Here is a 72,089-nt window from a genome sequence, read left to right as displayed (position 1 = left end):
TTTGACAGTGTTAATTCTTGCAAACCATGAACACATAATACCTTTCCATTTATTTGTATATTTGTCAATTCCTTTCAAAAACGTCTTATAGTTTTTAGTGAACAGGTCTTTCACATCCTTGGTTTAATTTATTTCAAATTTATTTTATTTTTTTGTTGCAATTGTAAATGGGATTGTTGTCTTAGTTGCTCTCTCTTCTTGTACACTGGTAGCATACAGAAATACAACATATTTTTATTTTAATTTTAATTTTTAATTTACTTATTGTCTGTATTGAGTCTTCATTTCTGCATGCAGGCTTTCTCTAGTTGCGGCTAACAGGGGCTACTCTTCTTCACGGTGCACAGGCTTCCCATTGCAGTGGCTTCTCTTGTTGTGGAGCGCTGGCTCTAGGCACACTGGCTTCAGTAGTTGCAGCGTGCAGGCTCAGTAGCTGTGGCATGCAGGCCCTAGAGCGTGCATGGGATTCGATAGTTGCAGTGTGTGGGCTCAGTAGTTGTGGTGCACGGACTTAGTTGCTCTGCAGCATGTGGGATCTTCCAGGGCCAGGGATCAAACCTGTGTCCACTGCATTGGCAGGTGGATTCTTAACCACTGTGTCACCAGGGAAGACCCCAGATTTTTAAATATTGTTTTTGTACCTTGCAACTTTACTATAGTCATTCATTTTTTCAAAACTATTTTGTGGAATTGTTAGGTTTTTCTGTGTATAAAATCCTGTCATCCACAAATAGTGACAGTTTTACTTCTTTCTAATTTGGATGCCTATTATTTATTTTTCTTGCCTAATTGTTCTGGCTAGGACTTCCCATACTATGTTTAATAGGTGTTGCAAGAATGGGCATCCTTGTCTTGCTCTTGATCTTAAAGAAATGGCTTTTAATTTTTCACCATGGAGTGAAATGATGGCTTTTATTATGTTGAAGTACATCCATTTTACTCACACTTTATTGATGTGAAATGTTGTTAAAGACTTAAATACTATATTTAGTGTTATACAAAAAGAGATCTGTCATAAATCAATTTTGACAGATTGAAAATCTGTAACAGTCTTTTATTTTACCACATTTTCTCCAGAAATCAAAGACTGCTAAAAGAAAACTTCTGGCTTGGAGGGTTTTTTTTTTTTTTCCCTGAATTTGATATTTAATTTCAAAGCTGTTTACTTCATCTAATCCTGCCTTCTACAATGAAGATGAAGAACCTTGTCTGAACACTTCCATCACACTGGTTGATGGAAGGCTCTTCTGATTCTGTCTCTGTCTGTGAAACATTCAGGATTAGCTCACGCTGTTGTGGGAAGTTATGCCAGGGCAGGCTAAGGTTTTTCATGATGAAGAAGACCAAATCGTTCACTTTATAGACAGGGGAAGTAAGCTCAAAGTGATCATAAATAATAATCATGATTAATGAGAAGTATATTTACCTAAGATTTTACCCGAATTAGCTCTGAATACACAGACTAGATTAGTGCACTTGAACCAAGCAGGAAGACAGAAATACAAGTATAAGCTAATGGTAAATTCATCTGGACTATTGCATAGCAAGAAAGGATTATGGTTGCTTGAGAGTTCTCAACTTCTTGTGACTGAGTTTGTAAAGATAATAATAACAATTACAATAATTACAATATGTTCCTTCCTTCAGAAACCAGTAAGTATCCTCCCAAGGTCAACAACCTTTTCTTATGTAAAACATAGAATGAAATGTTATTCAGCCATAAAGAAGAATGAAACAATGCCATCTGCAGCAATATGGATGGACCTAGAGATTATCATACTAAGTGAAGTAAGCCAGGCAGAGGAAGACAAATATCATATGATATCGCTTATATGTGGAATCTAAAAAAATGATACAAATGAACTTATATACAAAACAGAAATAGACCGAGACATAGAAAACTAACTTATAGTTACCAAAGGAGAAGAGGGGGGGAGGGATAAATTGGGAGTTTGGGATTAACAGATACACACCACTACATATAAACTAAATAACTAACAAGGACCTACTTTGTAGCACAGGGATCTATACTCAATACTTTGTAACAACTGATAAGGGAAATGAATCTGAAAAAAAAAATAGATCTATAAGTATGTATAACTAAATCACTTTGCTGTACACTTGAAACTAACACAACATTGTAAATCAACTATACTTCAAATTAAAAAAAAAAATGCCTGTATGAGCCAGCTTATATGAAAAGTTAGGTAGTTGATTCTGTATATTGTGAGCTGCTTAGCTTTGATTGGTCAAAATTAGTTACCAACCTGGTGGTTTCTAGAAGTAAGAAATTTATTTGAGTGAGAAAAATCCATGGGATCTCCTAGAAAGATATTTCAAAAGTATGAGGGTTAGCTCTTATCAGGAAGGGAACTCTATTTCCACTTCTCTCTTTCAGCTTTGTGAAGTTAAATTGTGAGTCTCAGAATATACTGGAAACGGGGTCCTTTAATTGGCACTTACTACCTTTTCCAATATTCATGTATTTAGAAGCCTTTGAAAGCTGGAAAAAATACACTATTGTACATGATGACATCCCTTGGTATGTTTGTTGTTAACTCTGTTCCTCAGTAGTATTATATCAAACTCTTGCCCAACTGCTGATATAATATTTGTCCTATATCTGTCTCATTGGAAACAATTTCTTTATAACTGCATGTGCAGTTACATTAACATCTCAGTGCCTGCATGTAAGAAGACTGGAGAATTGAGTTTGTGAGTATGTGTTCTTCTAGGTGCCTCTGAGATCTACACAGAGAAATGTTAGAAAGGATCTAAGGGGACTGTGGAAAATTGGAGCCTGTAAGTATATATAAAGAGTCATTCTTATGAAATCCTAAAGGAGAACAATACTTTAGTTACAGGATTTCACCTAACATGAGGAGTATAAATAAGTAGTACTGAGTTCCTCTTGGCCTAGTTAGCATTTTTCAACTTTCTTTCCCTTCTCTCACCCCTAATGAATCTCTTCATATCTTCAACTAAAACAGGTATATATCCTGACTTATGTGAGTATTTGAGGATAATACTGAAATAAAAACAGAGGAAGCTTATACATTAAGATAATTCGATTCTTAGCATTTTTCTTAGACTGGTTCTTTACTTTTCCTAACCCTACCCCCTGACCCTTCCATGCAGATATACAACTGAAAATGGGGCAAATGGATTTGCAAATGCATTGCTTTATGCATTTTTGATATTAAACATATCTACTGAAATTAAAATACTAATTCATTCCTACTAGATATATTTAATAAATAGTCATATTTTGAGGCCAGAGAGAAAGAATTTTGAAGTTTTCTTAGCATATTAGGAGACTCTTCAGAAAGGAGGTAATGTTGGGCTGAAAATTTATAATAAATGAGTATTTGTCTTATGGGAAAGACCAAGGAAGGGCAGGAGGAATCCTAAAGGAAACATTGCAAAGAAGAGGAAAGAATAATAAATAGTTCTGGAATTCTAAATTAGTTTGCAGAATTCTAGCATATATTTCATTATGGCTGATAAGTTTGTAAGGGTGATAGTAGACTCTAGAAAAATGGTACAGGTGAATCTATTTGCAGGGCAGGAATATAGACACAGATGTAGAGAATGGACATGTGGTTGGGGGAAGGGAAGGGAGAATGGGATGAATTGGGAGATTAAGTTTGACATAAATACACTACTATGTGTAAAGTAGATAGCTAGAAGGAACCTACTATAGTACAGTGAGCTCAGCTTGGTGCTCCGTGGTGACCTAGATGGTGGGATTGGAGGTGGGGGGGGTGGGAGGAGGCCCAAGAGGGAGGGGATATATGTATGCATATAGCTGATTCATTTTGTTATACAGCAGAAACTAATACAACATTTTAAAGCAATTATACTGCAATAAATAAAAGAAAGGAAGATAAAATAAAATATAATAAAATGTGATAGTGAATATTAGCAGAAGGAGATCACAGCACCTATTATAACGAATGAGCTTAAACTTGAAATATATTTTATCAGAAAGTAAATATCTTCTAAATCAACACGTTGAAAATACAGGTTTTGAGGAAAAGCTAATAATCAAATCAAAAAATATATATACATATGCTAATTTCCAGAGAAGAAGTAAAGGGATGATAATGAGCTATCAGAACGTAATAAGGAAATTAGCTGAAGGAGAAGAGATTCCTTCCCTGCTGGGGCAGAGGATGGCAGAGAGAAGGAATTTAGAGTTTGTAAATTGTAACAAGCATCTTATGACCAATAGAAAGGACTTATTGCAGAGAGTTTGAAGAGAGAGGTGAAATTTATGAATATGAATGTCTGGAAATCAGCAGGGAGTTCAGAGCTGTATACATTTTAGTGGCAACCCTTTTAGAATTATGATTTTCTCTATCACTGAGCTTCTCTGATGGAGAAGCTGAATGTATAGATTATAATGTGAGATCATCAAGCATGTAGCAGTAGGTAATTGAAGAAGCAAGGGTATTGTGTCGGCTGGAAAGGAGTAGCTAATATGTTATACCATACATTATTTATGATTCAATTGGCAGGACCTTCTCTTAAAGGCAAAACTGTTTGACAGAAATTGGTTTGAGGATTGTAGGCAACTTGGGGCTGTGGGAGAAATGTGACCACAAAGAGGTAAAAGAGCACTTGTGGGATGATGGAAATATTCCAAATCTTGATTGACTGTGGTGATTTCATGACTAAATATTTTGGAGAGTCCATCAAACAGTGTATAAATATCAACAGAGTGTATTACTGTTTGAAAGTATACCTCAAAAAACTTGCCTTAAAATTTAATTAGATTACACAAATAAAAATCTTTATAAGAATAATATCTTAAGGAAATATACACATTGCAACAGGGTCCAAATACATGCTCTATATTACCATCCATGATTTACTTTAGTGATCTTTCTCACTTTTCTTATTTTATAAATGTTTTACAATGGTTGAGAAACCATTTAACAAACTTCATATTAAAAAGTACAGAAGGAAGATAGGAAAGAAAGAACTGTCAGGTTATTTGAAAATAAAAGAGAATAATTCCAAATCCCATCACCTACTACCTCTTAGACATTTGACATATCATTTAACCTTTGTATGTTTTAAACTATCCTGTATGTAACTGAAAATAATATCTACCATAGTCTCCATGGGAGATAAAATTACAAACATATTTACATTACTTGACCATAGTAACACTCTATGCCCTTTTTTTTTTCCCCCAAACTGGGGCAGAGTATTTAAATGAGCTATAGACACATAGGAAACATTTTCAAATTGTTTTCAATGGAGTAGCTATTTGTATTATATTTGGATTAAAAGAAAAACAAAAAACAAAACTAACTAACCACAAAAGTGTATTTTTTTTTCCTACTCTGACAATTACTAATTGTCTCTAACTCCAGTTTAGTAGGATGGGAGTGGTGAAGATTGCTTGGCTGGTGGGTAATTAGCATCAAGATTAGTTTTTTTTTTTTGTTTGTTTGCTTCACTACTTTATAAATTATCCAAAAAGCCCAAACTCTCTATGATGCTTACTCAATGATGTGACCATGTAGATAAACTGGGTAGCAGGGACAATGGCTAAACAATAAACAAGAATGTTGCCTAGAGTAGGGAAAATTGACTGAGGTAATTGCTGATTCTATAGTAATTACTTGGAGGATTTTAATCAGAAAAATTTACCTTTTTCATAATGTGTGAATCCCAATCTATTTTCCCTCAACTGGGCAGAGTAAGATGAATTTTAATAGCTAAGCTGCCTCAGACATTAATATGATTCTTGCAAAACTATACATGTATTTTCTGATTAACAAGATTGATCACAACATAACCCATGTCAATTTCCCTGACCTGATAGTTACAGGGAAAATGCAGAGGAAGGCATTTGTAGAATGGAAAACCTTATACAAATGAGAACATTAAACATGTTTAATTATTCACTGCCTCTTACCCTTTTGAGCTCCATTTGTTGACTTTTACACACATTCACATCTGATGTCAAGACTTACATTCCTTTCAAGTAAAACAATCTCTGGACTCCCCTTCGTATTTGCTGGGTCTTGATACTATTAATAATGGGGTTCATCAAGGGTGGGAAAAGCATATAAGCATTGCCCATGAGGACATGAACCAAGGGTGAGAGCTGTCTCCCAAAGCGATGAACTGTGGTCAGACCAATGACGGGGATGTAGAAAACCAAAACAGCACACATGTGAGATACACAGGTCTGCAAAGACTTGATTCTCTCTTCTCGAGATGCAATAGCTAAGACCGTGTGCAAGATCAGGATGTAGGAGATGATGATGAGCACTGCATCCAGCAGCAGGTTGGTGACCACTAGGGCCAGACCATAGATACTGTTGAAGCGGATATCTGAACAGGCCATTCGAATCAAGTCTTGGTGCAGGCAAAAGGAGTGAGAAACAATGTGGGGACGACAATAATTTAAGAACTTCAGACCAATAATGACTGGAGGTATGAGTAAAGAACTCCGACATAAGATTGCCACCCCAATTTTCATGATTTTGTCATTAGGATGCAGGAGTAGCATAGTGGGTTGCAAATGGCAATGTAGTTGTCAAAAGCCATAGCAAGGAGGACAGAGGACTCCATGAAGGACAGACCATGGATGAAATAGGACTGGGCTATGCAGGCATCCAGGCTGATCTCTTGAATGACCCTCCACAGGATTCCCAGCACTGTGTGCACAGTGGACATCCCCACACACAGGTCAGTGAGGGCCAACATGGCCAGGAAGTAGAACATGGGCTGGTGCAGTCTCAGCTCAGTCCAGATCACGTGGAGCACCATGCAGTTCTCCAGGAAAACCATAGCATAGATGGAGGCAAAAGGGATGGAGAGCCAGAGATAGTCTGCTTCTACGCCAGGAAAACCAGTGAGAGTAAACCTGGAACCGTTGAATTTCAAGATAGAGATAGCAGACCTTAACAGAGAATTAAACATATTTCCAGAGCAGTATTAAAAATTAGATCAGTTTATGATCCCCTAATATCTAATAATGTTTGTCTGCTTTTGAGAAGAAAATAAAATATTATACAGTTTCCTTAAGTATCATGAACTCAGCAAAACAGAGACCTGATTCTTTATTCTTTAGAGCAAGAACCAGTTGTCTATAGCTTTTCCAGTGCTAGTGACAAAGAATGCCCGAAGACTAGAGGGTTTTACGCAGAAACAATAATGTTACTGGGCTCATGGGGTTTGGTTGGGGATAGACTTCTGGGATCTCTGTTTATCTCTAGAGGAGATAATCTATGACCACAGGTGTGCACTGCTGCCATAGCTGGCAACACCATCGGGAAAATGTGAAACGTATGGGTAATTTTTCTCTTGGGTAGCACAGCTGATCGTTTTCCCACCACCAAAGTATCATAAGATCCCAAAGGAGATGGACTTGTTAAAGTAATCCAACTCTGCATAAAATAAAGCTAGCCAAGAGAAACCTAGCAAAGTAAGTGGAATCAGACTTGTTTTGTGTGTGTCACATTCCACAGTGTCTAGCCCCTCTCTAAATTATTTACTGATTTTATTTGTACTTTATGTTTCTTACCTATTTTCATGTATCTCTTTAACCTGTATAAGATTTCTAACTTTTCTGACCCTCACAATACTTTTACCACTTAAATCTTTCCATAAAATATAAAAGTTGTGCATTTTAGACTGTAAAGTACTAAACCAGCAAGTGATCTTGAGTAATAGCTGGGGACGAAATGGCTAGATAAATTGTAGATATGTAACACTTCTATAATGTGTTCTTTCCTTGCTGTGCAGGGACTTACATGTTGCTCAGCATGGTTACAGACCTTAAGTTGTAGTTCTTTTTTTTTTTTTTTTTTTTTTTGCAGAAATAGATCAGGCTAGTCAAACAATATTGCAAAATTGAGCAAAATTGAAATGACTGGAGAATAAGAAAGAAAAGACAGAGTAGAACAAATGTTTAAAGTAACAATGGTGCAGAAATTCCAAAATTGACAGACCTCAAGCTAACGATCCAGGACGCTCAGATAACACTAAGCAGGAAAAATAGAAAAAAAAAAAAAAAAAAAAAACGAAAAATCTATATATAGGACTATCATATTCAAATTGCAGGAAACCAAAGACAAAAAGAAAATCTTGATTAAAGCCAGAGGAGAAACTCCCTCTTGTAAGAGCACTGGAATTACAACTAACTGCTGAACAATCATCAACAGAAAGACACTGGAACTCACCAAAAAAGACACCCCACACCCAGAGACAAAGGAGAAGCCTCAATGAGACGGTAGGAGAGGCGTAACCGCTTTAAAATCAAATCCCATAAATGCTGGGTGGGTGAATCACAAACTGGAGAACAGTTATACTGCAGAAGTCCACCCACTGAAGTGAGGGTTCTGAGCCCCACATCAGGCTTCCCAACCTGGGAGTCCAGCAATGGGAGGAGGAATCCCCAGAGAATCAGACTCTGAAAGCCAGAGGGATTTGATTGCAGGACCTCCACAGGACTGGGGGAAACAAGAGACTCCATTCTTGGAGGGCACACAAAAAAGTGTGCTCACCAGGACCCAGGGGGAAGGAACAGTGACCCTATAGGAGACTGAACCAGACCTATCTGCTGGTGTTGGAGGGTTGCCTGCAGGGGTGGAGGGCAGCTGTGTCTCACCGAGGAGACAGGGGCACTGGCAGCAGGGGTTCTGGGAAGTGCTCATTGGGGTGAACTTCCCAGAGTCCACCATTAGCCCCACCAAAGAGCCTGTAAGCTCCAGTGCTAAGTAGCCTCAGGCCAAACAATCAACAAGGTGGGAACAGAGCCCCACCCATTAGCAGACAAGCAGATTAAAGTTTTATTGAGCTCTGCCCACCAAATTGGATTAAAGTCTTACTGAGCTCCGCCCACCCAGCCCTACCCACCATCAGTCCCTCCCAACAAGAAGCACCCATGAGCCTCCTAGATAGCTTTCTCCACAAGAGGGCAGACAGCAGTATCAAGCAGTATCAGCAGTATTTCGTCTTGTGGAACTGAAAACCACAGCCACAGAAAAATAGAGAAAATGAAAAAGCAGAGGACTTTGTACCAGATGAAGGGACAGGATAAAACCCCAGAAAAACAACTAAATTTAGAGGACATAGGCACCCTTCCAGAAAAAGAATTCAGAATAATGATGGTGAAGATGATCCAGGACTTTGAAAAAAAACTGGATGCAAAGATGGAAAAGTTTACCAAAGACCTAGAAGAATTAAAGAGCAAACAAACAGAGATATGCAACACAATAACAGAAATGAAAAATACACTAGAAGGAACCAATAGCAGATTAACTGAGACAGAAGGGCGAATAAGTGACCTGGAAGACAGAATGGTGATAATCACTGATGCGGAAAAGAATAAAGAAAGAAAAATGAAAAGAACTGAAGACAGCCTAAGAGACCTCTGGGACAATATTAAACACACCAACATTCGCATTATAGGGGTCCCAGACAGAGAAAAGAGAGAGAAAGGACCTGAGAAAATACTGAAAGAGATTCTAGTTGAAAAATTCCCTAACGTGAAAAAGGAAATAGCTACTCAAGTCCAGGAAGTGCAGAGAGTCCCAGGCAGGATAAACCCAAGGAGAAACACACCAAGACATATAGTAGGCAAATTGACAAAAATTAAAGACAGAGAAATGTTATTAAAAGCAACAAGGGAAAAACGACAAATAACATACAAGGGAACTCCCATAAGGGTAACAGCTGATTTCTCAGCAGAAACTCTGCAAGCCAGAAGGGAGTGGCATGATATATTTCAAGTGATGACAGGGAAGAACCTACAACCAAGAATACTCTACCCAGCAAGGATCTCATTCAGATTCAACGGAGAAATCAAAAGCTTTTCAGACAAGCAACAGCTAAGAGAATTCAGCACCACCAAACCAGCCCTACAACAAATGCTGAAGGAAATTCTCTAAGCGGGAAACATAAGAGAAGAAAAGGACCTACAAAAACAAAAACAAAACAATGAAGAAAATGGTAATAGGAACATACATAATAATTACCTTGAATGTAAATGGACTAAATGCACCAACCAAAAGACACAGACTGGCTGAATGGATACAAAAACAAGACTCATATATATGCTGTCTACAAGAGACTGATTTCAGACCTAGGGACTCATATAGATGGAAAGTGAGGGGATGGAAAAAGATATTCCATGCAAATGGAAATCAAAAGAAAGCTGGAGTAGCAATAGTCATATCAGATAAAATAGACTTTAAAATAAAAAATGTTACAAGAGGCAAGAAATGATATTACATAAAGATCAAGGGATCCATCCAAGAAGTGGAGATAACAATTATAACTATATATGCACCCAATATAGGAGCACCTCAGTACATAAGGCAAATGCTAACAACTATGAAAGAGGAAATGCAAGGCAGAAATAGAGACACAGATGTAGAGAACAAACACATGGACACCAAGTGGGGAAAGCGGGGAAGGTTGGGGGAGGGATGAATTGGGAGATTGGGATACCAAATTGTACCCTGTAAATATATGCTGTTTACTGTCTGTTCACGGTATCTCAATAAAAGTCCTTAAAAAAAAATCCAGAGGAGAGGGGGAAACAAATAACTTCACTATAGAAGGAAAAAAATTAGAATTACAGCATATTTCCTGTCACAAACCGTGCAAGAATAGAGTGGAATGAAATATTTGATTATTCAAAGAAAAAAACGCCAGTCTAAACTACATCTAGTGACATTGTCCTTCAAAAGTAAAAGAGAAATAGTTTCTCAGATGTGTAGAAACTGACAGAGTCAATTTTCAATAAACTGACACTGTGCGAATTACTTTAAAAAATTCTTCAAAATAAGGAAAAATGATATTGTCAGAAATTCACATCTACATTAAGAAACCATCAAAAATGCTATAATGAAGCTAACATATTCTATTTTTTATTTTTAATTGATGTAATAGATATCTATTTGTTCAATGTAATCATTGTAAGTATGTATTTTGTGATTATATCATATGGATAAGCAAATGATTAACAGCAACGTTATAAGAGATGGGAGACAGAAATTGGGAAATAGGAATATTCTGTTGTAAGTTACCTTCAATACCCATAAAGTGGTGTATTGTTGGTTAAAAGTGGGCTTGGATTAGGTCAATCACTAAACAAAAATGAAAAGTTAGTAAAATTGATATGCTAACAGATAAAAAGGAATCATCTAATGTGCTCAATTAAAACTTGACAAGGGGGAGTTCCCTGGTCCGGAAAGATCTCACATGCTGCGGAGCAACTAAGCCCATATGCCACAACTACTGAGCCTGCACTCTACAGCCTGCAAGTCGCAACTACTGAGCCCACATACCACAACTAATGAAGCCTGTGTGCCTAGAGCCCGTGCTCTGCAACAAGAGAAGCCACCACAATTAGAAGCCCGTGCACCACAAGGAAGAGTAGACCCCGCTCGCTGCAACTAGAGCACATAGCAATGAAGACCCAAAACAGCCAAGGAATAAATAAATAAGTAAAGAAAGAAAGAAAAAACAATTGTTGACACTTAAAAACTCGACAAGGGGGTAAAAAGAGAGGAGGAAAGAAAAAAAAGAGACAGAACAACAGCAACACATAGAAAACAATTTCAAAGGTGGCAGATTTTAATCCAAATAAATCAATGATCACTTAGGTGTGAATGATCTAAATATCAGAAGTAATAAAGACAGAGTGTCAGAGTTCATTAAGAAGTATATATAATTATATATTGTCTGCATGATACTACTTTAAAGACACAGGTTAAAAGTTAAAGGGTAGAGAAAGATACCTTACTAACTCTAATCAAAAAATCTGAATTAAATACTTTTCTTTCAGGCAAAGCCGATTTCAGAAGGTTGAGAACTATCATGGACAAGTGAGAGCATGACATAGTAAAAAGAAACAAACAAAAAGAGTCAATTTGTTACCCCAAATTAATATTCAGAGCTTTTGTGGTCATTTGTGGACATGATCAGAGTGGGAGAATATTGAGTCTCCCAATGTACATGTCCCAGCTGGGTCAAACAGGGTAATACTCTTCCTTCTTGTTTCAGCCCTCATACTGTAAATAATTATCCTCTTCACCATCTATTTAGTGTCATGATTCAAACAGTTTTGCACTTTTGCTGATAATTTTGCTGTTTGAAATGGCCTCCAAACATAGTGTTGTCTAGTGTTCCCTAAGTACAAGAAGGCTGGGATGTACATTACAGAGAAAATGCATGTTAGATAAACTTCCTGAGGAGTGATTCAAGTGTTGTGAGTTCAGTGTCAATGAATCAACAACATGGTACATATAGAAAAAAAAAAGAAAATCCCCACATCTGTACGTGAGGACTCTAGAATGTGCTAAAATAACATCTATCGTGCACTATGAAGCTCTCAAGAAGAGGGGAGAGCAACTAAACTTGTGTATTCATGAGGTGACAACTGACAAAAAGCGCACAGTGGATGTCACTGCTGTGAGGCTGAAAGCCCAAGAAATTGATGGTCACAATTCCCAGGCTTAAGAAAATGTCATCCCTTTTCAGCGAGTGCTGGCTGCTTGAGTGTTTCAAATGGCCTATGGCATGGAAACTATTAAATGTCGGGCAGGGCAGTTTTTACAGATGAGGAAGCAGAAGAAGATATTTTTAAAATAACTGCTAAGTTTTTTACAGAAAGGGTTTTGTGTAGGAGCAGGTTTCAATGCTTATGAGACTGAGTTGTTTTACAGGGACATTGGCACGTGAGTCTATAAAACACAATAGTATTTCTGTTACACTATTATATGCACAATGCTGTCAAATGCAAACATGTGACCAAGGCTTGTAGAAACCTAACCTTGTATTTCCCCTAGAAGAAACAGTTCTGTGCTCACTAATTCAGTGTATGTGGCAACTTTATAGAACACAACTACCATAAATAAAGAGAATCAACTGTATAAAGGTGCACCTAAGGTTTTCAATATAAGCAGACAGTTAGACAAATAAATGTAGACCTAATACCCTAGCTAACTCCCCTGGAGAGCCTGGGAGCATTGATTCCCCAATAGAAATGACCCATCCAGAAGGCAAATCTCAGCTTCTAAACAGTGATCTGTAGGAAAAGGAGCCATACCTTCTTGGGAAAATGGATGAGTGGAGGGCCAGGTTAGTGAAAGTACATTGAATATCTTGTTGTACCAAAAAGCAAAGAAGTGCTCAAAGAATAACAAACACATGTAAAAAACATGCCAAAGACAGATTATGGTGCTCCCACTGGCCAAATCTGGGACAGATTGAGCATTAAAGAAGTGATAGTGACTGCTAATTACCTATTCAATAAAATGCAAAACTGATAACTGTAACACATTTCCACAGTTTCAAATTCCCTCCCACAAAATTCTTATTAAATGCCAAAGGAAAATATATACCTTTATAATGACACACCCTGGCATATCCCACCTGATTAAATGATCAGTGACCATCATCAGTGTTGGGGAAATTCATAGCAGGCATAACCTGAACAGATGCATGAGAAGAAAAGAGCCTCACTTCCGTGGCATTCCTGCGTAATCGGAATCTCACCATGAGGACACATCAAACAAACCTAACTGAGGAACAGTGTACAAAATACTTGGCCTGTGATTTTCAAGTTTGTGTCACACAAAACAGGAAAAGTTTGAGGACATTTCAAAGAGGAGACTAAAAAGACAGAACTACAAATATGTACTCAAAATTCTGAATTGAATTTTTTTTTTTTACTATAAATTACATTAATGGAACAATTGGAGAAAGTTGCATTGGGTTCTAAAACTTCAATGGTAGTAATGTGTCCATGTTAATTTCATGATCTGAGGATTATATTAATGTTATGTAGGAGATCGTCCTTGTTTGTAGAAAACATATCCTAAAGAATTTGAGAAAACTGAGATGTCAGATAGGATACTTATTCTAAATGAATTAGGACAACTGTTATTAGTGCTATATTTGAAACTTTTACATAAGATTTACTGAATTGTCTCAGCAGAAAACATTGAATAAATAGTTATGTATACTTTCATATACAGCACTTGTCAATAATTACACTTATGAAGAGGAGAAAATATTTTAAGGATTTTACAGATAGGTACATACTAAACTAAGTATAATTAACATACAATTGAATGTTTTAGCAATATGTTGTGTGTCATTTTTGTAACATTTTGCAAAACCTTTTTTATATATGGTTCTCTCTGTTATGCCTGTCAGAAAGGAGACATTTTTCTAGGGTTCAGAAAGGAGAGAAAGGTCTACTGAAGAATTCAGTGAAAAATAAATGTGAATTTAAGAGAAAATCAATAAGCCTTTATTTAAAAAAAAAATTTTTACAACTTTATTAGATTTTTCTATTTTACTAGCTGTTTGGACTCAACTATGGCCTTAGTAATCTATAACTTTAACATTTTCAGATGTCACAGAATATAACACCTAATGTGATTAGGTGGCACAAAACTAGTCAACCTGTCAACAGAGTCACCATTAACATCACAGTTGTGGCCATTCGATGTTTTATAGTAATTCCATCACAAATGTAAGACATTCAGTATCATATGAGGGTTCTCTGCTGCTGCTGTGCAAGTTTTTATTCAAGAAAATTCTGCAAGACCAAGTCTAATCAATGACAGACACCAGCTGATATCATTTTTATAGGTAAGTCAAAAGTCTGCCTTATATTCAGAATTACAAAGGTAGCAAGTCTATGAAGAATTATTTTCTTTTTTGGGTCCCTATCCCTACACCTCCACACACATCCCTTCCATAACATATCCCATTGTGCATCTGTCTAACATCTTGCTGTGACCTGTTTGCATGCTCCAAGTAAGAATGGTATTTAGGGTTTTGCTCAGTGCAGGGGAAGGGGGTATATGAGTGTATAAATGGACATAGTGACAAACGGAGAGCAAAAAGTAACATTTCAAAACCTTCCTATTTAACAGAATGTTCTCCACGACACCTCTCAGGCTGGAAACAGAGGTTGGTGTAAAGAACTTCATTCTGATGATGAAAGACTTGTATGGCTGAGTAAGGCCGTTTCTTGACTTATCCCCACCCCCTAATAGATTTTCCTAAAAATCTGTAGGGTAATCAGGGAGGAAGCATCTACATCCTTTTCCAAATGGGGTCAACGTCACTCCTCCCAGAAGGAAAGTTTACAACATTGGCTGCTGAATCAGGAGCCTCACCGCCAGCCATTTCGGAACAGGCAGCTACAACTGCCCACCCTTGAACCAGTCAGGTCTGGAGTCTGATGTCTAAACAGCATTTAAGTCCTCTTCCACTTCAGTGAGGGTCAGTGGTGTCCAGTGGCCGTGGTCAGGGTTCTATGCTTTGATAACAGCAGTCGGTCTCAGTTTAATGGCCTTCTTGCTGATTCCGGCATCATGGCAGATGTTCACCACATGAGTCACGTTCTTATAGGACTCAGGTGCCTCTTCCATAACCAGCTTGGGTGAGGCAACACAGACTGCAATTCCCATGTCTGCCAATTTGTCTAGGACGTCCTGGGAAATCTAAATTATGTCTTGACTTTGCTCGGGACAGAGCACGGCCCGCTCCATGACAAGTTGTTCCAAAGGTCTCAGTCATGCCCTGCTCAGTGCTGTAAGGACATAGCGACAGGTTCCCATGGTGCCGCCAATGAGCACTGGCTGTCCAGTGAGTTGGTAATCAACCGCGATGAAGGGATGGTGAGGATGGAAAGCTCGGGTGGACCCCTTTCTGTGTACTAACAGTCCGTTCCTTTCCGTCCACCACATGCTGTTCTACTTTGGCAATACTGTGAGAAACATCACAGATCACGTGCAGGTCCAAGTCATCAGGGGTTGTGTTGAAGACCTTGGCGAAAGCCTGACGGGTTAAGAAGGTCATGGAAGAGCTGTTGACCCAGGCCTAGTTCCCAGCCGCTGCCATTCCGGTCAGGTAGTCCTGACCCTCTGGGGAAGCGATTCGAGCACAAGCCAACCGACGGTCATTGACTATAATCTTGTCTCTCTTCATGTCTTTTTCCATAGCTACCAGCGCATCTGTGGCTACTTGGTGGTCCAAGCCTCTGCTACCCCTGTGGATCATCACACACACCTGTCCCTTATGGTCGATGCCCATTTTAATAGCAGCATACGCACTGAAAATCTCATCCACATCCTGGATTTCTGCATAGTGGTTGCCTGCTCCCAGAGTCCCCAGCTGGGGTTGGCCTTTTTTTTCAGCTCTGGCAGAGACCTTCTTGGGGTCAGCTTGCAGCATCCTTCTGTACTCCTCACAGTGCTCCTTGTCTTCAGCCCAGGCATAGCCTTCTCTTAGGGATCAGTCCACACCCATCTCCAAGGCCTCTTTCAAGTCTTTGGCATTCATTGGGATGACACCTTTTGACCCCACTCCAACAGGAATGTGGTCAAACATAGCTTGGGCAAGTTATCACTTTCATCTAAATCGGTTCTTAGCAAGTGGACACCACAGTTGATATCAAATCCAACACCACCTGGGGATACCACTGCTTCAGGGTCACTCATATCAAAGGCTGCTGTATTCCCAATAGCAAACCCATAACCTGAATGGACATCAGGAAGCCCAATGGATCGATGAACAACTCAGGCAGGGAAGCCACATTGCCAAGTTGTTTCATGGCTGGCAGGATGCCACCAACACCACCACCTCAACAGGCATTCCTTAATTCCTCAAACATTAGTTTTTCCAGAGCATCATTCACATAGAAAACTCCTTCAACCTGCATGCTGGGCACGAAGCCCTTCTTGATTCTCCAGCAGATTTTATTGATCTTTTCCAAGAACTGCAGCTCATCGTTATAACCGAGGCTCACGGTGGCGACAACGGTGGCGAAAACTCCCAGCTTCTCTTTGAAGAGTCGATGCCGCGTTGTCCCGCTGACTGAAACGCCACCTTCCCTAAAATATATATTTTTTAATTATCTGAGAGTGAGAAGGAAACAAGAAAAATTCTTCAGAATGCTGACATTCTATTTTCCCATTGGATGTTCATCTCTTGCTTTCTCCTTTTCAGTAAGTACTGAATTTTCAGTCAATGCGGGTGATCTTCCTCTAAGATTAGAAAAGAGTTGTGAACTCCAGGGAAAATGCGTCATTCATTCATTCCTCACAATCCCAGGGAACTGCTAGTTTGGAAGTGACCAGGCAGAATCTCTCACTTGCCTCATCCATCCCTAGGGAACAGTGGTCTCCCAGGAGCCTGGATTCACCTGACTCACACAGTCCTCTTCTTTCCTACCTCATAAACCTGAGCACTCTGACCCCCTGGCCTTAAGAACAGAGTGTTCAGAGACTTCTCAGGAGCAGCAGAGCAGGACAGCCCTGTGCTCTCGATAGCTAGTTACTGTCACCTGGAGGATGTGCTACCAGTGGCTCAGAGAGACTAAAAGGGAATGAAGTTAATGATCTAATTTGCCTAAAGTGATCAGGACATTGATTTTCTTCTATAACTTCTGAGACTAACACAAAGGAGGTTCCCTGGAAAGTCATCTTCTGCTGTAGCTTCTGCTACAGACTTTAACTTCCCTTAGACACTAGAGACAGCTTTTCCTATGCTCTACTCCGAGAGGCTGTGTTATATCTGACTGTTCTCAAAGGCAGCAGACAGTTTAAATAAACCTGTGAATATATATTTATCTTACCTTGGAAATTACCTTCAACTATTCATGCCTGCTTCTTCTCCTTCTATCATCAACTCCTCGATGTTCATTCTCATGGGGTTCCGAGGCCTGGAACAGTACTATCCCTGGTTTTCAGTTCCCTTTTCCTTAATCTATGCTGTGGTTTTCCTGGGAAACTGCCTGGTGCTGCATGTGATCCGTACTGAGCCGAGCCTGCATGAGCCCATGTTCTACTTCCTGGCCATGCTGGCCCTCACTGACCTGTGCATGGCGCTGTCCACTGTGCACACCGTGCTGGGGATCCTGTGGGGGCTCGGCCAGGAGATTGGTTTGGATGCCTGCATTGCTCAAACCTTCTTTGTTCATGGTCTATCATGCATGGAGTCTGGAGTCCTTCTTGCCATGGCTTTTGATCGCTTTATAGCAATCTGCAATCCTCTAAGATATACATCGATCCTGACTAATAGTAGGGTCATTTATTTCATTGTGACCATTTTGATGAGAAGTGCTTTGTCCATTCTTCCTGGCATCATCCGTTTGAAGTTGTTTCGTTACTGCCGACCCCACATCCTCTCCCACTCCTTCTGCCTGCACCAGGACCTACTCCGGCTGGCCTGCTCTGACATCCGCTTCAATAGCTTCTATGCCCTGGCTCTGGTGATTTGTACCTTATTGTTGGATGCTGTCCTTATTCTCATCTCCTATGTTTTCATCTTGCATACAGTGCTGGCAATTGCGTCTCGAAAAGAGAGGCTCAAGTCTTTGCAGACCTGTGTTTCCCACATCTGTGCAGTACTGGTTTTTTACATTCCCATCATTGGTCTCACCATGGTACACCGCTTTGGAAAGCATCTCTCACCTTTGGTTCATGTTCTTATGGGCAACATCTATGTTCTCTTTCCACCCCTGATGAATCCAATCATCTACAGTGTGAAGACCCAGCAGATCCGAAGCAGGATGAAGAAGTGGTTTTCTCTGAAAATGTAGTGAAACCCTCGGATTTCATCAGTACAAATGTTTTAAGGTCAAAATGATATGCTAGTTCCCATGTGAGTAACCATTTACAAACAGAATACTGTTTTTTATAACTTTTTGTTTTTTATGAGGACTTGAATATAAAGAACTTATGTGTCTTGCTGACAAGAGAGGTGAGAATTGAGTTTTTCTAGCACACATTCCAGAAAAGTTTTCTGAACTTTGCTGTAGAATAATCATAGTTGTTATGAACATGACAGAGAGTGTCTTTGCATTTTATTGGCATATTCTTGAAGCATGGTTAACGTGTAAAAATTGTGTTATATGAATTCACCAATATTTTCATCATCCCTACATAACTTTAACTAAAACTTTGGAAACAGACGTATGGTTTAATCTTTCAAGTAATGTTCATGTAAAGCATATAATGCAGTAAATTCAACTGTCCTCATTTGTAGGGGAGACCTAAGTAATATATGAAACTGTGTTGCAGAGGCTTCCCTCTAATCTATTTTCCCCATTAGTGACCTAATGCAAGTACTTTAAAGGAATATTGGCATAAGAAAATTTATAACCTCTCTATTCCAAAGATTGTCTTCTTCGTCTCTTTCTATGCCTAAGATACTACCTTACTGCATAAACACTCTTCATTCTACATTTTTACTAAATATTATGTCATTAGGATCTCTTTATGGCATTTTATATTCCTCATGAAGTCTTCAGGAAAAGAGGTTAGTTTAGAAACTATTAGAAAAGCACACTGAGAAATGATGGTGGCCTCTCAGAGTAATGGTTGTGAGAGTGGAAATATGACAACAGATGTGAGTATTATTTAGGATATATAAATTAACCTTAATGACTGATTGTGTGTTGGTGAACAGAGGGTGGTTTCATAAGAGTGCATCCTGTGATAACTCTGTTTTTATCATTTTTAGAAACCACTAAACTATTTTCCAAAGCTGCAGCAATACTTACATTCCCAACAACAACATATAATGGTTGACATTTCTCCATAATCTTGTCAGCACTTATTCTCTGTCCTTTGAGTATAGCCATCCCAGTAAATATGAGTTGTTTTTCTTTTTTCTTTTCTTTTCTTTTTTTTTTTTTTTTTTTTTTTTGTGGTTTTGATTTGCACTTCCTTAAGGACTGATATCTGGCCTTGGAGCTGGTTCTTCAGCTGTGTCCGGGCAGGGAAACTAAGTCATAACCTCCCCCCCCCGGTGCTGAACACAGCCTTCAGCCTGCCTGACCAAGGAGCCTCACTGGAGCACATGGGAAGCTGTGTAGCTAATCCAACAGCCCTGCTTACAGTGACACTTGAACAGAGAGCACAGCCATGGCTTTCCCCATTTGCAGAGCAAAACTGTGGGCCTTGTCTGGCCAGGGAATTCAGGGCACAGTCTTGCCTGATTCTGTCCCCAGACATGAGCTAAGCAGGCCCTCTGTCCCAGTCCTTCTGCCCCACGAGGCCAGAGAAGCTCATTCATAGCTCTTCCTATTGGGAAGTATAGTACACAGTCCTGGTTGTCTAGTAAGCCGTTCCTCCCTCCCTCAGCTCCTGACTGTCCCTTATGTGTCATCCTTTCATTTCTAAGGCTTGTCCTTCAACCCTGTTTGCAATTAATTTTTGTTCAGAAAGCCCTGTCCATGCAGACCTGTGAAAGTCATCATATGGCTTCTCTGTACATAGTGCCTAGGAACCAGGATTCAAATACACACTCTAAAATTTCTAATCGAGTAACCTGGAGCACTTTCCTTATTTTCTCTGTGTGTCCCTTTCCACTCTTGTGTGCTGGAGATAATAATAAAAGTAACTAAATGAGATGATATATCCATGAAATGCTTAAATAAAAAGATCACTCAGCAAGTACTAGCTTTATAGATTGGGACTTATTATAGTCTCCATTTGAAGAAGAGGAAACTGAGACTTAGGTTGAAATAGGACTTGGCATTCAAAGTTCTTAGTTACTTCTAAGGTATGTTTCTTCTTTGAAAATTATTAAGAACTATGCTGAAATTTCAGGTGAGTAAATATACACTGTATGATAAGTCTTGGACAATGGAACAAACCTGGCTTTCTAGTAAGAAACAATATAGTAAATACAGTTACTCAATTTTTTTAATTGATCTTAAGATATGAAGTCTATGCTCATTAACAAAGGTTTCAGGGCTTGCCATAATCTGGTGGAACCTGATTTCTTTATATTTGGGAGGATGCAGAACACTCCACCCCAAAATGTGCCATTTTGCTCTGTGGATTGTTTTGAGCTGAAGGGAATTAGGACCCAGCAGATGCAGCAGAGGCTTTTTACCCCTCCTTTAACTGCCTAAAATAATTTACATAGGAGACCTGCATCAGGAAAAGGGCTATTACCAAAGATAAATTTTATATCAGAAAGATGTGTCTCCAGGGCATGGTGAACTTTTGCTTAACAATCATCTGCTCTTCTCATCTTCTTGTGAGTTGTCTTCCTTCCCATTGAAGCCCCAGACGCCTACACCCTTCTTCTTAGCTCAGGAAGGTATATAAACCTCAATTGTCTGACTGCCCTTGAGTCCTCATGTCTTCGTGAGGTTCCTATATGCATGTGATTAAATTTGTTTTTCTCCTGTTAACCTGTTTTATGTCAATTTAATTATTAGATCAGCCAACAAGCTTAGAAGGGAAAAAATGGGTGTTGTTTTCTGCCCGTACACACGAAGTTCTAGACTTTTTGGGGGGCGGGGGTCTTTAAGTTTCTTTAATGAAGAGGGAAAGACACTAATATCTCCCTTGTCTGCTCTTCACATTTTACTATGTTCGAAAGCTCTTGAGCCCACACCTTTAGAGGAAAAGCTGTCATTCCAGTCAGTCAGGAGGAGAACCCTCACTTTTTCCTCCCCAGAACTTCTGTTCCAAATGCTCCTAGGTTAAGAGTAAATACTACATGTCATTATAAGACATAGAAGCAGGGAAGACACTACCTGAAACTCATCTTCCAAAATATGGGACTCAAAGAACCAGACAATGGCAAAGGCATAAGCCTGAGCAAAATGGTGAGGAAATGAGCCTTGAGAAAGGAAGGTGAGAAAAAGACAAGGGGTCAGGGAAGAAAGGGAGAGTTATCTAAAACTAGAAGCTCGCTCTTGCTAGGAAGTGCCCATGATCCACGGTGCATTGCTGCACACTCAGGCAGTGTTAGTCCAGAAGGACACTGATGAAATTCATCCAATCAGGAATTTGAGGTGCCCTGCCTTCTGTCATGTCCCTACTTTCAGGTCTGACCATATGTCATGCTCTCTCTTCTCCATATGAATTCCAAACTTTGTCTTGTTAACAGCTATTCACATGTCAGGCCTCAGCTAAAATGGAGAAAGCATTCCTAACATGCTGTGTAACTTGGATTTCCATTGTTTCAATATGCATCATACTTGCATTAATTCTTTTTTTTTTAATTTTAGCTTTATTGAGGTATAAGATTGAAAGGCATTTAAAATGTATATCATGGTGATTTGATGAATTAATTATTTTTAATGATCATGTTATCTTTTAAACTGTGAACACTTGAAGGATGCGGTCACGTCAGTTTTTTTTAATCGTTATATCCTCAATCATTATATCCTCAGAACCTACTGTTAGCCTTGATTCAAAGTGCACTCTCAATTAAATTTTTAGTTAAAAAATAAATGAATAAAGAAATTAGTGAATGCTGAGTGAATCTATTGGCACAGATACCTATTTCTTTCCATGCCTTTTTGTATTTTTGTATTTTCATATTTGTAGGAAGAAAATGAGCCTTTTCTTTGTCACAAATGCACCAAGTCCATCAGAGATTATGTGGCACAAAAGCATTACGCTAGCATGGGCTCGTCCGCATAGTCTGCATTTGACACATTTGGAATTACCTTTTAGTTTGTCTGAGTAGTGAAATACTTAGACCATAATTTTTTATTTCTATAGGCAAATAGTTGGCTAACCACTCTTCAACAAGTGTATTGTTTTTTCCCTTCTAAATAGAGGCTGTCCTAAATAATGCTCTCATTATCTTCTGTCAAGCAAACCCTAAATATCAGCCCATTGCAGAGAGAATTTAAGTCAATAAAATCACAACTCTGTGGGTCCATAAGGATTTCTAATCCCATTATAAAATAATCTTGAACATATCGTTTGAGCTATCAATATTTTTTTCACATTGAATTGTTAACATTATGCAGAAATGTTCTATATGTCTGTTTCATCCTTCTCCAACTAGAGGAAAACAATCTCAAAGACAATGACATGTCTGATTCATTTCTGTTTCCAGTGCTTTAGAATTCAATTACAAGGTCTCATTGAAAATACCTCACTTCTTTGAAGGGCTGTGTTGATATTGCACCCATGACAGAAGTTGCTACAAGGATTTAAATCTCCAAGCTTTAGCGTATCTTTCATCAATATAACAATCTCTACAAGATTAATCTTGCCCTGTCCTGAAAATAGTAACTGTTTCTTCCATTGAATGTAAGACATCTCTGTATTAGTTTTCTATCACCACTGTAACAAATTACTGCAAATCTAGTGGCTTAAAGCCCAAATTTATTACCTTACAATTTTGGAAGTTAGAAGTGTAAAATGGGTCACCAGATCTCTGTTCTGCTAGTGGGTCTTTCAGCTTCTGGAGGCTGTCTGCATTCCTTTGTTGTATTCCCAATATCATTCTGCTCCTGTTGTGCCATGATCTTGTCTGATTTTGACTCTCAGACCTTTCTCTATTAGTGCTACCTAGTTAATGCATAAAATTTTCCCTGTCTCAAGATGCTTAACTTAATCACATTTACAAAGTCCCTTACATATGTCATGTAAACTGACATAGTCACAGGTTCTGGAGATTAGGACACAAACATCTTTAGTGGGTCATTATTCAGCCTACTAAAATCTCCTTTTTGAGATTTCTGGATTTAAGTTATTTTGATTTAGAATCCACAGGGTTTGCTTGTTTGTTTTTAGTTTAATAAGGTATGTGATAAAGACTTTTTGTTGTGATGGTAACATATACATAATACAGAACTTAGAATTTTAGCCATTTTTAAGTATACAGTTCAGTGTCATTAGTATATTCACATTGTTATGTAACCATCACCACCATCCCCCATCCTCAGAACATTTTCATCATCTTAAATGGACACTCTGTACCAGTTATATAAGAACTCCCCATTCTTCCTTACCCTCCATTCCTGGCTACCACTACTCTACTCTGTCTCTATGAATCTGATTATTCTAAGTACCTATTTTAAGTGGAACCATACAATAATTGTAATACATACAATATATACAATATTGTAACATGTCAGAATTTCATTCATTTTTAAGGCTACATAATATCCTATTGTTTGTATATGTTACCTTTTGTTTATCCATTCATTGACAATGCACATTTGGATTGTTTTCATCTTTAATTATTGTGAAAAACACTCCTATGAGTATTGGTGTACAAATATCTGTTTGAATTCCTGCTTCCCATTCTTTTGTGTATATATTCTTTTGGAATTGCTAGATCAATTTTTTAGAAACTTTGTAAGGTTTTCCACAGCATTTCACATTCCCACTAGCAATGCACAAAGGTTCCAATTGTTCCACATACTTGCCAAAAATTATAGTGTTATTCATTTATATTTTGAAAATAGCCATCTTACTGAGTGTGAAGTAGTATCTCATGGTGGTTTTGATCTTCACTTTCTTAATGATTAGTAATGTGAAGCATCTTTTCATGTGCTAATTGGCCATCTACATATCTTCTCTGGAGAAATACCTATTCAAGTCCTTTACCCATTTTTTAGATTTGTTTGTTTTCTGTTGTTTAATTGTAGGATAGAATCCCTAGCATTATTTACTCATCCCTAAATTTTCTTTCACCTAACCTAATGGGAAGAAAAGGTTTTCTTTTTTATTTTATTTATTTTATTTTATTTTAACTCATGTAACAGTCCAAATACAAAGATACTCTAAACATGGACCAAGGTTCTATTTTCTCCCCTGTCCTGCCTGCTACCTTTGTGCTACTCTCCGAGAAAGATAGGAATTATAGCATAATTGGTTCTTTCCAGATGATAGTGTGGAGTATTTGTGACCACAATCGATTTACTGTAACTTTAATAGTGTTTGGGCAATGTAAGTTGGAAAATGTCTGAGAAGCTGTTCAGTGTTAGCACATGGTAGTTCACTTGAAATTTTCATAGATCACATATAATTGCTTTCACAACTTTAAATATTGTTTCCATAAATGAGAGAAATATTGTAACAAAAATGAAGTCATTTGTCCAATGTCACACAAAGGGAGAGGAAGCCTGGATATAAACCATGTTTGATAAGAAAATAATAACAATTTTTTCCTTCTTAACTCCTTCAGAACTATGTTGACTGAAAATGCACAACCTGTAAGGTCAGAATTATGTTTTATTCAAGGACATTACTGAGAACTGTAGTCTGGAAACAGCCTCATTCAAATAGCTCTGAGGAACTCTTCCAAAGAGGTAAGGGAGGAGCCAGGATAAACAGGAATTTTTGCTAGAAAACAAGAACAACATGAAGTTACACATCAAAAAATTACTGCAAATCACAAAAACAGATATCTCAAGTTAATGATCTTAGTGCTTTTCTATGTACTGGAAGATGCAAGAGTCTGGGCTCATTGACATTATTTCATTGATATGCATCTTAAGTATCTGTGGCCATTATCCTGTTTTTTTGCATCCTAAATTCCCCTCAGGATGCACAGTTGGTGGGTGAGGGTGGGCAACCTTTGTTGTTTATGGAATGGCAGGCAACAATTTTTGTCCACAAACACAGTTTGTTTCAAAGGAGGAATCCCAGTTTTAAAGCTCAGTTTTTGCATTTATTACTTTATTCCAAGACTGCCCTTCCTCTGCAACTTGAATGTCCTCACTCCAGACAGAATCGAAAGCAAGTTTCACATCACATATCTGATCTCAGTTTGTGTGAATAACTATTCACACAAGGAAAAAGCAATAACCAAGGTATTTATAATTTACATGAATTTTTTAAAAATGCAGAACCTGTTTCCTTCAGACATTCTTTCCTTCAGCAATGGAGATGAGCACCCTTTGGGGCTTCCCTGGTGGCGCAGTGGTTAAGAATCTGCCTGCCAATGAGGGAACAGGGGTTCGACCCCTGGGCTGGGAAGATCCCACATGCCATGGACCAAATAAGCCTGTGCGCCACAACTGTGGAGCCTGCCCATGAGCCACAACTATTGAGCCCACATGCCACAACTATTGAACCCCATGCGCCTAGAGCCCGTGCTCCACAAGAAGAGAAGCCACAGCAATGAGAAGCCCGTGCACCACAATGAAGAGTAGCCCCCGCTCACCACAACCAGAGAAAGATCAGGTGCAGCAACAAAGTCCCAACACAGCCAAAAATAAAATAAGTAAATAAACTCATTAAAAAAAAAAGAAGAAGAAGATGAGCACCCTTGCCTGCAGACTTCTCTCACACTCTCTGAGTGGAGAGTTCTTATTCAAGTTCCCTGTTGGCAAGGCACCCATGGTCTGCTGGCTAAGTTATAGAAAGTTAGGGCAGCCTAGGAGTTCAAAAATCAGGAAGCAAAATGCTCTCACTTTGTAGATAAGGCAAACAAGGCCCAAAGAAGGCATGAGTAATGGGAAGTATTGGGGCCCAGGAGAGGCCACCCCAAAATATGCTTCAATGACAGATTGATTACTTTGAAAAAAAGGTACTTTAGGAAGAGCTGAAAAAACAGGCACACTTTGATACTCCTCTCTGTCTCTGAAAGCAGGACATAAATCTCCCATGTGAACTATGCCCTTGCTGTACCGGGAGTGTCAACTGAAAAAAGTGCACAATGTGAGAGCTGTGAGTTAAGTTTTATTTGGGACAAAATAAGGACTAAAGCCCAGGAGACAGCATTTCAGAAAGCTCTGGGAAACTGCTCCAAAAAGGAAGAGGGACGGTCAGAATATATGTGATTTTGGTGAAGGTGGGGTACATGCAACCGCGCACATATTTTTACAGAAGGTTGTTGCTAGTCTCTTGAAGGGTTGATGAGGAACAGACGTCACCATGAAGGATTTTAATGCTTTTCTAGATATGCGGAGATGCAGGAATTGGGCTCATAAAATCTTCTCCTGAGAATATCTAACTATCTAAAGGCCTGTTCTGTCAGTGTTTTCCAAGCACGGAGTGCCTCACTCCTGATCTCCACCCTAATCTCCTTTCAGGGTGTGTTGAAGGTCAGCGGTCTCAGCAGCTTGTGATTTGGTCCTTGTAGAGGCAGATGGCAAGTGCCAACTCATAGTTGGCAGGAGGTAGAAAGTCATCCTTATGACCAGAGATAGGGAGTTCAGGATGGAGAAGACTCTATGAACAGAATTTGTTACTTTTTTACTAATTCACTACCTGAATCACATTTATTTACTTATTTACTTCTTAATGATTAAGCACCCAAAGCTAAGTTTTTTTGTCCTTTCTTTTTTTCCTTTAATTAGTTAATTTATTTATTGGCTGCGTTAGGTCTTCGTCGCTGAGCGTGGGCTTTCTCTAGGCAAGCGGGGGCTACTCTTCATTGTGGTGAGCAGGCTTCTCATTGCGGTGGCTTCTCTTGTGGTGGATCTTGGGCTCTAGGAGAGTAGGCTTCAGTAGTTGTGACATGCAGCCTCAGTAACTGTGGCCACGGGCTTAGTTGCTCCGTAGAATGTGGGATCTTCCTGGCCAAGGGATTGAACCCATGTGCCCTGCATTGGCAGACAGATTCTTCACCAGTGCACCATCAGGGAATTCCCTCTTTGTCCTTTCAATGCCTCTCAAATTCATTGTTTCTTTGTCTAAAATGCATAAAAGCTTGTGTCACTTTTTAGGTCCTATTTCTATGAGACTTCTGTGTGCATGAATTCAATGTCTCTTTTTCTCCTGTTGACCGTCTATTTTATTATACTCCAGCTACAAGAACTTGAGTGGTAGAGGGGAAAATTTCCCCCTGCCTGACAGATGTATATTGATTTAGGGCTTTACTGGAAATAGCACTGTGTGCACAGATGAGATCAGCCCCCCCACCAACCAGGAAGTTAGAAATATACTTTAATTATCTGTTTGTCAAATCTATTTCAAAAAAAATTATGATAACTGCAGAGCTCCCAATTCATGGTTCAATTAATTTTGTAATAATATGAGTAGTATTAATAATAATAAAACATGTGTATTATAAAAACTTTCATTCCTCAGAACTGAAGAAGTACTCTCCTCAGATCAACATCACTTTCCTATGTAAAACAACACAGACTATTTTAAGCATGCATTGATGCTTCAGGAGATAATAGGTAGTATAATTTTAAATACATGATGGGGAAATTACAGGAATTATGAATCAGGGTAACTCCATTTTGTGTAAAATGGCACTTCAGTACAACCACAATAAAAAAAATAAAATGCTTCTATAAGCCAGCTTGTGTGGAAGGCAGGACTGTTGATTCTAGGTATTGGCAATTGCCTAACTTTTGTTGGACAAAACTGACACCCAGTATAGGCGATTTCTAAACATAAGGAATAACTACATGTGAAAAAATTAATGGGATCCAGATACGTATCCCAAGAGATTTTAGATCCGTTCTTGTTGGGAAGAATAATTCTCTTCCACATCACACTTTTAGTTTCATAAAGTTAAATTATGAGTCTCTGCATGTACTGTAGATGGTTTCCTGGAATGGGAGCTGACCCCTTTTCAGTATTGACACATTCAATTTGAGTAACCAGTCAAAACCGGAGTAAATATCCTATGGTTTGTGGTGACATTTCTTGACCTCTTATTTATTAACTCAAGTGTTAAGGGAAATCTATGACTGAGACTGACTTTGTTAAAACTTTGTGGGGAGAACTAAATCACTAAGATTCAGGGACGGAGGCTCAGGAGCCTTGCAATACTTCTTATATAATGATTATATAATGATGATAATAAAGGAGGAATTGGTTACATTTTGTGACCTGTAGAGAAGATGATTTTGTCACTGGTAAATTCCTCAGAATTGCATCACGGCCCTCGACAAGTGCTGGTACTATTTTTCTTTTATACTTGCCTCTGGGAATGAATTTCTCCTTTCGCATAAGGAGGCTGGGGAATTAAATTTGTGAGTATGTATGCTTATAGGTGCCTGTGAGACCTGGTGAGAAGTATATAGAGAAGTTCCAGAGAGAGTATAGGGAATTAAAACTCTAACTTTATATAAGGCTTAAGCTCCAAGTAAGTGTCATTTCTTAGTAGACATTCTGAAAATGAGATGATTATCTCATTTAGGATTTGAGCTAGGGCATGAAGGGTGTTGAAATATAGAACTGATTTCCTCTTGGTCTAGTGGGCATTTCCCCTTTCTTTTCTCCTCTAAGCTACAGTAAAATTCTTCAAATCTTCAACTAAGACAGGTATGTATCCCTGCTGAGGTCAACATAGGAAGGTAAAGCTGTAACAAAACAAATGAAACTTATGCATCAGGATACAAAGATTCTTAGCATGTTTCCTAGTATGACTCTCCATTTTGCTTAATCCTTGCCCTCCATTTTCCCCTGCAGGTATACAGCTGGCAGCACGGCAAGTGGATTTCCATCTGCAATAAAAATTTTATATTTTTAATAATTAATTAATTCATGAAAGTTAAACCATAATGGATTCATTCATTTTCAATGGGTTGTAGTCATTAAACAGTCCATCTATTTCATTGGGGACACAAAGGACAAATATGGACTTCTACTTAAGGAAATTAAGTTGTTTCATAGAGGAGGTGATGCTTGAGCTAAGAGTTAAATAAGAAACAGTATTTGTTTGGTGGTAAAGTCATGGGGAGAGAAGAAAATCTAAAAGAAACAAGATACAAGCATAGAGAAGTATAAGATACATGTTGAAGCATTTTAAAACATTTTGCAGAATTCCAAAATGCATTTTTTTAATGACTAGTGAAGTTTGTAAGGAAGGTCAAAGTGAATGACAACAATAATATTAATCGGATATGGTTACGTAATGCTTCCTATATATCAAGAATTCTTGTAAGCATAATGTTTGCAAATAATTCTTTTAAGTACTATTTTTCAAGTAATCCTCTTATTATCCATATGAGGAAGGATGATTATCTCTATTGAGTGGTTGAAGCAAATGAAGCCTAGAAAATTTTTAGTAATTTGCAGAGGGCACACCGCTAACAAGTGTAGGAGCTCAGACTCAATTTCCAAATCCATGTTCTTAACCACTTTATTAAAAAGTTTTCCATGTAGACAAAGTACATATCCCAGGTAGTTTCATTTGCTCTTCATGCTGGGAGGTATAAAATATTACAGCTACATAGGTTTTGTCATTTCATTGAAAGCAAAAACAAAACCAAAAAAATTTTAGATTGCATATTAAGGCATGAATTTGGAGACAGTAAGCTCTAAGTTAGAGGAACCATTAGTATACAATTTCAACAATACAGAGCAAAAGAGACTGAGAAGAGAAATCATGGAGATGACAAGACAAGAGAATGGAGAGGTGTTCAGAGGCTGAATCTGCATGAGTTAGCCACTGAATGGATGAAAGACTTTGAAGAAATGGGAAAACATTTTTTCGTCTAGAGAAATTAGGTATTTTGCTGTCATTTACAAAAGTAAACATAAAAGTTCTCCCATAGAAGTCCTAAACCCACTTGTGTATATTGGTCGTGTTGTTGACAACGTTGAATGAAAAACGTTGCCGAAAAGTTTGAAGCCAGATCAGCTTTTTACTGCTTTTTCCTGAACTCGGTGGACTTACCCAGCCACACCGTTCTACAGTGAGGTCACACACCTACATAATCAAAGTAGAATCCAGCCCTAAGGATGGTAATTAACTCTAAGACCTTGCTTTACCTGTTCCCCAGCTGTAAAATGTATTATGTCTTTTTATGCTTTTATCTCTTTTAGTTTTGAAAATTTAGGTAAATAGTGTCTTTTAAATGGAAATTACAAGCTAAAGCATATAATGGAGCATGTACTAATATTTCCATGGCAAAAAGAATAAATTTGAGAAACAGGACACTGAGCTATGTAATAATATTAAAATGTAGCTTGTATAGGAAAAGGTAGCTGAAGGAGATGTAAAATAAGGAGAGAGATGCATTAGGGGTTTGGACAATCACCACATTTTTATTAAATGAATAATTCAAAATAATTTGAAGCTATCCCATTATTCTCATACATTTATGTATCCACTTTGTCCAAGAAAACCTTGTTTTTTACAATTTCTGCAAGTTTGGGTTAGATGAGAATGTTGAGACAGTTTATCCCCATCTTGTTGAAGCAGAGAAAAATTGGACTCCATGTTATAAAATACTAACAGGAAATATATGAAAACCAGTTATTTTTTAATCAGGAAATTATATCTTAAATTGAATCCCAGTAAACAGATATAATTTCCTATTCAATATGAACTGTATTTGAAATATTTTTTCCTTGTGTTACCAATTTTTCATGTATTTTACTAAAATAATAGGGATTGAGAAAAATTTTTCCTGTAAACATTTTCAAATACAAATATGTTATTAAACAGAATTTAATAATAGAAAAACTCTTGAAGGAATAAAATATACAAAGCAACTTTTGGGGCCATTACTCTATCAATTATAAGTTATCCCATATCAAAATTTGCAGTTCTAAAAAAAAAAAAATTTGTAGTTCTAAATGTTTATAAGAAGTTTTGACTCACATGTTATTTTTATTTTCTAGCCCTAAAATTTCTAATTATATACAAGATTCTGGAGAAAAATTCCCTAGCACCCTGCTCTGGAATAAATGTAGGATTTAACTACTGTGTTACACCATTTCTGTGTGCTTAATAGGTATATTTTTAACATGACTCATAATATGGCACTGCCCAACAAATCAGTCTCTTGGACATTAAAGACCCTATGCTGTAAGCTCTTATTTAACCAGAGCTTATGAGAGAACTTGGAATAGTTAGTATTCCTTTCATTTCTTTTTGCCTAACCTGCTGATTAATGTTTTTTGAGGAAGGATACAGGAAAGAATATTTGGTATCATCTCAGTTACATATTCACATCCTATTAACAAAGAAAATTAAGCGAATATTCAATGGGATGGTTTTTAACTGAGAAGATACAAACATATGCCCTCACCTTACTAGAAATGTGTCTTCTCTCCACAGTGAGCAGATATTTGCCAGCTGGTATGTATATAAGTGTGCATGTTCAAGAGAAAGAAAGAGAAACAGAGACAGAGGGACAGAGAGAAAGAAAAAAGCACACGGAGGGAAAGGGGCAGAGGCGGAAGACAGAGAAGATAACTGAAATCTGAGATAAAGTAGGGAGCCTCTATCTGTTCCTGGACCCACTCAATTGCTCCACCAAAAAATGAGTATGTCTGTCAAAATGCCATTTGAAACCACATTTAACCACTGCTGGTATGAATCTAGGTGAGAACAGGAAACAAGACAGACACTCAACTCAAACCACCGCCTTGAATCAGAAGCTCTAAACCAGGGAGCTCTAAGCCAACATGCTCCAGCTCAATGGCACAGTCCTCATGCCCTCGGTGCTGACGCTGATTGGGATCCCTGGCCTGGAGTCTCTGCAGTTCTGGATTGGCATTCCCTTCTGTGCCATGTACATTGTTTCTCTGTGTGGGAATTTCCTAATCCTGGTCATCATCAAATCTGAGCGCAGCCTGCATGAGCCCATGTATCTCTTCCTGGCAATGCTTGGAGCCACCGATATTACCCTCAGTACTTGCATGCTACCAAAGATGTTAGGAATATTCTGGTTCCATTTACGAGAAATATATTTTGATGCCTGTCTCTTTCAGATGTGGCTCATCCACACCTTCCAGTGTACTGAGTCAGGTGTTCTGCTGGCCATGGCCCTGGACCGCTACGTGGCCATCAGTGATCCTCTGAGACATGCAATCATTTTTACCCACAAACTTGTCACTCAGATTGGGGTGGGAGTGACACTCAGAGCAGCCTTCTTTGCAGCTCCATGTCTCATTCTCATCAAATGCCGGCTGAAACACTATTGGACCACTGTGGTCTCCCATTCGTACTGTGAGCACATGGCCATTGTGAAGTTGGCAGCAGAAGATGTTCGAATCAACAAGATCTATGGTCTATTTGTGGCTTTCAGTATACTTGGATTTGACATAATTGCCATCATACTCTCCTACATTCAAATATTTATTACTGTCTTCAATCTTCCTCAAAAGGAAGCTAGACTCAAAGCTTTTAACACCTGCATTGCCCACATTTGTGTCTTCCTTGAGTTCTACCTGCTGGGTTTCTTCTCCTTCTTTACACACAGGTTTGGCTTCCATATCCCTTCTTACATTCACATTCTTCTATCAAACCTTTACCTGCTTGTCCCACCTTTGCTCAATCCTATTGTGTATGGTGTGAAGACCAAACAGATTCGAGATCGAGTGTACAAGATTTTCCACACTAAGCATGCTTCTTGAGTTGTCACTTATTTTATCTCAAATAACAACCGCAACAAGCACTGAGAAAAATGTTCTTGCTAGTTTGTGCTTTTTCAAGTTCATTGTGTGCTGAAATACAATGTTCTGGTTTCACTTTCAAGAAAATAAGGCCTTAACTCTTATTTAAACATCTTCATTTGTTTTGGAGACAGAATTAGTTGAAACACAGAGAACTAATCATATCTCATCCATGCATGATATGTGAGGGTGAGTCAAAAATTATCTGCACAATCTGCCTTTAGAAATGCTACAGCCAGTGTGTGGATAATTTTTGACTCACCCTCATAAAATGCAAAAATTATGAAAAAATTTTTGAAGCTCAATCAGCTCTTAGTAACAGACATTTCTTAAAAGCAAAATTAAATGGTAATATTTTAGCCTATGTTAAAATACATCACTCTTGCGTCCCTGTCCCAGGGCCCCAGGTCTTCCCATGTCAAAAATATAAAATAAAATAACATAAAATAAAATAAAATAAAATAAAACATATCAAGTCACATTTTTGTGGCTGCAAAAGAAGTTCAGTATAATGCATTATATAATTCTAATGTGTATGAAACTAAAGTTGCCCTTTATCTACTATCATTTATGATCACACTTCATCATCCTAAAGTTCCTTACTGAATGGTCATAAATTAAGCATTAAGTGGGGATTGGGGATTTCAATATATGCATCAAAAAGTAGTCATATTTTCTTATTTCCTTAAAAAAGTATTTCACACAGCCTACTACAGGGACATATATAGTAGAGTTCTTATAAATTAATCGCAAATAGAAAAACTTGAATTTATGACAACTGAAGTAAATGTGGAGTGATTAGTAGTTAACGTATTTGTTTGTTTTGTGTTGAGGTCTTACAAATAAGTAAAATAAGTTTTTAAATAGCAAGTTTTATGACTGTCGCTATAAAGGAAAATAAAAATCTGCAAGTGAGATTATATATTTTTTGTAATTTATGCTCATGGTTTTATTGTTATTTTTGTGTTTCTCTGGAACTAATTTTTAAAATAATTGCTGCCCTTGGATTCCTACATAGGAACTTGCATTAGTATATATTAACTTAAAATTCATTGTACTGTAAATATTTTTGTGGATTCGCAAACAATGGTTCTTATGGAAACCTTAAATAGAGAATTTAAATGGTAAAGGTCAGATGCAAGCTGATCAAAACAGCTATACAGGAAGAGTAATGAGTATGGCCTAAAGAAACAGCCAACTGGTGGCAAATGACAGCACGTGGAATATTTAGAGGTGTGAATGTGGACCCTCTCCCTCATTCTACACACTACTTCCTGATTAGTCTATATTCATGTCATGTTCCTTGATATGATCCTGAAACATTAACATTCTGTATAGTTTATGAAGTATAGTGTCAGAATCTACAAGGGCTAAAAGTAGTACTGAAGAGGAAAGTTAGAAACTTACACTCAGCTAAAAACAACTCCATGCTTGTTTTGCTTTTATGAAATATGCTTGCTGCACTGAGAAAAACAGAAAAGCAGGATGACCTAACAATTCAATGTAACTTTAAGATGTTTTGCTAAAAAAATGGAATGTTCTGCACCTGCTCTTGTAAGTTTCTGTTTGGAAACTTCCATGCTCTGTAAACATGAGTACTATAAAAGTGAAGCTCACCCTGAGCTCGGGGCCCAGAACTTTGGAGCGTTAGCTAGTCTGGGGCCACCGGCTTAATAAACCTGAGTTCTCCAATCCGCCGAGTGTGGTGCTTGGTTTCTCAATGGACCGATTTCTGCAACAGTACTTTCATTATATTTACGTGTTCAGGCTTTAAGACTAGATTTTTTTTACATGGAGTTATGGTCGTCTGTCCTACACAAAATTGTGCGGGGTCTTCACCATTAATACTTTACTGTCCTTTAATTCCAAATATGATCAATGATCTGTATAGTGCCAAAAGTCAGAATTTTTACAGTTGGACTGCTTTTTTTCTCTTAAGACATTTTTCTCTTCAACAGATGTATTCATTTCTATTACTTTCCTCCTCATTAATTGTGATAGTGCCTTTACCTGGAGCCCCTGCTCCTGGTTCCTGTATTGGTGAAATAGTCTTCATTCTACAGCATTAGGCTGAGACTATTTTTGGCATCTTTCTCAGGATGACTTAACTGAGGTTTCCTTTTGGGCTCAGTGTGGTTTTTATAATCCACAGTAGTCTGTGCAGTTCAAACTATATTAAATTAAAATGTACCTGTAGTGTTGGGGATTATACTGGATGTCTAATAATTTAACTTTATTAGTGTCACTTTTTGTTATATATGTGGCACAATAAATTCTCAGTGACTTGGACTGACTCTCTTTTACTGCTTTTATGGACTTGGTGTGCTATTCACTGAAATAGGGATTTTTGAAGGATGGTCTTGTGGGGAAACATGACATAAAATCCACTTACATTAATGTTTATGTAAGGAAATAGAGCTCCCTAGTACAGATATCTATTTGACAACTATAAGTAAGAACTAGAAAAAAAAAAACCTTGTCTAGTTCATCTGCGTATTTTCTATGCCTAATATAATGCTGACACTGGCATAAGCAGAGCAAACTTTTAGTGAATAAATATAATAATAAAAATCCACTCAGAATCTAATTGCATCTTTATGGCAACCTACAAAATCTTTAATGCATGTTGGAGGTGATGAACTTGAAAACTGAGATAAATGGGAGGTCTGTTCCTCACCTTGGGGTGGAAATTACAAACATTAAAAAGGAGACAAGTAGAATGAAATCTGTAGTTTTGAATTTCTGTTAAAGACATCAGTGAACCTGAAGGTTTTCAATGTGTGTTGATATATAGAAAAATAAATGTAGATGTAATTTATATAATGTGGGTGTGGCAGTGTATATGTGTGTGAACATGCTTGTGTGTGGTTGTATTTTCTAATTTTCTTTGTCTTCTGAGATGGCCTTTGAGCAGCAATTCCCCAATATAAATAAGCCCAAAGATGCCAAACAAACTCTAAGCTACACCACAAGGTAGGACACTTGATTTTAGGGATCTATAGGTTTGTCAAATTCTGTTCTGGTGATTTTGACTTTATCACATGAGCTATGTTTTTAAACTTACAGACTTCATGTCATAACTTTCGTTTGTGTGTACATCATTTTTCTCCAACTAGATTTAAACTGCCTTGAAGACAGGGACAGATTAACTCTATGTTTTGCCAGTGCTGCAGAACCCTATGATGTAGGTTTTGTGAGTTCTGTTGGTACGTCACATCACCAGAGTCTGCTACAAGGTCTTAACATCTCTAATTCCCCAAACACCACATTATCTGTAAGCGATATCACACATTCTACAGGAATAAGCTTTCTAGTCCTTAAAATTGCCCTCATTTCTTCAGCTGAATTTCAAATCTTTCTTGGAGGACTTTAGGAAAACACCACTTTGCAAATTCTAGATTACACTAAATTAGTCTCATTTGGCATCCTTACTTTTATTCATACATTGTTAATACTATCTCATCTAAATATTTTTATAAAGTTTTACTTTTTACACTATTTTTCACTTATGCAAAATTATGTCTGAAAACAATACTGAACTGAAAACATGACCTAAAGTTACATTTTCTCAAATGGCCAGCATGGTACCTCCATGACACACAGAGAGGTAATGATTTATCGTATCAATGGTTCTTTTCCAAGCAATAGCTTGGTGGATTTGTGATGACATTGATTAACTATAAGTTACATACTTTTAATGAGGAAAATTTAATAAAATGCATTTTTTCATATGTTACTTTCTGGTAGTTCAGTATGATGGCAAAAGGAAAGAAAACAATGATATTGGGGGTGTTTTGTTAGAATGTTAAGTCTAAGGGAAGTAAAGTTCTTACCTATGAAATAGAGGAATGCTTCTTTAGTTAGATAAATCACATTGGGCAAAAATATGGCACCATGAAACTGCATATTGACTTTGGGGAAAAATTAGTACAAAGAATGTTTTCTTAACCTACATCCATTTAGCAGAAAATGTGGATTCATAGATGTCCGTGTCACACTAGTGACATATGTCTTTTAGTCTGTTTTCTCCTATATCCACACATTTTATTTCTTTCAGTTCCACTCTAGGCTCAATAAGAGTCAAATAATATATACTTTTTGGTATTTATGAGTTAACTCTTGTTTTTTGTAACATGGCTTTTAGGTAAATAGGATGTTTTATACAAAAATAATTGTGATTGCATTATAAAAGTCTCATTTTTAAATCTATAAAAACATAAATATTCAATATTTCTGAGAACTTTAAATACCGCATAACATTAATTTTTATATTTTCAATTTAATTTACGTATAATGTATTAATGTATGTGATGGGGGAAATTCAATATTCTCTGACAGAGTCTCCTTCACAATATCTTTAATTTCTTATTTCACTATAAGAAAGTGGAGACAAAATTTTTGGAAAGTGCGTTTTTGGTTTGGATAATGAAAGAAAAATCATACCTAGAAAAATGAAAACATTTCAAGAATAAGTTTTGACTGGTCTTACGCTAAAGAAAATGGCAAATGATTGCAATTTTTGTCTCAAAATAAATTTTATTAGTTTCATAGATATCTTTTCATTGATTCCCTATATTTATAAAAGCTTAGTATAACATAGAAATTGCTGAATCATTTGTAGAAATGTGAAATCAGTGTTAAATATGCAGCTGAAAAATTTTTACCCAATGATCAAAAACTTTGAATTGTATACACACATTAGCTATTGTTTATTTAGTGCTATATGTCCTGCAATTTTCATACACCACATGTCATTGTTTTTATCATTTCAAGAATTATGGGTTCCATAAAGGAGAGAAAGGTCTTCACACATTTAAATAATGTGTTTAATGGCATACAAAAAGAGGCCAAGATCTAGGATAACAAGTTTCGATGGATTAAAAATCCATAGATTTATTTTATCACAGATCTTTAACAAATAAAATGGATTATGTTTACACTGTTAAGGAGCAAATCCAGTCTTAGAGTAATCTCCTAGCCTTCTTTATCTAATTGCAAATCTGCCCTTCTTCCTCCAACCTCCTCACTCCATTCAGAGAATTAAATACAGATGTATCATGCACCATATTTGAAAAACTGCTCTTGGTTTACATTAATGACTATGGGCATTGGGAAAAAGTATGTATAGATATGTATATTATAAACAACATGAAATATAGATATACACATATATGTCTATCTCATGTGTTTATGAATTATGACATATCCAAAAATGTATGTATATATGTATACATACCTAATGTTATGTGTTATACGTATTTATGTAATCTATTCTAGATCATCTATTCTAGTCAATCAGTGTCACCTTCTATAATGAAGATGAAGACCCTTTCACATGACCCTTCATGACTTCCATCACATTTCCTGACCTGAAGGTCTTCTTCAGGTGCTCTGTGTGCATGTAAAGATTCTTGGTAAGCTCACATAACTGTGGAAATTTAAGGCATAGCAGACTAAGGATTTCAAGATTAAGGGGGCCAATGCTGTCATTTTACAGATATGAGAAGTAGGTCCAAAGAAGTCATGAAAAAGAGTCATGAGGAATGGGAAGTATTGTTATCCAAGATTATACTAGAAATGGCTTTGAATGTTCAGGACTCCTCCTCCTCCCTAGGGACTAGGAAACCAGAAAGATAAATATAAATAAGTTACCTCTACAATAGGACTATTTCTAGTGAGATAGAATTATGATACTGTAGAGTTCTTAACTTTGTGGTATGCTTGCTTATATAATAATAATAATAATAATAATAATAATAATAATAATAACAGCAATAGCAGTAAAAGTACCTTATTTTCTTTCCTTCAGAAACCAAAAAATACCCTCCCCAGGTCAACAACCCTTTTACTGTTTAAAACACCAAAGTCTATATTAACCACCTTTTAATAGTACAGGATACTCTGAAAAAATAGTTTTAAATGCATATATTGGACACAGTACAGGGATTAGAACCCAATTTAATTCACTTTTGTCTACAATAATAGTTTTCTGGTATAATAACAATAAGCTAATTCAAATGGAAGATTGGGTAGCTGATTCTGGATATTGGGAGTTACCTACCAATATTCGGTCAAATTTGACCACCACCAGGGATGATTTCTAGATTAAAGGACAGTTATATGTGAAAAAAAAAAAAAATCCATGAGTCCAAATAGATAGTTCAGGTGTTTATATCAGCTCTTGTTGGAAAAACCATGTCTACTTCTCTTTTTCAGCTTTATAAAAATGGATATGAGTGTCAGAATATCCTTGGGTATGTTCCTGGAATTGGTTTTGACTTCTTCTTCCCACTGTTTATATATTTGATTTTAGAATTTGTTTAAAGCCAGGAAAGAAAAAAAAAAACCTGTCTGCTATATGATAGCATTTCTTAACCTGTTTGTTACTACAATCTCAAGCTTGAATGGCAGCCAAAGACAGATTTTTTCTGCCAAAACTCTGTAGGACACGAAAAGATGTCACTGAGATTCAGAGAATAGAGGCCAAGGAGGCTTGGATTTATTTTTTTGTATCCCATCTTCATCCCCCATTTTTTTTTAAAAAAGCAGTAGATTAAATTGTGTTGACTACAGGGAATATAATTTATCACTTCTCTCTTCCTCAGGAGAATAGCATCATAGTCTTGCCCAACTGCTAACGCTATGTTTGCCTCATTGAAAATGATTTGTTTATAACTGCACTGTTTATAGCAACACCACATGAGTAGGTGAATGCACATAAGAAGGTTGGAGAGTTAAACTCATGAGCATGTGTTCTCATAGGTGCCTCTGAGATCTAGATAGAGAAATATTTAGAAAGGATTAAAGGGAGGGTGGGGGAATTGCACCTTGTAATTGTTCACAAGGAATCACTCTGAGCAGAAATCCTTAAAGAGAAATAATAATTCTGTTGTCAGAATTTGATGTAAGACACAAGTACCTCTTTGTCTAATGAACATTTTTCACCTTTCTTTTCTTCCTTATTCCATAATGAATCTTCAGAGCTTTCATTAGCATAGGTATGTATTCTGACTCAGGTGAATATATAATAATAATGCTGAAATGAAAATGAAGAAATATTACACATCAAAGCTAAGATTCTTAGCATTTTTCTTAAACTGGTTCTTCATTTTTTCTGATTTCCTACAACCCTGTCCTTACTCATGCAGGTATGCTCCTGAAAGCAGGACAAATGGATTTGCATCCACATTAAATTTAATGTGTTTTTTTAATATCAAACAGCTTCTGCGAAAGTAAACTACTCAATTAATTAGTTCTTACTAGGGCACATTAATAAATATTAACTGTCTTACATTTAGGGCACAAAGAAAAAATTTGGAATTCTGCTTAAAAACATCACCAGATGCTTCATAGAGGACATGATTCTTGAGCTGAAATTTGAACAATAAAATGATATATGTCAGGTGGCAAAGATATTGGGTGCAGGAAGAAATCTAAAGGAAAACCAATTATAAGCAAAGTGTAAGACAAATTGCAAAATGTAATGTTTTTTACTTCTAAGATACATTTCTGTATGACCAACATTAGGTTTCCAGGAGGGTTAATTTAAAGGTAGCAAAGCAACAATATTGATAGTACATACTAAAATGCATGTCCTATATGCCATTAAATCACTAAATGTATGACTGAGTTTGAAGGAATGGTAGGTTATTCATTTTTTTTTATAAAGAAAAACGTCTTTTTTTCCATATCCAATTACACATAATAATAGATCTCTTTACAGGCATCCTGACCTACAGAGCTATATTGGCTGCATGGTTGGTGAAGCTATATTGAATCATAATAATAGAATGTCAAGCAAATAGAAGGACTTCCCCATCCAGCTACAGTCATTCAACAGTGAGGTTACCCACCATGTAACATCAGAAGTAGAAAGACAAACATACTGCTCTTGACTATATTGGAGAGACAGAAATAAAAAATCAAAGAAAGAGGAAGAGAAAGAGAGAGAGAGACAGAGACAGAGAACAAAGACAGACCTAGAGAGTGAAAGAGACTTAGAGAGACCATCAAGGATAAAAAATGACTCTCACGTAACGAACACTTTTCCTAGTCTCAACAATCCTATGAGTCACTTTTCTAACATTCTTTAACTTACAAATGCACACAGATTTACATACAACACTAGTCATGTGTGGGTCTCTTTTGCATATTGAATTTTGTGTGTATTTATGTGCCTTTGTGTTGCAAGAGAGAGAAAGAGAGAGAGGGGTAGGGAGAGAGAATCTCCGGAGCCTGTATATGCATTCCTAGACTTGTGTCATCAGTAAACATGTGTTTGACAAATTGTCCTTTAAAAGCCACATTCAACTTCCAATTCTGAAAATTTCTATAGATCTAGATGAGAACAAATAACAGAAGAGAGAAACCCAAGACAAAATTAAAAACATTAATCAGGCAGTTCTAAGCCAACATGCTCCAGCTCAATGGCACAGTCCTCATGCCCTCGGTGCTGACGCTGATTGGGATCCCTGGCCTGGAGTCTCTGCAGTTCTGGATTGGCATTCCCTTCTGTGCCATGTACATTGTTTCTCTGTGTGGGAATTTCCTAATCCTGGTCATCATCAAATCTGAGCGCAGCCTGCATGAGCCCATGTATCTCTTCCTGGCAATGCTTGGAGCCACCGATATTACCCTCAGTACCTGCATGCTACCAAAGATGTTAGGAATATTCTGGTTCCATTTACGAGAAATATATTTTGATGCCTGTCTCTTTCAGATATGGCTCATCCACACCTTCCAGTGTACTGAGTCAGGTGTTCTGCTGGCCATGGCCCTGGACCGCTACGTGGCCATCAGTGATCCTCTGAGACATGCAACCATTTTTACCCACAAACTTGTCACTCAGATTGGGGTGGGAGTGACACTCAGAGCAGCCATCTTTGCAGCTCCATGTCTCATTCTCATCAAATGCCGGCTGAAACACTATCGGACCACTGTGGTCTCCCATTCGTACTGTGAGCACATGGCCATTGTGAAGTTGGCAGCAGAAGATGTTCGGGTCAACAAGATCCATGGTCTATTTGTGGCTTTCAGTATACTTGGATTTGACATAGTCTTCATCACACTCTCCTACATTCAAATATTTATTACTGTCTTCAATCTTCCTCAAAAGGAAGCTAGACTCAAAGCTTTTAACACCTGCATTGCTCACATTTGTGTCTTCCTTGAGTTTTATCTACTGGCTTTCTTCTCCTTCTTTACACACAGGTTTGGTTTCCATATTCCATCTTCCATTCATATTCTTCTATCCAATCTTTATCTGCTTTTTCCCCCATTGCTCAATCCTATTGTGTATGGTGTGAAGACCAAACAGATTCGAGATCGAGTGTCCAAGGCTTTCTATTTTACGGATGCTTCTTGAGTTCTCCTCATCCAACTTTATATCAAACTACAAAAATGTCACTCTGAGAAACATTTGTTCTTGGTGAAAGTCTGCTTTCCAAGTTTGTGTGCTGAAATACAGAGTTGTAAGTTTCCATTCAAGACAATGTGGCTCTAATTCCTACTTATTTTCAGTTTTATGGGTAGAGGATTTATTCATCAATAGATGATATTAAAAAAAATCATGAAGACTTGTTTGTGGTTCAGTCAGTAAAGATCTTTCTACAATCTTTCAAGGAAAAAAAAATTTCTGAAGAACACACTTTTTCCCCCAAACATTTTTATTTTTCTATTTATTTTTTATTTTTTTTAACAGAATATAATTGCTTTACACTCTTGTACCAGTTTTTGAGGTACACCAAAGTCAATCAGCTGTATTTATACACATATCCACATATTCCCTCCCTCCCTTGACTCCCCCCCACCCTCCCCGTCCTGGCCCTCTAAGGCATCATCCATCATCAAGTTGATCTCCCTTTGTTATACAGCAGCTTCCCACTGGCTATCTATTTTACAGTTGGTAGTATATATATGTCTATGCTACTCTCTCACTTCGTCCAAGCTTCCCCTTCACCCCCAGGCCCCCCCAAGCTCATGTCCTCCAGTCCTTTCTCTGCATCTGCATCCTTATTCTTGTCTTGTCACTGGCTTCATCAGTACCAATTTTTTTTTTTTTTTAGATTCTGTATATATGAGTTAGCATACAATATTTGTTTTTCTCTTTCTGGCTTACTTCACTCTGTATGATAGACTCTAGGTCTATCCACATCATTACATATAGCTCCATTTCATTCCTTTTTATAGCTGAGTAATATTCCATTTTATATATATGCCACATCTTCTTCATCCATTCATTTGTTGATGGACATTTCGGTTGCTTCCATGTCCTGGCTATTGTAGATAGTGTTGCAATAAACATTACGGTACATGTTTCTTTTTAGATTATGGTTTTGAAGAACACACTTAAATGTAAGTGATTAGCCTCTGAATAAAAGTATTAATTGCATGGAGTTCTTTAAAAACAATAAAATCAGTATAAAGTTAAGAATTCCAATGGCAATGTACTATTTTTGTCATCTAGTTTTGATTGCAGTAATTCTCCTCCTCCTCCTCATTATCATTCTAATTATCATCAAATTCAAGGTAAATTATTTTCCGTTTTACGATCATCTGAGCACTAAGAAGGTTCAGATGTTTAATTCTGCATTGAAAGGCAAATTTATGCATTTTATACTAGAGGCATATGTGGATTTACAGAAATTTAAATATACTACTTAAAGTCCCCGTAGACCCTGAACCCAGTTTTTCTTATTATTTTGATATATTTGTTACAATTAGTGAACTGATCTTGATTAATTATGATTAACTAAAGTCCATATTTTATTCCAATTTCTTAATTTCTACCTATTTTTTTTGACCCAAATCCTATCTAGGATACCACATTGCATTTAGTTGTAATGTCTCTTTAAGATTCTCTTGGCTATAAATTTCTGAAACTTTTCTTGTTTCTAATAACCTTGACAGTATGGAAGAGTACTATTATGGTATTTCATAGGAAGCCCTTCTAGTGAAATCTAGGTGATGTTATTCCCATGATTAGATTGGGATTATGAGTTTTTAGGAGGAAGATCATATACATGATAGTGCCATTTTGGTCAAATACCCAGGTTACATACTATGAACACAATTTGCCCACTGTTTATGTTGACTTGGTTACTTGTCTGAGGTAGTGTTTGTCAGATTTATCTACTGTAAAGTTATTTTTTAAAATTCCCATTTCCATACCGTATTTTAGGGAAGAAAATCATGATAGGCAGCCCACACTTAAGAAGTAGGGATTTATGTTTCTCTTCTTTTAGGACAGAGTAGCTACATAATTTAATAAATTGTTTGGAATTCTTCTACATGCATATTGATTTATTCTCCCCTGCTTATTAATTTATTCAATAATGTATTTATATCAGTATGAATTTAGAGTATTTTCATCATAATTTGGGTTATAATCCAATGTTACTTTATTTTGCTCAAGTTGTACCATTGGGCGCTCTTTCATTTGGCTTCCATTTCTTTCTGACATACCCCTCACTGTGTGTGTGTGTGTGTGTGTGTGTGTGTGTGTGTGTGTGTGTATGTGTGTATGTAGCACTTCTTATTTTATGGCATTAAGGCATTAAAATTGCTTCAGGCTCATCTTGCTTATTTCCTGAACAGGGTCATAGTTATACTTCTTGTTACCTGAGTGTCTTTCTTTTAGGTACTCTCAGGTGATAGAGCAAGGAATTTTGTGTGTATGCTAATTCATGTAAACACATATATCTGTAAATATTTCTATATGTGAACATTTGTATCTAAATTAAGTTAATTTTGAGTTCTTACTAATATCTGCCACTTTCATTTATTACCACATAACTCTTTCTAGCTTCTCCTTGCTTATCCATAAATTCCCTCTCCAACGGAAGGGGCGTCAACCATCTGTCACCATGACTGAATTGTTAATTTCCATTACACTGGTAAACCCTTGTCAAATTTGTTAATTTTTGACCCTGTGGTAAACCACTTTATAAACTAGAGTAAAGGGTTTATAGGCAGTTCCTTTTGCCTTTATTTCTATACTTCACTCATTTCCGAAGTTTAGATCAGTACCTTTTCCCATCATTGCCTTCAGTGAGGTTATTTCACACATCTGCTATACAACTAGATTACTTTTTTACTGTCTATATTCCCTCTGGGCATCCTCCAACTTTCTAAACAATTATTGTTAACTGTGTATACTAAGGTCCACTCTATGCTATCAAGTTCTAAGTTTTAAAAAAATGTATAATATCAAGTATTTCCCATCACAGTATCATACAAGAGAATTTTATTGACCTAAAAAAAAATCTCATGAACTTCATCTATTCACCTGTGGACAAATTGTTTTATTTCCTTCTTCTAAATCTATATACCTTTCATTTCCTTGTACTACCACTCTAGTCAGGGCTTGAAGTATGATGTTTTAATAGGAATGGTGAGTTGTGGTATCTTTGTCTTATTTCTGATCTTGGGGGGGAGATATTCATTTTCTCACCATTAAATATAACGTTGGATGTAGGATTTTTTGTAGGTGTTCTTTACCAACTTTAAGAGTTACATTCTAATCCTGGGTTGCTGAAAGGGTTTATATCCACCCCCTCTAATGGCTGTTGGATTTTTATCCTTCCTCACACACAAATAGCTTTTACTGCATCAGTTGATATCACCATAAGATTTTCCTATTTAGCCTGTTGATGTGATGGATAACATTCAATGATTTCCAAATAGTGAACCTGTCTTGCACACCTGGAATAAATCCCACTTGGATGTAATGTAATATTTTTAATATATTGTTGGAATTTATTTGTTAAAATTTTGTTGAAGCTTTATGCATCTATATTCATGAGAGATATTGGTCTAATTGACCCTTTCAATGTATTCTTCTGTCTTTGTTATTAGGGTTATGCTGACCTAAATGTCTAGACAGAATACTACATATATTTATGTCTATATCTATAGATATAGATAGATATGATAGGTAGATAAATCAATAGACAGAGATAAATAAAGATACACTTGAATCATAATTATGAAATTTCTGTGCATAATGGATGAGATAAATAATAAATATATTCCCATTAGTGCTTTACATATTTACTTTCTTTGAGCTGAGATGATAGCCAAGTAAGATAAATTTTAAAGTAAATTTTCACAACTATAGCTATTAGTAAAATGGAAAGGCTATTAATTTCTCAAAGGATACCATTTGTTTCTGTATGCCCATTTTGGTCGTTGAAATTTTTTGTATGTTCCTGGAACTAAACTAAATTAAATTTTCCACATGAATGTGTATATATAGGAAGCAGTGAATGATAAAACAGACCTATATCAGATCAAGAGTTTAGCTGTAGCTAAAATGCTTTTGTTACTTTTATAACATGGTTCTGTAGAAAATTTTGATAGAAAGTTTCAAACTAAATTGTAGATCAATAAAAAAACTATTCAGGAGTATAAGAGACTATGACATTATAATGTAGTGAATTGTTGTTCTAAATTATAGAGCAGCAAACTTTTCATGCAAAGGGATGGACAGTGAATATTTTAAGCCTTTTTTGTTTATATGATCTCTGTCCTAATTATTCGGCGTTGCCCCTATAGGGCAAAAGCTTCCATTGACCAATACATATATTAATGGTGAAAATTTCACATGGTGATAATCCAATAAAATTTTATTTACAAAAAGAGGCAGCAAGCTGACTTTAGCCTGTGTGGTACAGGTTGCCCCATGGGCCTGACACATTAGCAATTAATTAAATAAATTCAGGTTTGGGGCTAGATCTACCACCTGGAGCCAAGGTCATTCATTGTATACAAGATTGTATGGCCCTTTCACCATTCCCGTTATACTGTTCTTTATTTCCCAAGGTGACCTATGACCTTCACAGTGCTGCAGACTAGATCTTTTCTTATTGGATGTCCCTACTGCTTTTCTAATTATATGTTTTTTCTTTAGGTTTTGTCTTCCTTTTTTTTGGTATGACATCACTCTCTTTTGGATGTATTTTTACTCTTCTTATGATGTCTACTCACTTCCATTGTGAGGTTACTTCTACTTGGAAACCTTTGTCACCTGGTAATGTTATCATTACTCTTCAGAAGTCAATTTATCCTTTTCTTGGCATCTCCTCCAACCTTCTCCTCAGACACACTGTTATTTTTGGTGTTCATAATCATCTGCACAATTTTTAAACTATGTTGTTTTGAATTTATCTTTTATACATTATCTGGGATAGATGCTGATTTTTTTTCCTTTTTATGAAACCCATTCACTTCTTTTTTTATCACTTAGTTTCTCATGTATTTGGGCATATATTTGAAACTTAATAAATACTTTATGGCATTAGCTGATTCTCTCACTGATTTCAGTGATCTGATGTGTTACACACTGAGGTAATAAATTTTGGAGGACAGTTTGGGTGGGTGAATAAGTGCAAAATGTCCACATTTGGACATGTTGGATAAAGAAATGAGATATCTTAATAGTTCAGAGCTCTATTTAGGTATTTGGAAAAAAAAATCTTAGCTAATTGATCTTCATATTTTCAGTGCCTATCATGGCACTGTCCCTGGTACATATGAAAGAAGATTTTGTTCATTACTGTGATAATTATGTCCCATTCATCATTTCATTTAATCCTCGCTCTGATACTATAGAGTATAAAAATTATTTCCTACAATTAATCAATGATGAAACTCAGAATTTTTAAAGTTAAAAATGAAACTCACCCAGTCTTTAGTAATGGAAGCAATATTTGAACTTAGCCTTTCTCCCCTAGAACTCTAGCTCTAAAACATCTGACACAGCCATTTGAGGTATATTCATTGAAAAAAAATGGAGGTTTACATTATTGTAAGGAATCATAGCTATTTGCAATATGTCAAACAAAAGTTAATAAAATACATACACAGTCATAAATAAATAAGAATATGGCTATAGCAGAAGTACATGCAAGGTCAAAGGTTAGGGGAGCTAATTCATTTGAAAACACACAAACGTCCGATGAATATTTGAAAAATATATTCCAATATTTGTCAAAAATCAGCAGTTTCCAACTCAATGAACTCTCATTCCATGAAACAATCTAAAAGTAAAAAGATGTTTTGCACAGATCATTTATAGATATGTCTAATGTAGTATCCTCTGTGCTCCATGCATAATAAAATCAATATTCTTAATTAAGAAGTGAATTGTTTTCACTTGATGACTGCGACTGAAGAATTAATATTCTCTGAAGCTAAAGAAAAGGGAACTGAATACAGATAAGTAGGATTTTTTCAGACCCTTCAAGGGTTACGGCCCACCCAAAATGACGTTACTAGGCTGCACTGATTGAACATTTCTCTAGTAAAGTAGAAGTGACTCTTGCTTGGTGGGCTTGGGGCAGAGTGAGGGTGGGGGGGGGGTTGCCAAAATATTATAATAGAATTTATCAGTTATAAGGGGTTTGAGGAACACTCAAGAAATCTATCACAATATCTAAAAGAAGAGCAGATGTAGGGGAATAAATATAAAATACTTAGAGAAAAACACTTCCATTCTCAAAGTGAATAGTAAGTATAAGATTGCCGTATGGAGGAAACTATAGCATGGATTTCTGGCTGGTGGACAATATATCAGGCTGAAGACCATGTATTCTGAAGCCAGAGTCCCTGGGTTCAAAGTCTATGTTGTGGCTTCCTAGGTGTAAGTTACATCATGCAACTTACATAATAACCTCTTTGTGTCTCAGTTTCCTAATTGATACAATGAGAATAAGAATAACACCTGGCTCACTTTACAGTTTTATGAGCTAAAGGAATAAATGCATATAAGGGGCTTACTAAACAAACACACAGTGATCATTTTTTGCATGTTAATTCATTACTACTAAAATAATAAGTAAAAGAAACTTGAAAATAATGATTTTTTGTTTACTCAAGAATTTTTAAATAAATCATGTAACAATTCAAATTGGGGGGAAAAACTGTTTTTATGAATCTCATTGTCCAATGTATTGAGAAGTTTTAAATTGTTACAATAATTACCCTATTCATTTCACATGTGTGGATATTATAAAATATTGATAAATATAGAATATGATATAATGTTAATAATAAGTAACCATTATTGCTAACATTTATTGAAACCTTCCAATGAAGAAACACACCTTCATTTCTAAAGGAAAGAAAGCAAAAATATAAAAGATTGAAAATAGAGAAAAAAATAAATGTACAGCATCAAGTATTCCTGATGAAAAACATAGCTGAATCAAGTAATAGCATGTCGGGGACAAGGCTGTAACTACTGTTAATGTACCATGACTTCATGAAACAGATTCTACCAACATGGGTTTGTTTTTAAATATCTTAGTTTTTGGAAATTTTCTTGTTTGGGAAAAAGAGACCAATCACTCGGTCACGAATCTGCTTGGTCTTGACACCATATACCAAGGGATTGACTGTGGGCGGCACCAGAAGGTACAAACTTGCAAAAATTATGTGGACACTTGGAGGCACCTTCTTGCCAATGCGGTGGGTTAGAAAGCTAAAGAGTGCAGGTGTGTACGAAACAAGTATAGTGCAGACATGGCCAACACAGGTGCCCAGTGCTTTTGAGCGGGCCTTCTGGGAGGAGAGCCGGAAGACTGCCCGAAGAATTTTGATATAGGAGGTAGCTATGAGCCCTAGGTCCAATACCATCACTGAAAGGGCCACAGAGATGCCATATGCTCTGTTAATGAAGGTGTTTGCACTGGCCAATTTCACCACAGCCATGTGCTCACAATAGGCATGATTGATGACATATTTGGTGTAATATGGTAGCCTCTTAATGAGAAGAGGACAGGGTAAAACCATAAGAATAGCTCGGACCACACTGACTAGACCTATTTTAATGACCATTGGTGTTGTCAGGATGGTTGTATACCGTAAAGGGATGCAAATAGCTACATAGCGGTCAAAGGCCATGTCAACTAGGAGGCCTGACTCAATTATGCAAACTGTGTGGATGAAATACAACTGTACTAGGCAGATATTAAAGTCAATCCAATGTTCATCCAACCAGAAGATGCCAAGCATCTTGGGGGCTGTGGAAGAGGCAAGGGCCATGTCATTCATCGCCAGCATGCAAAGGAAGAAATACATAGGCTGGTGGAGGCTCGGCTCTAGTTTGACAGTAATGATGATTATGCTGTTCCCCAGCAGAGTCAGGGAAAACAGGAGGCAGACAGGGATGCCAATCCAGCAGTGAAACTCTTGCAAACCTGGAATACCAACCAGGAAGAAAGATGAGATGTAGCAATGTGTAGTGTTGTCTGCCATGTTAAAATTGGACAGTTCCCGTGCTCAGATACAAAATAGCCAGGGGAACCCCCTATGGGCAAAAAGCATGACGACAGAGTGATATTTCCATGGTCCTTATGTGGAGAGTCCGGACACTCTATAACAGCCTGTCTGAAGAGCTGGCTTTTCTCTAAAACTCCTGTTAGCCCATGCATAAATCACTTCACCATTTTGAACCCCAATATCTTCATCTGCAATTAAGAAGATTGAATTGTTATTTTAAAATTTTCTCCTCCCTGTACAGTTTTATTGTATTCTATTCTTTTATTTTTTATTATCTACTAAGTAATAAGTAGGTAGTGATTAAAAATCTCTGCTTCTTTATGCCTAGGATTTTTCTGGGTTGTGTGATATAAATAGTCTGAAGAACACAATGGCCACTATTCTTAGGGAATGTTTGATCACGTGTGAAAATGCACACAGAAATACACAGGAACACACAGAAACACACACACACATACATGTGCACAATAATTAACAGGTTAAACAAAAGGCAACTGCAGTTTTAACAATATACTAGCTCACAGACAACTTAACCAAATAATCAGGAAAACAGAATAAGAAATACAAGTAGTTTAAATGTAAACAAAATTCTTGTGAACACTAAAAACAAACTCCCATCCTCATTCTTGGTTAATGTATTTTTATTTCAGAAAAGATCTTAAAGATAATCAGAAGACATAAGTACATCAGAAGCATATTCTTAAAGTGAGGAATGACAGCTGAAAACAGAGGAACAATGTAAACAGGCCATTAAAATTTTAAATATATATTCTCTAAATACAAATTTTTGCAACGGTTATACCTCCACAACTTGGCCTTTCTATGTAAGTCAAAAATAGGTACTTATGTAACTACATTTGTTAAGCCACCCAATTTTTTTCAGCCCATACTGTGTTTTAAGAAATAATGTCTTTTAAGGTCTTTTTTTTCTTCCCGAACTCTGCTCAATATTCTGTAACAACCTAATTGGGAAAAGAATTTGAAAAAGAATAGATACATATATATGTATAACTGAATCATTTTGTTGTACAACTGAAACCAACACAACATTGTTAATTAACTATACTCCAATATAAGGTTAAAAGTTTAAAAAGAAATAAAGTAATAAGGATGAACTGGCTCTTCTGAGCCATCAAAAGAAGTTAATTTTATTCAACATCCTGTAAAAGTTACCACATGTAATTTGTTTTTAAAAGATTTCTATGTAAACTAGTTTAGCATTTTAACTGATGAAAATGAGTTGCAAATAAGTTACCTGCCACGCCCACCAATTTTCTCTTGAAATTTTTATTTCTTTACTCTTTCAGATAAGTAAAACATTGCTATAAATGAACACATTTACATTTAATGGGATAATATAAGCTCAGTTGGTTGGTGTTCTGCTCACCCCTGGGTCCTAGTCTTGCCTCTGGCTTTGGTATCCATCCTGTCTTAACGGCAGTAAGAAGGAAGCAACTACAATTCAGTCTTCAAGGTCTCATTATCACAAATATCTTCCTATGATTCTTGCTCTGACCTTCTCCTTTTGTTGTGATAACTGCCCCCTAACCTTCCTAGGACCCCGTTTCCTCCTAGTATCATAATTCTGGGATGCACACCCCAGTCTTCATAAGACAGCTTTTAAAAAAATTCTAATTGCTCTAATATCTAGATTCCTGCTCCTGGATTCTACTGATAGGAAAGTTCATTAAATGTTAATGAACAATTGACAATACTTTTTTCTTTGAGTTTTCAAACATGATATGTATAGAGGAAAACTTTCTGGTTATGATATGTGCATTCTCTTATTAAAATATGTGACTCTGGGCCTATGTCAGTATCTGGGGTGTTTCCTTGTAAGAGAATAAGAATTCTTTGATTTGAAATAGTCATTAAAAGTATTTCAGGTGACTTTAGATTTTAAACCTTATCCAGAATACAGTAACCTAGGCTTAGTGGATTGCTACATCAGAAATAAGTCATAAACTCAGATAGAGATAAGAACTTGGGGCAAGAAACTAGGAGTACTGAATGTTTAAAATGTGAAAAGTTAAATTTAATAAGAAGAGTACTTGATATGTTTTTTAGGTTTTTTTCATGTTCCATAATTTTCCCTTCTTTTGAAAGACCCAAAAACCCAAAGGACTGTTCGGCAGAAGACTATGTGTACAGCAAGGAAAACAATATACATAGAAATATAAACATGATTTCTCTTTAAGAAAATTCCTTAGGATAAAAGATAAGCTTAATTGTCTGTGATATTAACAAATATATGTCTTTAGTTGTCAATGAATTTACTTGTAAGATAATACAAAGAGAAAATGTTAAGTATTAATAGCTTTGACCTAAAGGCACCGGATTCTCTTCAGGGCACAAGATGTGTAACACAGGAAATTGCAGAGAATGACTTCAAGAGAGACTTCTGGAGAGTCTTCCTACTCTTATTTTAGGCCTATTTTGAATGAAATCAATTAGATTGTTCATTACTCTATATTCAGCAGACAGACTGCTAGGCAAGTGCAAACACCTGCCCACACTTTCCTAGCTTCCTGTTGATCTGTCATTATATCTGTTTCTGAAACATACAGATACAATGTTCCTTCTGCCACCAGGGATTTGGCATTTTCCCTGCATCTGGGTCAGTTAGCAGAGTCCCCTGCCTGGAATCTGCCCCATCAGAAAGCATGGTGCTAGTAGAACCCATGCTGCTTTCTAGACTACCTGTTATGGATTAAATATAGGTGTTTATACAATGTATTAAGTAATCTCTATTCGAGATATCCAAAAAAAATTCACATTTTCCCACCAAGCTCCCGGACCATCTAATTGTATCTCATTTGCTGGCAACAGCAGTCACACAGTCATTTAGACCAAAAATCTCAGAGTTACCTTCACTCCCTGACCTTGCAACTTTAACGGTGACATCAAGCAGCCATTAAATCTTGCTGACTTGAATTATTTGATATCTATCAAATACAGCAAGTCTCATCCATCTCCATCTCCTTCAGCTATGATATTCAATAATGCCCACATATTTTATGGCATAGTTTATGCCATAAGTTTTTCCTTATAAAGTCTATCTTACATCATTAGCTATCCTTCAAAAGTCAAACGTGATTAGTTTGCTTAAAAATCTTACCATCCTCTTACTCAAAAAAATAAATTAACAATTTTTTTAAAAAGTCTGTGTTAAAAAAAACACAATTCTTTCTGTATCCTTTGCTGATCTCTTTTCAGCCCCCCATCCTGCCACGACTTCCCTTCAGTGTGTTCCAGGACTTCTAGCAGCTCTGGGATCATACTACCTGGTTTTACTTTTCTATGGCTTTAAACCTACTTTACCTTTGGAGTTGATTCTACTTTCCCTTGTCTACTTGATAAGCTTCCATGTATCTTGTTAATCCCTGATGGACATTCTCCAACTCTCTTAGCTGTCCACTTCAAATAGTTAATAACCCCTCCTTTGCAACACCCATATATCTTTTATGCATGTTGAGTACAAATATTACATTTTTTGGAAAGTATTCATTTACTTGCTTTATGCACTCCACTATTATATAAAACATGAAATAAAAGGACCATATATTAAAGACTTTATATCTCCAGTATTCTGCTCATTTTATACTGTGGAAGCAACTAAACCAACTAAATGATTTGATGTTAACTGAGACACACCTTATGCCTGATAATGTCACATTATGATAGCATAAAGATTGCTTTGAATTATGGCAACAGCTATGTTGTATATGGACAAATGGGGAAAGTGGTGGTTATAGGTTTCCTAAATATCTCTTTATCAGCAAATTCACTCATTCTCCAGTCTAATCAAAGATAGTAGATAGTAGATTATCTAAGTTATCATCTGTGCTTCCTTCTATAAAGCAGCAGTGTGGAAGCACAAGCTTACCTCTAAAAGACCCCTATGTATTGAATCCTAACTGGGTACACGGAATTATTTTGAGACATTGAGAATAGCATTCCATGACTACATTTTTGAGTGACAGGCATAAGTTCAAAACTTCCATTATTCCATTCATAAATAGATGTGCTAATGTATATGTTACCTTGCATTTTGTTTTATCTCTAGATGCCATTGTTATTCCAAACTTTGCTACCATTTAAGGAATAAGCCAAGTATATTAAAATAGTAAAGAGCAACCATTTACATAGGCCAAATCTATATTTTTAGCCCCTTAAGTTGTTTCTAAGGCTTGAGGAAAAGAATTATTTTTGAAAAATAGCTAATAGCTATTTATTTTTCTTAACAGAAAGAGATATAGAAAAGAAAGATTATTTAACTCATGTCTATAGTTTCAGCTTCATCCCACAGAATTCTATCCCTTTCTCCCATCTTATACAGAAATAAATAAAGAAAGAAAAGAATGTAAAGGAAAATAAAAAGGTAATTTTCCTTAAATATATCCTTCTCTTAAATTGGTGTAATCTAGAGAGTGGTCATCAGCCTCATCCCTTGCACCAGTTTTCACCTCATTACACTTTCATACCACACACTTAAAACACTCTTCATCATTCTCTTTGATGCCTGAAAGTAACCAGATCTCAAACGCATATTCATCAAATAATTTGCCATATGCCTTGCATTCTATAATTCCACCTTCATTAGTGTTATATTAATAGATGACTATGAAATGTATATCAGTGAACCCCACTCTTCATTATTCCTACATTCCACACTACACTTTACATCATCACACATCTGTAACTGTGCTTCTCTGAAACCATACATTCCAAGAGACTGCATCGTGGGTATCATCACTATTCCTCTTCCATATTCTAATGCCCAACACAAATTTCTTGTTTCTAGATAAAAAGACTTTGTGAAATATAACTGAAAATTTTTACTCATCAGCATACTCAAACGTCTTAGTTCATTTCCTTTTTTCTTGTCTATTTTGCAACTCACCGACATTGCATCTAACTCTTTTCCTTCTGCACCTGCACTGTTGAATACTACTGAGGAGAATCATATAGCTATGGAGGTTTGTGTTGCTTAAATTATATCTCAGTTTTACTAGCTCTAAAATGTGGGTAATAAAATATTTTTATTTTGTTATTTTGAGGATTATACATATGAATATGTCTGAAATGTGCCGTCTAGCACACAGTAATCATCTAATAAGTGTTATTATTATGAGAGAGAATATTCAAAGAATAGTGTTCATTAGGTAGAAATTCTGGCTATGCCACTTAATAGATGCTTAGGGGACTTCCCTGGTGGTGCAGTGGTTAAGAATCCACCTGCCGATGCATGGGACACGGGTTTAATCCCTGGTCTGGGAGGATCCCACATGCCGTGGATCAGCTAAGCCCGTGCACCACAACTGCTGAGCCTGGACTCTAGAGCCCCCGAGCCACAACTACTGAGCCCACGTGCCACAACTACTGAAGCCCATGTGCCCTAGAGCCCATGCTCCACAGCAAGAGAGGCCACAGCAATGAGAAGCCCACGCACCACAATGAAGAGTAGCCCTTGCCTGCCGCAACTAGAGAAAGACTGCGCCCAGAAACAAAGAACCAGTGCAGCAAAAAATAAAAATTAAAAAAAAAAAAAAAGATGCTTAGTCTCCATCTCAAAAATATTATTTAACCTCTCCATGTCTTGGTTTCCTTTTAGGCATAATGGGAATAATGAGTACTCATTCAAATGGTTGTTACAAAAATTAAATGAGAATATTCATGTACATAAAAAATATTAACGTAAATGAGTTTGCCTTTAGTAAAGTGGCTGAAACATAGTGAATACTCAACAAATGTTAACCATCAACAGACTCAACTAACCTAAATTTACAACCTTGTCTTTATACAAAATTAAATATCGTTGCTTAGAAGAGAAAATTGTTATGAATTATGTTACCTGAAAATTCCTCTTCTACCTGCAAACATTCTTAAATGTGTACTCATTTTTACCACCCCACCCAAAGATGAAAAAGAAGGAATCCCTCCCAATCTCCATGGTGAATTATCTACCCACGTTTGCTCTAAACCAGTCATCTACTTTTAGACAGGTTCACCATATCAATAACCTTTGTTCTCCGAAATTTACACGTCCCCCTAAACACTGCATCCTTTCTCTTAGCTAATTTCACTGACTTTATAACAAACTCACTAATGTTTTGCTGCTCCTTGTTTATCTCAGTCCATATCTCACATATTTCTTGAAAGAAAATTGAATATTCCCTATTTCTTGACATTAATTTATCTCCACTACAGATAAGTAAAACTGTTTTGCAAAGTAGGTAAATAATTGCCTAAAAACTGAGAATATCTCTGCGTTCGTGGATCATCTGTCCCTATTCATTCTCAAGTTCATCTTCTTTATGATACTGTGAGCCTCATAAAAAAGAACATACTGAAACCCAATAAGTTCTCAATAAATTCTGAGTGAAAACTGGATGTTTTTGTATACCTTCTACAGTCGAAGTATTTCACAGGTTTGTATCTTGCAACTCAAGCTTTTGAGCCTCCAGAAATGGCTGGTATCTCCAGAATCATTTTCTACTCTCGGTTTTCTTTAACTGTTTACTTAGGGTATGTTCTTTCTATAGTATGACTACCATGAGTTATATAACCAGAAACACTCTGTTAAAGGATCGTCGATTCTTACATTAAAAAGAAAGATATTGCATCAGTACATTTTTAACTTTAAGAATATTTCATTCCTATTCTCTAGTACCAAATCACGTTATTCAAACACTAGTTATGTCTCTTATAAACATGTACGTATTGGTTTCTCTATCGAGACAATTTTCTTTCCCACTTGACTTCTACCTGCTTTATCTGAAATAATACCTCAGGTAATAACATGACTTGTTGCTCCCTAAAGATCTTCAAATGATCTTTTTCCATTGCAGTGTCCAGGTCAAGCCACTTGCCTGGGAATGGTTAAAATATATGACAGTGATGGCTTTTGGGACATTGAGGCCTCTGTGGCTAAGATTGCCTTGTGATGAAACATGATGCCCAGGGGTCTCATCAGGTTTTGGAAGGTCCAGAAGTCCCCTGGTTATACACATGGGAGACGCGAAGATGAGGGGAATACAAGACTGGGCCAGGACTCTGCACAGACATATTAATACAAGGGAGGACATGTAACACTGTGACTCCCCAGAGCTTGTGTGTGGATGGAGCTCATCTGTTTCTATTTGGAAAATACTGTCTCTAGAGACAGACTCGTAGGGCCCAGGGTTACTGAACTGTTGATCAAATGTTTAGCCATAGGAAATGCTGTAAAAAGACCAAGAAGTACAAGTGAGTTTTCTGCAAAAATATAGTCTGAAAATTAGTATAGGGCTCAGGAAGTAATAAGGCCACCAAGATCTGAAAATTCAGAATCTCCATTTTATTATTCCTTTGCCCTTGCGTCATCTCACTGTGACAATGTCCATAGCTCTGCTCACCACAGTCACACGTGATCCTATGTACTCACAGGCTCAGGTGTATTCTCCCATCTAGTCTCCTTCCAGCAGTTCATGAAATATATTTCTTGTATTTTTGGACTTTAAGTTTCTGATATTTTCTGGTCTAATATGGTAAATAAATGATGCTTCCATGATTCTTGTATTTCAGATAATGCATTTCTCTTATTAGTAACACATCTGAGCATCCTTTCATATGCTGAAGGGTCACCTTTATGTCATTTGTGACACTTTTTCTCATTTAAAATAGTTGATATAACTCAGTGATTGTTTTCTATTATTGATTTTGAACTTTTCTTATTGATTTGCTCGTGTTTCGCAGATATTCTAACCTAAAACTTGTCAGAAGCAAACTCTGCCAATAACTTCTAATTGGCCATCCATCTGTAAACTTTGCCTATGATGCCTTTAACTGAAAAAGAAAGCTTCTATTTTGCAATAAAGTCATCCAAATTTGGCCTATTATTTTAAAACTCTGAATTTTTGATCCTGCTTTAACGTTTTCCCACCTTTCCCCTCGGACTTAAAAGCCTCAGTTCTATTTTCTAGACTCCCTTCCAGCCTAATCTAGATTACTGACCCCTGTTCCTTTCTCCCTTCCATTCTGAGTGATGTCTCACTCTTGGCTTTTTCTAGCCTGACATTCTTAACACAGTTCTACCACCTTCCTTAAAAACACCGCATCTCCTACTTTCTCTCGTACTTTCTCTCCCTTCCTGTTCTGGCTCTTTTCTATTTGTGAGCCAGAGCCATTAACTTCAAATGACCTTCAAAGTGCCTAGAAGTCATTCTCTTTCAAATTCTCCACAGCATTTACTTTCACATTCTCTTATTCAGCTGTCCAGGTGTAGTTATCCCTCCTAGGAACAATGTGAATGTTCCCTGAAATGAAAATTATGGGTCTCTGGGTGCTGTTAATAACTTGATTGTAAAATAAATGCAATAGGTTTTTTGCCAATGGCACTAACATCATTTTGAATAAGTGATATGATGGTGTTAGGGGTTGACAGGAAGTAAGATGTTTGTTGACAATTATCACTTTGATAAGAAATTGGTCTTGAGTATACTTGTCTGAGTCTGATTTCAAATAAATCACCATGTAATCCTACCCATGTAATTCTACCCGATTATAAATTGTGAACCATAGAGAGCTAATATTTTTCTTGACAGATATTTAGATACAACCAAATTGATGCATTTAGCTCACATAGACGTATTTCAGCAATTGAAAACAGGGATCAAAGTTTGCATCGAGAGGCATGCTAATTAATCAGATCTGAATATTCTGTGGTGTTTACGATGACAGAAAAATCTTGTCTCAATTTTTAAAGCCATTCCTTTGACCAGTGTTCATCGCAAGTAAAATTTTGGATATCTTAGAACTCAGAGAGAAAATCATGGCTGTTTCTCCACAAATTATTTTTCTGTATCTCAAGTTAAGTTTACTTTCTTAAGAAATCCTGCTGAGAATGTTTAATCTTAAATTTGACCCAGCCAACATTTAGCGGTATTTAGAAGTGTTTCTGTAACCTGCTAAAACTAGATGCCAATATTTTGTTTTCACATTTTGTAATCAGGAAAATGTAGACTAAATTTAGAACAAAAAAGGTGAATTTTAGAGATTATCTAATTCAAACATTTTGTTAAACTTTGGGGTAACAGTATTAAATGACTTTTCATGGCATGACTTTTAAAATTAATGTCAATAATTTTATTATTATAAAATTAATAAATATTAGCTAATGACCCCAAAGATGTAGAAGTTATAGAAGGATATATATTTTAACAATTCCTCAGTCTAACCTAAATAAGAGATTTCAGTGTTAACGTGTGTGATTTAATATTTGTATATCATTGATGTACAAAAATAGTTTGCTAATTTTCAACCATATCAAAAACATATGCAAGTCTCTGATCTTACACCCTGAGCAATACTGAATCCTAAGAGTCAATTTTAGTTTTTCATTTGTTTACCAACTAAGAAATTGTATTTGCTCTATTACTTTAAATTTTGTGGTATTTAATTTTTTTTTCATTTTCCAAAGCTCCATTGTACTAGCAATTTATTGTGAACTTGGGGGTCAGCTGAATTTCTTGAATCTTTCCCACATGTCCTGGGTGTAGCTGAATTTCCCCATATTTCCTATATGTGTATAGATGTTTTTATATTTGTTTTTTTTAAGAACTTCTATTGAGATACAAGTGACATGCAATAAACTGCATATATTTAAAGTGTACAATTTGATTTTTTTTCTTATTAGTAATGTATATATGGCAATCCCAACCTCCCAATTCACCCCCTTCCCCCGGCCCCCCGCTTTTCCCACTTGGTGTCCATATGTTTGTTCTGTACATCTGTGTCTATTTCTGCCTTGTAAACCAGTTGATTTGTACCATTTTTTCTATAGTCTGCGTATATGTGTTAATATTTGTTATTTGTTTTTCTCTTTCAGACTCACTTCACTCTGTATCACAGTCTCTAGGTCCAACCATGTCTCTACAGATGTCCCAATTTCTTTCTTTTTTACAGCTGAGTAATATTCCATTGTATATATGTACCACATCTTCTTTATCCATTCATCTGTTGATGGACATTTAGGTTGCTTCCATGTCCTGGCTATTGTAAATAGTGCTGCAATGAACATTGGGGTGCATGTGTCTTTTTGATTTATCGTGTTCTCTGGGTATGTGCCCAGTAGTGGGATTGCTGGGTCATATAGTAACTCTATTTTTAGTTTTGCAAGGAACCTCCATACTGTTCTCCATGGTGGCTGTATCAATTTACATTCCCACCAACAGTGCAAGGGGGTTCCCTTTTCTCCACACCCTCTCCAGCATTTACTGTTTGTAGATTTTCTGATGATGCCCATTCTAACTGGTGTGAGGTGATACCTCATTGTAGTTTTGATTTGCATTTCTCTAATGATTAGTGATGTTGAGCAGCTTTTCATGTCTTCTCTGGAGAAATACCTATTTAGGTCTTCTGCCCATTTTTTGATTGGGTTGTTTGTTTTTTTGGTATTGAGCTGGATGAACTGTTTATATATTTTGGAGATTAATCCTTTGTCTGTTGATTCACTTGCAAATATATTTTCCCATTCTGAGGATTGTCTTTTTGTCTTGTTTATAGTTTCCTTCGCTGTGCAGAAGCTTTGAAGTTTCATTAGGTCCCACTTATTTATTTTTGTTTTTATTTCCATTACTCTAGGGGATGGATCAAAAAAGATCTTGCTGTTATTTATGTCAAAGAGTGTTCTTCCTATGTTTTCCTCCAGGAGTTTTATAGTATCTGGCCTTATATTTAGGTCTTTAATCCATTCTGAGTTTATTTTTGTGTATGGTGTTAGGGAGTGTTGTAATTTCATTCTTTTACACATAGCTGTCCAGTTTTCCCAGCACCACTTATTGAAGAGGCTGCCTTTTCTCCATTGTATATCCTTGCCTCCTTTTTGATAGATTAGTTGACCATAGTTTATCTCTGGGCTTTCTATCCTGTTCCATTGGTCTATATTTCTGTTTTTGTGACAGTACCATACTGTCTTGATCACTGTAGCCTTGTAGTATAGCCTTGTAGTATAGTCAGGAAGCCTGATTCCACCAATTCCGTCCTTCCCTCTCAAGATTGATTTGGCTATTTTCAGTCTTTGGTGTTTCCATACAAATAGTAAAATTTCTTGTTCTAGTTCTGTGAAAAATGTCATTGGTAATTTGATAGGGATTGCATTGAATCTGTAAATTGCTATGAGTAGTAGAGTCATTTTCACAATGTTGATTCTTCCAATCCAAGAACATGGTATGTCCCTCCATCTGTTTGTGTTGTCTTTGATTTCTTTCATTAGTGTCTTGTAGTTTTCTGAGTATAGGTCTTTTACCGCCTTTGTTAGGTTTATTCCTAGGTATTTTACTCTTTTTGTTGCAATGGTGAGTGGAATTGTTTCCTTAATTTCTCTTTCTGATCTTTCGTTGTTAGTGTATAGAAATGCAAGAGATTTCTGTGTGTTAATTTTGTATCCTGCAACTTTACCAAATTCATTGATTAGCTCAAGTAGCTTTCTGGTGGCATCTTTAGGATTTTCCATGTATAGTATCATGTCTTCTGCGAACAGTGACAGTTTTACTTCTTCTTTTCCAGTTTGGATTCCTTTTATTTTTCTTCTCTGATTCCTGTGGCAAGGATGGGGTATTTAATTTTAAATGTGATTGAACATCTTTCAATATTTATTGGCCATTTTAACTTCTTTTCTAAGTACTGACAATTTAAATTCTATGTCTTCTTTCTGGTGCCTTATTTTGTCTTTTGTCATATTAATTTATAAGAATGTTTCACCTAAGTAAACTAATTCTTTTCATGTGTTGTATTGCAAATATTTTAAAAGTTTGAGATTTCGTATTTTTATGTGCCTCTATGTATGTGTGTGTGTGTGTCAATGTAGTTGATCCTTATTTTATGAACTTTTATTTCTTATCCTTATTGGGAAGGTGTAGCTTATTCAAAAACCTTTCACAAAAACTGTTTCTGTTTAAATTTACAGTTTTATTTTTGTACATATAATATTGATCTACCTATAAATTATTTTGGAATATTGTAATATTTGGACTTAGGTTAAGAAAGTAGGTATAGATTTAGTTTGAATTTCCAAATGCCCATGAAATAAACCATGTTTTCTTTCATACTTAATGTTCTTTGACCTTGAGTTGTGTGGGTATTCTTTGTTCATGTATCCTATTGTATAAAATATTGTTGCTTTATAACATACCTTATTAATTTTAAAAACTACTCCTTAAAAATCTTTTTTATATTTCTCTTTAAATCTTCCCTCAGAAGCTATAAAAAATGTAAGTTAAAAGTGTTGTAACTTATTTAGTCACAGTGAAACTGTAGACTTGTTTTAGGAGGACAAATATACTTACGTAAAGTGTATGTTTCTGTTTCTTCAAGTGGATGATCTTATAATTCCCTATCAGAGCGTTAATGATTTCTAAATGTGTTTATGAACATTTATATCTATAGGTACTGCATTTCTGAATAGGATTTGTCTTTCTATTTTACCTTCTAATGACGTTTTTGAATATAAATGGCTTATTTTCAGGATGTGCTACTTGCTGAATGTTTATAATCAACAATTGTTAGAAGAAATTATTGTTTTACATTTATAGTAAGTTTGATGTAAATAAGAACATTGCTTTCTTCCACCACATTTAAACATTATAATTAATTTCTTAACTAATTTCATTGACTAATAAATAAAGAAATAACATGAAATTATCATGCTATAGTGGGAGGTTTTAATTTTTCCATTCTTTAAGGGGAATTATGACAACTATGAAAAATCTATTTTTATATGCAATCAGTAAGTCCTGTCAAACTCCATCTGTTGTGAACTGGATGACATACTACCCTTGAAGATTGGAAGTTATTTTAATTTAGAGTCTGCTGCACCATTTGTGATTTATTCAGTTTCTGAATTTCCAAAGTATAAGTGAGGACTCCAAAGAAATCTGATAACAAACTCATAATTTCTCTACATACTGTTCTTCACCGTCTTCCTTTTCTATTTTATACATTTTGGATTAAGATTAGAATTTAAGAGCTCTTAATGTATATATTTATATATTTGCTAGCAGTTAGCTTGTTTTATATCTATTGTGCTTTAAATATTTATTTATATTAAAATAGCACTGCCTCTTCAGAATAAATGCTATAAAGATTGATTCATGAAATTAATAATTCAGAGTCTATAGTAAAGAAGAGGGGAAGTGGTTGTGAATTAGAATATTTGCAGAAATTCTTTAAGGAGATTAAATATTTACCAGTTTTGGTCTCAGAAATTCATCAACAGGGTTCTACAAAGTAATCAAGTTTTACTTTATCTGGTAGCTTATATGTTAGTATTTTTTCCCTAATTTGGTGATGAGGATGAGGATAATGAAGATTTGTTGTTAGAGATAAAAAAGATAACAATATCTTCTCTTTTTGAAGAGCCTCATGCATGACAATTCCACAAGGTTTGCAGTACAGACTAAGCTTTATTACTTTCCCAGATGGCTAGTCATCTGATTTCACATTAATTATTAAGTAACATATATTTCTCCATCAGTATGAAATACGTCTACAAAAAGAATTCTTGCCTTACTTGTAATAATATCTAGAAAAGATGAGCCGATTCAATAAAGCAGGCAAGTGGAACATTTATTCCAAACAGTAAAGGATATCAGTTTTACATAAGACTAGAATTAAGATTGTGAGGTCAGTAACCATTTATAGATATATAAAAGATAGTGATAAAATTCCTTTGAGAAACTAGAGACAGAGTTGTCTAATGACAGTTTAATGAGAAGGGTGATGATGCTTTGGAAAAGCTCATGAGTGAACTATTAACTAGTTTGAAAACAACATTTAAAATTAGAAACTGATTTTAACTTCTATGTAGATCAAGGCAATGATACCAAGTGGTGATAAAGCTGTGCCTTCATTCATGTATATAGCATGTGTGTGGATAACTTTCTTGGAGATATTTCTTACAAGACAATTTTTTTTTCTGGATAATTGTAAATATTATCTTTTCCTAGACAGAAATGATAGGGACCTGTGATGAATAACTCTATGATCAGAACTTCCAATATTATACTTGAATTGAGAAATATGAGTTTTTACCATCTTGATACTTACAAATCTTTAAATCTTTTATATGATAATAGCATATCATATAACGACTTAATGTTCAATTGCCTTGTACTCCATTTATTTGCCCAAAGTTTTCTGCAACTAACCCACTTACACTTTTTTGATCTAAAGTGCTTCACTCCCTCTTCATGAAGAGCCACTTCTGAATCCTGCCACGGATCTGTTGTGTCTTCACACTGTAGATAATAGGGTTCATCAGGGGTGGGAAGATGATGTCGATGTTGCCCATGAGGACATGGACTACAGGAGAGAGGTGCTTCCCGAAGCGGTGCACCATAGTCAGACCGATAATTGGAATATAGAAAACCAGGACAGCACAGATGTGGGAGACACAGGTCTTCGCGGTCTTGAGCCGCTCCTCTTGGGATGCGATAGCCAAGACGGAGTGCAGGATCAGAATATAGGATATGAGAATAAACATGGAATCAAACAAAAGGGTACAAATCACCAGAGCCAAGGCATAGAAACTGTTGAAGCGAATGTCAGAACAGGCTAGCCTCAGCAGGTCTTGGTGAAGGCAGAAAGAGTGGGAGAGGACGTGGGAACGGCAGTAGCAGAAGAATTTCAGGCGGATTATGGGCGCAGTGATGAACATAAAACTCCTAACTAAAATTCCAAGCCCAATTTTGAAGATCCTGGTGTTGGTTAATATGGATTTATACCTCAGAGGATTACAGATTGCTGTGAAACCATCAAAAGCCATGGCAAGAAGGACCCCAGACTCTGTGAGGGATAGACCATGGATAAATAAGTTTGGGCAATGCAGGCATCCAGGCTGACTTCCTGGCTGAGCCCCCACAGTATCCCCAGCACTGTGTGCACAGTGGACAGCCCCATGCACAGGTCAGTGAGGGCCAGCATGGCCAGGAAGTAGAACATGGGCTCATGCAGGCTCGGCTCAGCACGGATCACGTGCAGTACCAGGCAGTTTCCTGTGAGGACCATAGCATAGATACAGGAGAAGGGGATGGAGAGCCAGGGATAGTCCCGTTCCAGGCCAGGAAAGCCTGTTAGGAGAAAGATTGAGGAATTGTCCTGAGCTGCAAAAGCAGGCATAGATAGTTTGAGGTGTTTTCTCTATGAGTCAGAAATTGTGTCCATTTGGTCGGTAAGTTTTATACAACTTTTTCTTTTCTCGTTCAGGACCAATTTGAGCAAAAGCGGGATATCATGTAACACAGAATTCTTTAGAGTAGATTAAAAGGTCACAGTTACTGTTGTTCATATCCATTATCCAAGTACATCTCCACATTTAAGAACCCTCTTCTATTTCTACATAGTAAAACATTGAGGGTAGAGACAGGAAAAAGTAATCTAAATAATTTTGTCTTTCCTTAAGCAATTAGAGGTTCTGATAGGATTTGATACCCAAAGTTTATATTAATCTTTCAGTGTCATTAAAAAAAGTAGTTACCCTTCACCTTCAGAAGTTTGTTTCATACATGGGGTGATTCAATCTATCTCTTCCATTCTTGTCTTCTCCCAAGAAAGTAGATTGTATCTTTGTAAATCCTTGCCTCAAGACACACCTGGAAGGCTGTAATCTGTAACAGCAGGAAGGAGGTTAATAAGTATAAATTGACCCTTGTCCCCAGCGATATTCTGTTCCTATTTTAAAGAGAATGATGAAAGCAACTATTATCTGACTGCAATCTGGAATGATCCAAGGGCAGTGAATTTTTTTAATTTAACAAACATATTAACACCATTTGGTGTTCTGGACTGTTGAAGCACTGTTGTAGACATTTAAGAAATATTTGGTAATTTAATCCTCACACCAACCCTAAGCAATAGGTGCTATTACAAGTCACGCTTTTTTTTTTTTTTAAACACATGAGAATATTGAGTTCAAGAGAGGTTAAGTAGCTAGCCAAAGTCGTACAGTGAGTAAATGCTGAAGATTTGAACCCAGGCAGTTTGACTCTAGTGCCCGTACTCTTAACTGCCAGCTCTGCCTTAATTTCATCTGCTCTGGGACTCCCTCAGCTCACACTTAATCCTCATCTATAAACTGAAGTAAACCTTCCTTAGATTTTTCCAATATTCATTTGGAAGTGATGTTTTCCTCCCCTGAACCTCAGACACATCCCATCACTTGTACAATGGGCATAACAGTTGTGGATGTTGGACTGTTGTTAAAGAATCACTACAGACTAAAGAATGTTACAAACGGTTAAGAATTCACTTTCAACAGAGAATTACTGCTAGATTGGAACATCTCTTATTCTACCTACCAGAACTGATATTTTTCTAGCCAGTAAAGAGATTGAGATAGTCATTTTTCTGCTTGATTTTTGTCTAAACTTATATTGCCCCCAAAAGATATCCACACCATCAAAGGCACTGAAAATAGTCTTGTAGAGAAAAAAATGCCCTTGCATATAGACAGTTCAAACCCAATTATAATCTCCCGGTTCCTTTATCCCATACTAATTAAAACATGAAATAAACATTAGTAATTACTATAATATAGTATCACTTTTATTGTTGTTAAAGGGTAATACAATTTCTATAAAATATCCGATTCTAAATTCTGCTGTCCACAAAGTTTAGAACTTTCACTAGACAATGTTCTTTTCTCCCGGTAGGGATAAAAATAGTAACAATCAGAAGAAAATAACATTTATACTTTATTGAATTATAAACTCCACTCTTTACTGTTTGCATTATATAACATTTTATGTTGAATAAATATTACCCCAGTGTTTAATGACCAATATAGATTAGTAAATAGTATAAATTAACCCAAGTATGAATTTATTTTAGATTGAAATAAATAACAGAGACAACAATTGAGTTTTATGATTAGTAGTAGTTCTAATAACAAAAATACACACTGCTTTGATTTTTTAAATTTATTAAGAAAAATTACAAACATTTTAAAAAATATTAATTTCATTATGAAACTTATGAGGGATCATTTCTATCCCAAAATTACAGCTGGGATATCTGAAGCCCAGAAAGGGTGCAGCTTGCTCAAGTCAAACTGCCAGGACGTGTATGACCTGGGTTAGAGGAAATGTTGGGGAGGCTGTCAGTGACCTTTCCCTTTAAATGACCTCCCCCTCCTCTTTCCTGGCTTTCGCAGCTTTATCTCCATTCCAACTCCTTTCAAATTCTAAACACAAGTATGCTCAATATCAAATAATCTGAGATCTCATATTACTTGTCACCAAAGGGCAATAGTATATAAATAACATATTATATATATATATATATATATATATATATATATATGCACATATCAGTTTATATATAAGTAAATGCAATTTTATTCCATTTTTTATTTGATATTCAAAATTGTTCACTATTTCAATGACAGCCACTAACCCTATAGTCTTTCTTTTATTTTGGCCACACCACAAGGCTTGCAGGATCTTAGTTCCCAGACCAGGGATTGAAACCCAGGCCATCGCAGTGAAAGTACCAAGTCCTAACCACTGGACCACTAGGGAATTCCCTGCTATGTTCTTAATTTAATGTCTTTCTATATCTTCTTTCTATATCAGAATGAAAACTAATATTTTGTAAAATATTCTGAACTTTTAATCATAACAAAATAGATTATATTTTGTAGTTTTAATAGCTGATATTGTTTGATGTTTTCAAATGAGTGAGATATAAGAAAATGAAGATTACAGTTGTATTTGAGATTTAAATGTATGCTAGGGCCATTTTTGCGAAACTAAATATATTCAACTACAGAATTGTAAATAGAATATTAATTTAATAATTTATAAGTATTAACAAATTCTACTGTTTTAGAGGTGCAGTTATGAGGCAGATAGTTCTTATGTGTGAGATATGAGACTCACAGCAACCTGTAAGTTAATTACTACTATTATTATTTTACAGAAGAAATTGATACTCCAAAAAGATAATTGAGGTTAAAATAGTTTTATAGATCAGATCTCTAATTCATACTTAGTTTTGTCTAGAGTAAGGTATATATGCTTTCCTTTGTTATCCTCTAAATTATCTGTTAAATAACTTCACTTTTCCCCTATTGTTTCATTCTTAATGGAAAAACATCTTCTAAGAAATAAAAGCAGAAAATAACCCCAAATATTCATATTCATATTCATGTTTATCTACTTTTTTTATTTTATATTTTATTTTATTTGTGGTTGAGACCATCCTTTACAAATAAATGCCTTATAAATAATAAACCAATAAGTAACTACATAAGAAAGATCTAGGAATACATTTAATGAATGATGTAAGACACCTACACTGAAAAGTACACAATATTATCAAAAGAAATTAGTGAAGACTTAGATAAATGGTAGAATATACCACACTCATGACTGGCCATAGCCAAAGAATGGTCCATCCCTAACACAAATGTGATCCTCCAAAGAGCTAACTTCACATTGCAAGTATGAAGTAGAAAAGAACCTGCTCCTCTTGCTCCTACAGAGGACTACAACAAACATTTTATGTTGTCTGATTAGTTAGGAAGAAGAAAGCATTATAAATATTACTCCTGAAAATTTGCAAATAGCATATTTGAGTCTGAGGAAAAAAAAATAAAAGCAAGTAAAGTAATCACAAACAAGCCCTTAACAGATCTTCTCTTAAGAAATCCCCTTTAATTTAAATTTCAGAGCTTAAAACATTTCCATAGAATAAGAAATTTGAGAAATACAAAGTTAAAGTTTACAAAACAAATAAGCAAACAGGTATAGATGTGTCAATCAGTAGAAACTACGTTTAGCAGAAATAAACTTTGCAGTATATTTGAATTGCAATGGAGATGAAGAGCCATGTTGATATATCTTTATGGCTAGTGTTTATATATTAAAAATGAAGGGAGCATTTAAAATATATTGGATGATATTGATATTAACTAGTACAGGATATGTGTCGCACATTTCTACATATGTTTATTGTGTTTTTGTGTAACCTTATTAGATAAGTATTGTTGTTACCTTATTACCTCATTTTTTTATATTTAGGGAAAATATGACATATGGAGATTAATTTACCAAATATTACTCATTTAGTAATTAAAAGAGCTAGCATTTGAACTTTAACAATGTGATTTAGAGCCCTAGGTCTCACTAATAAATGTTATCAAGGAATAAGAAAATGAAATAATAAATACATAGGTTTTTTTTAAGACCCATATAAAACCCTAATGAATAATAAAGCACAGATTTAAAATAAAGACAAAATGAATGTTAAAAAATTAGACAATGCTGAAGAAAAAATTTGAAAAAAAAGTTAGAACTGAAGAAATCTAGGAGTTAATACAGAAAAATAAAAGGGAAAAAAAATAAAAGAATTTCATATGCATTCGGGTAACAATGCAAAGTTCTCTAACAAACTACTTAGAGTTCCTGAAGAGGAGCTCTGTTCGGTTTTCATCATTGTTACTGTGAATAACCAGAGTCTATTTTTCTTTGTATTTATCGCTATTGAGATTTGTAGAGTTTCCTAAGTCTGTGGTTTGAAATTTTAGAAAACAATTAAAATGGTTAGACTTTTTCATATAGCTTCTAACCACGCTCCTATTCTTCTTCAGGGAATTCAATAACATACATTTCAAGGCTTTTCACTTTGTTCTACATGTCTTCTATGCTCTTGTATGGATTTTTCATTCTTATTTCATCTCGTTTCAATTTGGGTATTTTGTATTGTCTTTTTTCTAGTTCCTAGTCATATTTTTTATTGTGTCTGCTTTGCTTTTAAACACTGATGTCTACCCAGTACTCTTTTATTTTAGATATTTTATTTCTAAAATTTTTATTTTAATAGTTTACATATTAAAATTCTCTAGTAAATCTCTCTAGATTTTCAGTTATTTTATTATTCTGGGATCACTGGGAAAAATAGAATGACTAAAGGTGTTATAGAAAAGAGATCTAATAAAGGAACTGCAGTTTAGATGAATGTGTGAATATGTTACAATTTAGGGAGAATTTTGAGAAGCTAACGTGTATAACCACCATGACTCCAAAATAAGAATTCACAGAACACTCTGAGAAAAAAATCATATCTGGCTTTATTACTGTAAATTTTGAGTACATGGAGAGATCTGAAAAAAATAGAGATGACAAAGAAATCTGAATTTGCCACATCTGGCCTTCATGCCCTTCTGCTCAAATCTTCTACAAATTCTTTTTATTAAAATAATTTAATAAGGAATCGAACAGGTTAGGGGAATCTGAGAAAAGCAGTTTCTGGGTTTTGTTTTTGTGTTTTGTCTCCTTTGCAATTCTGAGGAGGAATTAGACAATAATAATGCAGAGTTAAAGAAATTAACAATTAATGAGTGTGAAAACAGAAAATTCAGTAGGTTGCAGGATACAAAATCAACACACAGAAAACAGTTATGCTTTTATACACTAATAAAAGTTGTGATCCTCAAATAATTCTAGCAATTAAATGGCATAATACAAATATTATAATCCTGAGAATTAAATAGTGTTTATTCCTAGCACATAGTAAATATTTAAAAAAAATGTTCCATAATATCTTCGTTATGAAAATAGAGGCTCTGATTTTAATCAGGTTATAAGGATTACCAATCTTACACAGAATTATATGACTTATAAGCAATGTTTTATATTTGCTAGCACATGAACTCTTTGACTACTTAAGCCATGGGTTCAAAAAATAGCAGGATGGCTTGTAGCTGAAGTGAAGGGAAATAAAATGAAAGGTTACATTAATAGCAATAACTTGTTTTATATAGGATATATCTGCTTCCCTTCGAATAAAACGTAAACATCAGTCAGGGAGGAAGCAAGCTACCAGAGGTTTCTGGATCTCTCTGTCCAAAGCTCATTTCCAGACCTCTCAGGATGAAGGAATTGTTTCCGTAAACTTGCATGTGCAAAATTATTCAAAACTTGGTGGAGTGGAAAGTCTGCTATGCACACACTGCCCATGGGCTTTCTCTCATTCTCCCCAAGGGGCATAAGCAGTATATGCTGCATCACTGACTCTCAACATCTCCCAGGACCCAGGATTTACTCCAGCGACGCCTGTACTTCTTGCACCTGCATAAATCTTGCTTCTCCTAGAATCTCAAGGCCACTGTGACCAGAGAATGAAGAGCAGGATTGATTTTCAAGATTGGCAAGAACATCTCTACTGTGAGTGACACTTGTTCTTTACTAAATCCCTGAAATATGGGTGTCAGAATGGACAACATGACTGATAAATGACTTCTATATATGACTTAGTGTCTCATGTAATAAGTAGAGGTTAATCCTCTACCCAAAAGCAGTGCTTTGCAGTTTATTTCACCAGAGTTTACATGTGAACAATCCAAATGTGTTTTTCTTTTCTACTTTGTATGCTTAAACATCATTATACTTTCACAAGCCAAAGATCATTTGTCTTTGCTACCTGTAATGTGAGCATTGAGATAAAAAGTGATGGTGACCTTGTAGATACGGACTCTGAGCACTCTGTTGGCGCCAACAATCTAATGACAAGGAGGTTTCATATGTAGACATAAATTAATTCAGCCTCTGTTTCAGAGAATATTTAGCTTCTGAAAAAATAGAAGCTTCGACTTCATATCTAATGAGCTATTATACTAATCCAATTCTTATTATGGCTGTTACTTCAGACTTTATACGAAGGCAGTCATTTTTCCTTGAGAGGTTACCG

The 72,089-nt window shown here is 36.1% G+C and overlaps 4 protein-coding genes and 3 pseudogenes across 4 annotated transcripts; 3 read left to right on the top strand and 4 right to left on the bottom strand.

Moving 5' to 3' along the window:
- Positions 1–5,986: 5,986 nt before the first annotated feature.
- LOC130829282 (olfactory receptor 51V1-like) lies at positions 5,987–6,945 on the bottom strand (annotated as a pseudogene).
- Positions 6,946–15,308: 8,363 nt separating this feature from the next.
- LOC130860828 (RNA-splicing ligase RtcB homolog) lies at positions 15,309–17,158 on the bottom strand (annotated as a pseudogene).
- Positions 17,159–17,650: 492 nt separating this feature from the next.
- On the top strand, positions 17,651–18,598 carry LOC130829238 (olfactory receptor 51V1-like). The gene has a single exon (XM_057695535.1). It carries the CDS (start codon positions 17,657–17,659, stop codon positions 18,596–18,598), a length of 942 nt encoding a protein of 313 aa, XP_057551518.1. The 5' UTR covers positions 17,651–17,656.
- Positions 18,599–32,093: 13,495 nt separating this feature from the next.
- Positions 32,094–33,044, top strand: LOC130861698 (olfactory receptor 52A5-like). The gene has a single exon (XM_057750806.1). It carries the CDS (start codon positions 32,094–32,096, stop codon positions 33,042–33,044), a length of 951 nt encoding a protein of 316 aa, XP_057606789.1.
- An 8,452-nt stretch (positions 33,045–41,496) lies between these two features.
- Positions 41,497–42,447, top strand: LOC130861753 (olfactory receptor 52A5-like). Its single transcript, XM_057750922.1, has one exon. The coding sequence runs from the start codon at positions 41,497–41,499 to the stop codon at positions 42,445–42,447; it is 951 nt and encodes a 316-aa protein (XP_057606905.1).
- Positions 42,448–49,385: 6,938 nt separating this feature from the next.
- LOC130829477 (olfactory receptor 52P1-like) lies at positions 49,386–50,339 on the bottom strand. Its single transcript, XM_057696030.1, has one exon. It carries the CDS (start codon positions 50,337–50,339, stop codon positions 49,386–49,388), a length of 954 nt encoding a protein of 317 aa, XP_057552013.1.
- A 14,239-nt stretch (positions 50,340–64,578) lies between these two features.
- Positions 64,579–65,519, bottom strand: LOC130860827 (olfactory receptor 51V1-like; annotated as a pseudogene).
- Between the last annotated feature and the right edge of the window lie 6,570 nt (positions 65,520–72,089).

This window comes from Hippopotamus amphibius, chromosome 9 (genome assembly GCF_030028045.1).
Source record: "Hippopotamus amphibius kiboko isolate mHipAmp2 chromosome 9, mHipAmp2.hap2, whole genome shotgun sequence".
NCBI lineage: Eukaryota > Metazoa > Chordata > Mammalia > Artiodactyla > Hippopotamidae > Hippopotamus > Hippopotamus amphibius.
Note: the sequence above shows the minus strand (reverse complement) of the source record. Positions and strands in the feature narration are given on the sequence as shown.

What these genes read in the sequence shown, in the direction of transcription:
- LOC130829477 (XM_057696030.1), bottom strand. Translation starts at nt 50,339, where the DNA reads ATGGCAGACAACACTACACATTGCTACATCTCATCTTTCTTCCTGGTT.
- LOC130829238 (XM_057695535.1), top strand. Translation starts at nt 17,657, where the DNA reads ATGCCTGCTTCTTCTCCTTCTATCATCAACTCCTCGATGTTCATTCTC.
- LOC130861753 (XM_057750922.1), top strand. Translation starts at nt 41,497, where the DNA reads ATGCTCCAGCTCAATGGCACAGTCCTCATGCCCTCGGTGCTGACGCTG.
- LOC130861698 (XM_057750806.1), top strand. Translation starts at nt 32,094, where the DNA reads ATGCTCCAGCTCAATGGCACAGTCCTCATGCCCTCGGTGCTGACGCTG.